Source organism: Dasypus novemcinctus, chromosome 24 (genome assembly GCF_030445035.2).
Source record: "Dasypus novemcinctus isolate mDasNov1 chromosome 24, mDasNov1.1.hap2, whole genome shotgun sequence".
Classification (NCBI taxonomy): Eukaryota; Metazoa; Chordata; class Mammalia; order Cingulata; family Dasypodidae; genus Dasypus; species Dasypus novemcinctus.
Genome location: NC_080696.1, coordinates 30,822,333 through 30,883,280, shown reverse-complemented (window position 1 = coordinate 30,883,280; position 60,948 = coordinate 30,822,333). Strand labels below are relative to the sequence as shown.

Here is a 60,948-nt window from a genome sequence, read left to right as displayed (position 1 = left end):
AACATACTCCTCCCTCAACATCTATTTTTGCCACACATCACTACTGAGTATCTCAGTAGCATTTTGATTCTGTGCATCTCTTTCTGGCTGAAAACCTGACTCTCATCTCACCTTGGTTGATGTGAGCTGTTTCCCAGTGAAGAAATATCCTTGGTACACTCAAGTATTTCTGCCTGTGGAGCACATGTAGCAAAGACAGAGCAGCTAAGCATCGTTAGGGTGAGGACAGTCAATCTGGATGGTGAGGAAGGAAAGGGTTGGGGTAGGGGGAGTGTAGAATCTCAACTGGCTGAAGCCTGGGGAGCCTGAATTTCTCAGAGCTCTGAGAGAGAGCAGCACAGGGAAGTGTTTTCACTTGAAGGGGCTGTGCATCTAGGTCTGACCTCACATTCCAGGGCACTCTTGCTGCTGTCATTTTAATGGGACAAGAGACTGTGAAGCCTCCTTTTCACAAGTTGCCACCTTCCCTATCAAGGGGGAAATCCTTTATACTGTTGTCTTTTGGGGGCAATGGGAGGGATATACTAGTGGATGGGTGTTGTGTGCCACAAGCAATTTTTATGCAGAGAGGATGGAAAGAAGGTTCCTTCCACAAGCCTCCAAGATAAATATGATCTTAAAGCATTTGAAGTCTACTTCAGTGGGAGAATTTCCATACAGCAAGCTGGTAATAATCCTTCAATTTTTTTGGTTGTTTTTTGTTTATTTTTTCTTTAAAGTCCACTGATCGTCACAAAAACCCAGGAAATGCAACTAAGAAGAAAACAAATGTCCAACTGAGATCTAAATACCCAGAGCTATGGAGGCAGACGTGGCACTGGACTGCTGGGTGTGCACAAGGGGTGGAAAGGGCAAATCCACACAGGGCATGGCCAACAGCTGTGGGGAGACACAGAAGGGAGGCGAGGCAGCTGGCTGAGCTAGGTGGTTATGTTAACCGCTGCACGATGACGGCGTTGAGCAGGTTGGCTTCCTTCAGGGTCTGGTTCTCATCGGCCAGCTCTTTGTTTGGAAAGGTCGTCATGAGGACAAAGCTGGTGGCAGCCATGGCTGGCCGGGCATCCACGATGAAGAGCCTGATGTCACTGATCCTGGTGGAGTGGGAAGATGGGTGAGCAATGCCCTTCTTCCATGACTACTCACCCACCCACACAGAAGGCTGAACCACAGCCTCTTGAGCCTTCCCCAAGTTTTTTGGTCTATGTTCCCTGATCATTCTGGGATGATCTGATTAATGTCTCTTTTCATACAGACCATGAAACCCATGAGGGCACAAAACATTAGGTCTCTTCTGTGTATCACAAGAGGCACCCCAAACTATCTGTCAGAAGAATTAACAAATGACAGTACATCCTGAACATCAGGAGCCCATTCTCCAGATATTGCTGTATTCTGTACCCGGTGAAGTCACGTGGAAACAGATATCCTCTTTCCTAATGTGCTTAAATAGAAGCTTCATTCCACCTCAAACCCTCAATCTATGCAATCTAAAATTTGGCACACAAAGTAGCCTGAGTCTTTTAACAAATAAACCCCCTTTCACCCAGTTAGTAAGGACACAGGACAGGCTGTCCCACCTGGGCTGTAAGCATAAGTGCCAAGGACTGGTGTTAGTAAGTGAAATGAAACTGAAGCAAATAATTTAGATCATCACAGTGAGATGAGCTAATCCCCTTAAACACCAAGCCATCTGAAGCATAATGAAGCGTTCCTAAACAAGAAAATGTTTAAACAAAGGCTCCTGGGTAACACCAGGGCTTGTTTAACAACTTCAACCCACAGGTGAACTCTGTCAGTACTCAAGGTCAAACAATTCAATGGTCCACACATGTGGCTTCTGGTTAAAGTTGGCCTATGATTGGTGAAATTGAGACATTCCTAGTACAGAGAAAGGGACTGCCAAATATCTTTATTGGCAGTAGTCTTCCAGTACCTCCCCCATTAGTCTCATCTCTCTTTGGCTCAGCTTCCCTCTCTTTAAAATTGGAGAGTGGTTTGCCATGATCCAACCCATGTGATCTGAGATGGTAGGCCAGTATTTCCAGAATTCTCAAAGCCAGATCTAGAAGAGACCTTAATACCTAATGGTTTACAGAGGCCCCCTGTGGGGGATGGGCGCAGTGGAGGAAACCATGTGAATAGGGTCCCCCTGTTCCCCATCAACCTCACTAGTTCTATCTGTTCTACATTTGGGCTTTAGCATGAGAATTCCTTTGAACAAAGAATTTGATGGCTAAAGAAAATGGGGGCCACTGCCTGAATCCAACTTTACAAATGAGGAAATGAGACTCACAAGAAGGAGGTGAGCAGTCACTAGGCACACTTACTGAAAGAGTGGGGACCAGAACACAGTTTTCAGACTGCAGTCCTTCCCATCCTACTTTCTCCTTTGGGGACAGCATAGAGTCCCTGCTGGTGTTTAGGAGAAAGAACAGCTCTCTGCTTCCCATGCATTTATGGGAACCTCTGGGGCCTAGAAAAAGCTAGGCCAGACAACACAAGGTACCTGTGGCTGTGGTTAAATTTCTGTACCAGCCTCCCACCATCAGCAAGCCGTATCTGGATGTTTGTGGTTGGCTCTGACTCGTTGATTGAGATAGAGGAGCTGGCTTTGGCTTCATTTTCTGCCTGCTGGGCTGGAGAGCTGGCACTCAATACCTGTGGGGTTGTGCTGAGGAGAGAGGATCACATCAGGACATGAACAGACATGTGATACCTAGCAGAAAGGGAATCCCTTTTCAGATTTTGAGCATTTGCTGTGTGCCTCACACTATGTCTGGTGCTGTTTATGTAAACAGTGACCAACAGAGACAGAATCCTTGCTCTCTTGGAACTTATATGTCCAGCAGAATTTACCCCAAACCCTGAATCATGTTGTCAAGGCTGGGCATGTTACTTAACCTCTTCCTTCCTCAGTGTTCTCACCTGAACAAGGGCTTCATAGGAAGAAAGGAGGAGGCAGGACAGCCAGGGCAGGAGAGGTGGGGAAATCAGGATGGAGGACCAAATGGACCAGGATGAGCTCTAGTTGATGAGAATGGCCGAGGCGGGAAATGAGGAAGGAGGCATTCCTTCCAAGTCTGCAGTGACTGACAGAATTCCATCTTTCCCAGTGATGCTATTTTCAGGCCTATAGTGCTAGTGTAGCCTCACTCATGCACATGTATCACACTTATGCATCAACTACGAGGAAGGGGCCAAGGTTTCCCAAAGGTAAAATGCCAGGCACTGTAGGGATTAATTATTCAAAGATGCAGAGGATATGGAGTCTGCTGTAGTGTTTCGGTTTTCTTTTTTTAAAGATTTTTATTTTTATTTTTATTTTCCTCCCCTTCCCCGCCCTCCCCCCTCCCTAGTTGTCTACTCTCTGTGTTCATTCACTGCATGTTCTTCTGTGTCCGCTTATATTCTTGTCAGTGGCACTGGGAATCTGTCTCTTTTTTTTCTTGCATCATCTTGCTGTGTCAGCTCTCCGTGTGTGCAGCGCCACTCCTGGGCAGGCTGTACTTTTGTCGCACTGGGCGGCTCTCCTTACGGGACATGCTCCTTGCACGTGGGGCTCCCCTACACGGGCGATACCCCTGCGTGGGACGGCACTCCTTGTGCACATCAACACTGCGCTTGGGCTAGCTCATCACACACGTCAGGAGGCCCTGGGTTTGAACCTTAGACCTCCCATGCAGTAGGGGGACGCTCTATCCAGTGAGCCAAATCTGCTTCCTTTTGCTATAGTGTTCAGAGCTCGAATCTTAAAATCAGATTAACCCTGGTTTGAATTCACCCACTAGCTATGTGGCCTTGGGCAAATTACTTAAGTGCCCTTAGTATCATTCAACAAGGGTAGTAACCAGGATTTTTAACAAGGAATAAGGTCATCTGCATTGCTCAGTTTTTGTGGGGATTAAAAGGGGGAATTTCATAGAGCATTTAGGGTATGTGACAAATGCAAAATGCATATGGAACCCCCAATTCCCCACAACTGTTTAAAGCCTTCTTCCGTCTCTCTGGAACCACCTTGTTGTTTTACTTTCAGCCTTTCTCTTAGCAGATCATCTGGCCTAGACCTCCATAGAGGAGAGGCCACTGGACCAGAGCTTACATGTTTTTCCCATAAAGCCTCAAACTCTGTTAGTATTCAAGCCTTACCCCTTCCTCTGAGCTAGCAAGCTAAAAAAGGGCACCCTTAGCAAATTCAAATGAAAATCCTTTCCAAAATGTGTTCCATGGGACCCTAGTTCCTTGAGAGATCTCAGAAAGGTTTGGGAAATGCTGCATATTACATCATCAGTGTCACAAGTCACTAGCATATTAAAGGTCTTGTACAATCCTGCAGTGGAGTCAAGATAGCCTAACAATTCCAAATGCACAAAAGGTACTCATTCAATCTACTGCCTGCCAGAGAGGGAACTATCAGATTTTCCACCAGGCCTAAAAGGAAAAAGAAGTTGAATTGCAAAGTAGCTGACATTATCTGTCCAGGCAATTGTGGGTGGAAGGAGGGAGAAAAAAATAGGAATGGCATTTATACCTGTGCAAAGCAGGGGCTTTTATACCCACAGCCTCACTGAATCAACACAACCATCCATTAAGGCAGGTATTTGTTTTACAGATGAGAAAATGAAAAGACCTACTGTGGAGCAGTTTTTCAAACTTGTACAATGAACAAGCTTTCTCCCTTTATGTGCATTCCCACCAGCCAAAAATTCATCAAGCTTTCCTTTCTATGGTTTACTAACAATAAAAATATTTCCTTAAACTATTCCCTTGCTCCCAGAGAACTTGATATACCCCCACTTATGAGCTGTGTGACCCTGAACAAGTTACTGTATGTCTTGGCACCACAATTTCCTTTTTTGTAAAATGGGGAAACTATTCCTACCACTTGTGTATCTTACAAGGTAGGTGGGCAATTAAACGGCAGCCAATATTATCCTGGAGAAACAGCACGTGTTTTGGAATTGCAAAGACCACCACTAAACCAAACAAGTGGTGCAGCTTAGAGCAAGCTACTCAATTTCCCAGAGCTTTGGTATCTTTATGTTTAAACACAGAATTGTTGTGAAGATTAAATGATAATGTGAGGAGAGGGCCCAACACAGTGCCAGACATTTAGTAGTCCTCCAGACAAGGAAGCAAGTGATATTTTTGGCCACCTTCCCACGTAGCCTCCTGCACAGAACTTGATTGTGTGGCTTCTGACTGATCATTTCTCTTACACATCCTAAAAATACAGTGAGTTAGGGTGGTATAATGAACTCTGTACTGACCAGCAGGGTGGCCTTAGTGTCATTATTTGTAGAATGGGGATCAAAACAGGATTAAGGGAGATAATACAAATAAAATGCTTAGACACAGCTACCAACAGAAACACTCAAATACGTGAATACTATCATTCTTCAAAGTTCTGCCTCACTTATAGATTCCTAAGTTTGGAACCACAATCACTTGGAAATATCTATGGGATGTATGCGGAACATTACCTAAGAGGCACTCCTAGTCTATGCTGCCCTCAAGGAGAGTGGGGAGTAGAGGAGGAGAGAGTTTAGAAACCCTAACACCGGTCCTGTGATTCTTATTTGGAGAAAGACATTGCATCAATTCAAAACTTCTGTTATCACTGTTTACTACAGCCATGCGCATCTGTTCAAAGGAACTGGATTCAGTCTGGCGCTTCCTGAAAATTGCTAACACCTGAGCTATTCTCTTCAAAGCATGGCTTGCTCTCCTGCAGCAGTGAGAGCGTTCACCCAGGGCCACGAGTAGTCAAGTCAAGGAAGAAAACACGTGAAGATATCTATAAAAACAGGAGTTTCTTTATGATCTTCCTATAAATATCATACGAGTTATAGGGAAATCTGAGTCTTACTTGGATTTAGAGCCTGAATCACCTGACTGCTCTTTTCCTTTGTCATGGGAATAAACTGGGCACTAAGGTACTTCCTTGCCACATAATACAAATCCTGAGATTCTACAATTTCTTTCACAGAAATGGCTGTTACAGAAGGCCCAGTGAGCAGCCAAAGTTCATCTCCAGCAGCAGTAATCCTTAGAGTGAAGTCCTGGCAGTTTGTTACTAAAAAAATCAGTCTTTACCAAACTGTCAGATTAGCTCCTGCCCAAACAAATTGATGAAAAACCTAACAACCAAAAAACAAATAATAAAGAATTTTCTTAAAATCTTTGAATTGAGAACAATCTGTTAACTTTGAAGTATTTTCCAGATAATTGGGGGAGAGGGGACACCAGGACCGATTTTTCAAGGCTAACCTCCCTGTTCAACTTGATCTTAAGTCATTTGCCAGGAAACTTTTCTTAAGCCTTTAGCTACTGGTTATTTTGGTTGTCCAGATAAGAAAACAATGGAAAATGCAGCAAAATTTATAAGAAAAATTAAAGAAACTGTCCATAAGGTGTAAATTGAGAAGCTAAACTTCCATTTCACTTAGCTGTGCAAAACTATTAGCTCAGTTTTCATAAAAAGCAAGAGCAGAAACAAAATTTAAGAGGAACTGTCAGCATAAATTTGTTACACTGACCAACATCAAACCTAATTAGCAAGCACTATCTTAAACTGATAACCTCATCCTCCACAGTGATATAGTATGTATTTATTTGCATTCTGCAAAAATAGACCTTAAAAATACTTCCGTTTTTTTGAGACATAGAGACCTGGACACATAATGTAATTAAGTTTTCAAACTTTGGAAGCAGTCCCCACTAAAGTGAAACAAAGCAAAATAGCCTTATTATGTCCCTTCTAATTGTCAGTAGGGTTAAAAAAATTAATAAATATTTAATTACAGAAACATGAATTATAGTTTTGTTCATAATATGGCAGCTGCCTCAATATTTAACAGCAGAGTCTGGTTAAATCACAGGATAGCTGTAGGATGCAAATTATGTAAGCATTAGAATTAAAATTGTGGAAATATACTTATTGATATGAACAGCAGCCAGACTATATTGACTTGGTAAAATAGCAGGTAATAAAATAGCATACTTGTAAAAAAACATATATACACGCCAACAACTTATTATAATTACATTCACATCCCACACACAGGTTATATTATACACATAAACAAGACTAGAAGGATATGGTCTAGATACTAACTGGATATTTCTGGGCATTAAGATTAGGGGTAACTTTTATTCTTTATTTGCATTTTCTTTTTCTTTTTTAATGAACATGTTTTACTTTAATAATAATAGATGTGAATATTATCAGGTGCTCTATAACTACACTATTTCTGTCAGGGCAGCCACACTTGGACCACTCTGAGAATGGCTATCCCCCAATGGGGTAGATGAATGATGAGAGCAGGGCTAGCTTAACTGTTCCAGGTCCTGGTAAAGTGCAACCTCTTGGTCCCTAATGTCTATCACTCTGGCCCCTATTCCTGATGAAGTATGAATGGCTGATAGGGAGGTAGGAAATTCTAGGGGAGGGCCAGCCACAGATTCAAAGGGCACAACTGCTGATAGACCAAGCTCTGAGCCCTGCTGGTGGTAGCAAGGTATAAGGGCAATGGCTAGGTCGCGATCTGCCAAATCTAGTTCAGAGAGGGCATCTTGCCATGCACAAGGACTATAGGAAGAAATGCCGATCAGAAGGTCTGTGCTGTATTCCTGGCTCTACCACATACCACCCATGTTCCTAGGGGCAAGCCCTTTAACATCCAAGAGCCTCAGCTTTCCCGTCTGTAAAATAGGATTGTCCTGTCAAGGAGGGTTGCTATGCTTTGAGGGCCTAACGTGTGTACTGTTCCCTCTGAAGAATGCTGACTAAAGCTAAGTGGGCCTATGAGAGAAGGCGGCCTATGGGCAGGCTAGGAGTTTGCTGGCAGAACTCTGCCTGTCAGGGCTAACAGACTATTAACCAGTCAGATCCTTTCAGGGGGTATGAATGCAAAATTGAGTATATCTTTTGGCAGTGGGTACAAAAGTGAAGACAAGGCGGAAAAAGTCAAAGAAGTGACAGAGTCAGGTAGGACCAAAGTAGATAAGAGCTGCTGAGCTGCCATAATGGTGGAGCACCAGCCTGCAGAGGGGCAACAACACCCTTGTACTTCCTTGGAGTCTGAACACTTCTGTGAAGCCTGGCTATGTGAAAGCCTGGAGTTTTTTTATTCCCCTCTGAATCCCATTACTAGTGACCAGGATGTGTGACTGTTTCAGGCTTCAGCCATCAAGGAAAGCGTATCTTAGGTTGCTGAGTCACTACCTGACTGCCCACAAGGTAGAGACGGTACTCTACAATAAATTTCCTTGCAACAATAAACTTATGGGCTAATGACTTATCAGTCCCATTTTATAGTTGAGGAAACGAAGGCTATATGTTCAAGGTCAAACAGCCTGCAACTGATGAAGCAAATTTAAACTTGGGTTTGTTAACTTTGAAGCCCACATACTCCACTGTGATTGTTAGGCTATTGTGTCAACTTGGCCAGGTAACTGTACCCAGTTGTTTGGTCAAGCAAGCACGGGGCTAACTATAATACAAAGGTATTTATGTACTTTAGTTACCATTGACTTTACTGCAGTGGTAAATAATAGATAGCTGATTACATCAATCAGGAAGATTGCCATCAGTAATGAGTGATGCTTTATCCAATTAGTTGTATGCCTTAAAAGGGGAAGTGATTTCAGCATTGAGTTAGAATTTCCCAGGTTGTTTTTAGACAGCCAATGTCTCCCAGAACTCATCAAGAACTTTCACTGGAGTCCCTGGTTGCAGCCTGCCTGTGGAACCTGGACTTGTACATTCCCATGGTCACGTGAGAAGACTCTGATAAAATCACATACTATTGACAGATACCTCTTGTTGATTCTATTTCCCTAGAGAGCCCTAATACACTCCACTCTTCCTCTAAAAAAATATACAGAATTCAAAGTGCTCCATAAACAGTAAAATGCTACAAAGAGTAGACCCCATGTCTGCCTGGGCCTGACAGGAAGTGACTGACACAGTCCCATTCCCGTCTTTGCTGCTCCTTACCTGCCCAGCTTCTGACCCTCGCCAGTGAAGGCTTTGAAGGCTCCCTTGGGCTTCACGAAGTCCTCATCCCGATGGTCCTCCATGTCCAAGTTCACCTGCCCACCGTGAGCTAACCTCCGCAGCTCTGCTGGCACCTCCCTGGAGGTGAAAAGGCAATGCTGGGATCCACACGGAGTAGAGTGGAAACGACAGTGATGTGAGGGGACAAGTATCCTCTCAGTTCCATCTGTGAAAATTGCTGGGCCTCCATAGGCAGCAGTTATTCTAGTCTGCCTCCTGTCTGCTTCCACCTTCTCTCTTGCCTGCTTAAAGTCACTGCACATACCTATTTCTTTCTTGCTCACTTGGCTCTGTTTTAGGCCCAAAGGAGGGAAAATGGACAAATAAAGTTGTTGGAGAAGACAAAGACCTGTGAATCTGTATCTCAATTGTGCTAAATCTGCTTAAAAACTAAGACAAAAACAAAACAAAAAACATACTTCTCAAATAAAAAAAACTGATCAGCTTCTTTTCCTATCTGCCACATCACCCCTTTACGTGGGACCTGGCAGAGAACTTTTCTGCTTACCCTCTGCGGATAGACTCCAGAAACTGGGCATTTGATGGGTCTTGGTAACTTCTGAGTTCACCATTATCCAGGCTGAACCCAGTCTTCCAGAGCTTCAAAACTACATGAACCTGTGATGACAGGAGATAAAGTATTAATATTGTCAGGAACCTGGCAAGCACACTAATTTGAACCTAAAAGTTAGATTTTTACTATTTCATGTCTTTGCTATTACTAAAATAGACACACACATGCATATATGCACACAAAAAGAAATCAATGAACCAACCAAATAAGTATTACTCCAAAATGAGGTGATATAACATGCGCTTTTTTAAAAAAAAGATTTATTTATTTAATCCCCCCCCCCCACCCGCCGTTGTCTGTTCTCTGTGTCTATTTGCTGCATCTTGTTTCTTTGTCTGCTTCTGTTGTCGTCAGCAGCTCGGGAAGTGTGGGCGGCGCCATTCCTGGGCAGGCTGCACTTTCTTTCGCGCTGGGCGGCTCTCCTTACAGGGCGCACTCCTTGCGCGTGGGGCTCCACTACACGGGGGACACCCCTGCGTGGCACGGCACTCCTTGCGCGCATTAGCACTGCACATGGGTCGGCTCCACACGGGTCAAGGAGGTCCGGGGTTTGAACCGCGGACCTCCCATGTGGTAGACGGACGCCCTAACCACTGGGCCAAGTCCATTTCCCTAACATGCACTTTAAGGAGATGTGGGTTTGCATCTTGACTTTGCCACTCACTAGTTAGGTGGCTAATGGTTACAAAGCTACATAAAAATATTTATGGCATAATATTAAAGTTTAAAAATATTCCAAATTGCTTATATAGTATGATTACACGAATGGGGCAAGGAGCCCTATGCACAGGGGGAACAAAAGTACTGGGTAATAGTAAGGGAAACTGAAAAAAAAAAGTTGTGTTTCAGACATCTTTTGTGATCTGAAGACCAAGTTGTTTAGCTATGCCCACCCTGGATATACCTGTCCCTTTGCCTGAGGTCCATGGGATGCTCAGGAAACACTTTCATTTGTCTGGTCCCTCCCCATCTTCAGGACCCTCCCCTAACCCAGCCAGATGAGAGCTGCCTTTAGTTCTCAAGTAAGCCTTTCCATTCACGGACCACAGCAAGGACATGTCCTTGCAGGCTTCGCCTTCAGAGGCTGCTGGTTCATGTGTAACATGTGGCCATTCCCTTCTGATAAATGACAGAATAGTCCATGAGCTTCCCGATGGAAGGCAGATGCATACTCACATCTTGGGCGGAATGCCGTCTCCTTTCTCCTGCGACATAAGCAGACTCTTCCTCTGGTGCAGCCCCAAGGCGGTAGCCACCCCCTGCAAATGGCTACAAAAGACAAGTTACAAACTCCTGGAGGGTTGGTCAATCATTTCATCACCCAGATGGCTGATGAAATGCTGTATCTTAGATGGGTGGAAGAAGAACAGGGCTCCTGATTAAGTTTGGTTAACTGCAAGATACACTCTGAGTATCAAACTCAGTGCCAGGCAGACATAAATGAATTAAAGTAACCATGAATGAGGAGGTGAGGGGTGGGGGGAGCTGTGCCTGACTAAAGGTGGTGGCTGCTACTCAGGTCTAGTTCATCATAGCTAGGTAGGAATTTGGAAACAGGGCAATAACCAAGGATTTTAAAAATTTTCCCAAAGAAGCCAGAAATCAAGAATGTATGTTAAAACAGGTGGCTATTAATTCAATTAAAACAAAGCAAAACACTGGGTAGGTCAAATTAGATAGGCTATGAAATGTCTGCAGAACCAACTCAGAAGATGGCCACAGGTTTGAAAACTCTGTCCCAAATCTTGATTTCATGTTAAAGAGTAAGAGAACCTGCATTTTTCAACGGCATAGGTGACCGAGTAAACAAATTAAAACAAAACAAAACCAGCCTCTACTGGGGTGAAGAAGGCCTCCTTCCCTGCCTCTGGAACCCAAGTTCTGTGGGTAGGACATCAGCCCCCTGTGCTCACTCTCGGTTTACTGGTCTCTCCAGGGCTCTTGGTCACACGTTCCACAGCTACGGCGCCATGCTCCTTGGCACCTTTAAAAAGATCATCCACCAGCTCGTTGGGACTTTTCTTCCTGGGAGGGCCAACAATTTGTTGTCCACTTCTCTCTGAGCCTCCAGCATAAAACCTGTGCAGAAAATACACTTCTAATACCAAATGTACTAGGAAACCGTGAATCATACATGCACCAGGCTCTGAGTTAAGTGCTAGGCACACTGAGACGAAGGCACTTACTGTCTAGTTGGGGACACATGTAAGGAGGCAGGCAGGCATAATGCAGCATGAGCAACAATAGAAGTCAGTAAGGGGAACACTAGGAGTACTGAGCTGGGGAAGATAGTCAAGGCTTCCTAGAAGAGGTGTCTTCTGGGCTGAGTCTTGAGGATGAGGATGAGTTTATCAGGAGAAAAAATCAGGGGGAAGGGCGTTCCAGGCATGTACAAGAGTATGTCAGCTCAGAAGCAAACGGTAGCTGGGATTTATCTATCTGGTGGCCAGCACCTCTCCAGGAGACAGTGACTATGGTCAGAGCCAGAAGAAGCTCCCTCTCGTAGCTCTGGGTTAACGGCGACAGTAGTGTGGTTAGAAGCAGCTAGGCTCCAGTTCTGGGTCTGCCACTGTGTGGCCCTAGGCAAGCCAGTGAACTACTTTGTCTCTCATTTTCCTTGTCTTTGAAATGGGAGGGAAGGACCACATGCCCTACCTACCTGCTCCTTAAGTCAGGGCCGTGAGGTTCAAATCAGCAGATGTATGCAAAAGAACAAGCACAAAGTAATGCACACATGTAAGGTGGTATGATAAGGCACCAAGAGCTCAATTAAGTCTTGCCTCAAATTACCATTCCTGGGATAGACATTAGGGGCACTAGAGAAGGACTGGAAACTCTGATCTCAAGTACAAGCCCCAAGACACCCACACTGGGCTTTGCAACAGGGAAAGCATCCTTGAGAATAAATCAGCACTCTTTTTACCTGAGTCTGAAAACCAGCTATCAGAGAATCTAGCCAGTTGCCTCCTTATCACTCTTATTCACAGCTGCATCAACAGCATGTCCCAGAGTGGGGAGAATTTTGAGGATCTGTAAAAATTAGTCTCGGCCCTCTTATTTCCTAACATTCTCCATGGAATGCAAGCCATAAACCTTGGCAAAGACAACAGCACCAGTGTCATTTCTAGCCTAAAATGCTGAAGGGCCAAGGAAGTAATGGGAGTGTGAGAGAGAGGAAGGTCATCATGTGACCAGGTGGGAAGAGGAAGAGGTCATTTAGAAACTGGGCATTCACATTCCTGATGACACTGCCTTTTACCCAAGGAGTATAAAGACTTGAAATTGATAATTATCCCTGAACCCTGCATGTCTCTAAAAGGAAGGCTCCAAGGTAGTGTGAAGTCACAATATGGATGAAAACAGAGAATAAAACACATGTAATTTCTCATCCCAATTCCCAAAGAACGACCATGAGCAGGTAACTGCAATTCCATAATGGATATTATATACAGTGTTCTCTAGAAGACCTCATGGAGAATCAAACCCGTGAAATGAGGTTGCAGCCAGTTCATTCTTGTTTACTCCAGTTAAAGTTCTGCTCAATGGGCTAGGCAGTATTTATTAAGAGACTGCAAATCCCTGGCTAAAGAACTAAGAGCCTGTGATCAAGTGCTTTAAGAATATTCATACTTTTGACCTGCTATTTCTATTTCTAGAAATTATTCCAAGAAAATCTGAAATATGGTCAAAGACTAATACACAAAGATGCTCACAGTCCTGATATTTACAGCAGTCAAAAATTGGAACAACCTAAATGTTGGACGTTCCATAGATGAATCAATATTATAGTCACTGAAAATGCTTACAAAGAACTTCAATGACATGGAAAAGTACTTAAGATGTAACATTAATCCACAAAAGAAACAAAATTATATGACCGTCACCATGTAAAATGCAATATAAAATAAATTTATACACAGAACAAAGACTGAATGGAATATGCCAAGATACTAGCCATAGTTACCAAAGGGTAGATTAATGTTACACCTTCTCGTTACGCTATTCTGTATTTTACACAATGCCCATGAATTACTTTTATTGTAATATAAAATTCTTAAAGACTAAGAAAAAGAACATTTTTTATGCATATTGGGGGAATATCCATTTGCATGCCTTTTATTCTGTTTATCACAAGGATATATAGCCTTTGCAATTAAAAAATAAAAGCTGGAAAGAATTATGCCAAAATACTGTTGATACTTGGTTACCTTTGGGTTGCTATATTATGATTGACTTTCTTCCTTCTTAATGATATTTCCTTTCCCCTACTTGTCTTCAATAAATATGCTTTATCCTAATAATTAAAAAACAAGACCAAAAAATACCACAAAAGTTAACAGGACAGGGCTCACTTCTAAGCAACAGAGTAACAGGCTGCTCCTAGGATATAACCCACCCAGGCCAGCCCACAACAGTGACGGCTAACATCAGCCTAGCATGTTCACTAGCTACTATTCTAGGTGTCTGACACATTATTATAGACTCTTCCGTGGGATGTGCACCCCGTCAGAGACTTACCTCTGGCCCTCTTCCTCCTCCTCTTCCTCATCTTGGTCATGAATGAGGTCTCTGAAGGATGTCACCCTACTATCGCTGGAGACACAAAGGAATAAAACGATCTCAGTGGGTGGGTTAAAGAAAGATACTCCCATTGTCAGCTCCTAAGGAGTTGAAGACACTGGGAGTAATTTTTCTGGTGGGGTGGGAAGAAGAAGTATGTAGAAGAAGGCTAACCCGCCCCAAGTTTATGAGCAAAATAATGTGTTTTTTTTCCTCTTCAAGTCACGGGATTGAGAAAAATTAGAAAGTGCTATTGTGAGGTAAACTGGAATCCAATTTAAGATCTCCTTGAGGGGAGGGCCAGGTTTGTACTAGTTTAACAATTTACTACCAAGTAGCTCCTTTCATTATTTTTTTAAATATTGAGGGAATGCCTGTGTGCAGGCACTGAACTGAATGCTAGGTCTACAAAGATGATAAGACACAGTTTTTATTCTTGCGCTGCTTACAGGTTAGTGGCACAGCAAGATTGGAAAACCATCCACTAAATGCTATGTAATAGAGTCTGTGACAGAGGGGAGCTCAAAGGGGTCAGGTGAGATCAGAGCCTCTTATTCTAACCTGGGGTGGGAAACAGGGTATATCAAGAAAGGCCTCCCAAAAAAAAAAATATTTGTACTAAATGCCAAAGAACTGCTGGACAGTCTATTGGGTAGATGAAGGGTGGCAGGGCTGGTGGGAAAAAGGGACCAGTGGAATGTTAGGGGAAAGTAGCATATGTGAATGCATAGAGACAAAGAGAATAACATGTTAGGAGGACAAGTAGTCAAGAAGTAGGAATGAAATACACGGGTGACAACATGTAGGAGAGGAGGGCCCATGTGCTTCTGCTACTGATTAGTCAAGGGAAAGTATTCCTATTCAAGAAAAAAACAATTATCAAAAGGGTAGTTTAGTTTTTAAAAGGGTTTGGGTTAACTCCCCTCCTCTGACATTGTCTTCCATTGCCACTTGGTTCCTAGTCTAGAAAAATCTTAGTTTTTCAAGGATTAGACACAAGTTTTATAAAGATAAAAAAACATTTTTTTCTCTATATTTCTTAGGGAAAAACAGTAGTTTCCCTATAATATGGGGGAAGGAAATAATAAAGGATTAGTAAGTCTAGACAGAGGAGCTATTTACTAGGAAGAAAGCTCTACCTTGGTCTTGAAGACAGATTTATTTCAAGGAGATGCTCAGGGGACAGAATAGGTTTGTGGTCCCATCAATCACAAATGAGAGGACAAAGACTGATCGATATGGCCAATATATTCCCTGCACAAATTAGCTGAGGACAACCTCCTGGGCATTCTTTGACCCTTCATTTGACATGGTTCCAGAGGATTCAAGTGTTGAGATATACACCAGTGCTCTGAGAGGCTAATTCCACTCAGTATTCTCTCCAGGGGGCATTTTCCATAAATGATCAGCCTACCCTAGTCTTTTCAAATGACTGTGAGTTAGGCTGAGCACCTATGAAAAAAATTCCTCTCTATTGTTAAACATCTTCAAATACACAACACACTTGCTTTAGTAAACCACCTGCTCTGACTATGGGTTTGTTTTTTCCCTCATAAATTCCAGAATCTGACAGTCTAATACTGACTCTGGTGTCCAAGTGCCTGGTTCTAATCCTAATTCTGCCTCCCAAGCTGGGATCCTGGGCATATTATTTAAGTTCTCTAAGCCTTCGTATTTCCTCATGGTTAAATGGAGACAATCACAGCACCCACCTCATGGGCTTTCTGTGAGCAGTCAGTGCACTAATACAGACAATGCCCTTGCACAGTGTGTGGCACACTGAAGTACTCCTCTTGAGCAATGGTTCTCAAAGCGTGGTCCTTGGACCAGGAGGATCAGCATTACCTGGGAACTTGTGAGAAAAAAAAATTCTCAGACCTTACCTCAGATCTATTGTATCAGAAACTGGGACAGGACCCCAGCAATCTGTGTTTTAGGGAGCTCTCCAGGTAATTCTGTTGTGTGCTCAAGTTTGAGAACTACTGCACTGGAGTAATGCTCTGAGGTTAACGTATAGCCGGGATGTGTGGGGGATGCTGCCAATATCAAAGTACTTTGTCTTATACCGTTCCCATAAACTGGCAACCTGTCTCAGAAATTCCAATTTTCCAGCATCATAGCTGCGTCTCCCAGGTTCTCCTGGTACCCTGAAGTGGCACAAAAGTCCTTTGTCAGATGATACGTTCTGCTTTTAATCTGGCCATTTTAGCTATATGGCAGCTCCTTTCTGTAGTGATGAAAATGCTGTATCTGCACTATACAAACTAGAGGCCACGAGCCACATGCGGCTACTGAGCATTTGAAATATGGCTAGTGTAAATGAATTACTGAATGTTTCATTTAATTTTAAGTAATTTAAATAGTCATATGAGGTTAATAGCTACCCTACTGGATAACGTAGTTCTACAGAATGAGACAATGGCAGGCCCTAAAATTCTAAGAAACTATAGCTTTTGTTGGATGAAAGAGGTTAAAAAAAAAAAAGGGAAGAAACTAACAGTAACCTTTTGTTCAACCCTGTGCTAGGTATAGGATGGGGGAGTGCTGGACAGGAAGGTAGCATGTGGCAATACAAGCAGTTTTCAATTTAGACAGACTTTTTGGCTCGAATCTGCTATAATGGCAGCTGTTATCCAACCTTTCTAAGACTCAGCATCCTGATCTATGAAATGGTAAGCATTCTACCTACTTCCAAAGCTGCCAAGAAGTTTAAAGAACAGAAAGTAGGTGAGAATATTGACAGAAAGTAGGTGAGAATATTGGGCAGAGGTAGACTGCTGGTGGGTATTCCTGAAATATTAGCATCCCTCTCCCCCACCTTCCAAGAACTTACAAACTATTTAGGAAAAAAAAAAAAAAGTTAAACATCAGGGAAAGAGTTCAGGACAACACAGGAGAGTTGTCATGAATATGAGTCAAAAAAGTGAATGAATTATAGTTGTGGCTGGAGTTCTGAGGAACAAAACTGTGATATGTTGCCCAGTCAGGGACTGGAAGAACATGCTCCATGAAGGAAGTGGTGATGGAGTTGACCCTGGAAGGACACACAGAAATGTGGATAGACAGAAAGCAAGAGAGCAGGCAAGTCCAGTCAGGTGAGAGGTTCAAATAAAAGCAGGAACCAAAAAGGGAGACAAAATGGGGCTAAAAGAGAAAACAGTTTAGTTGGAACAAAGGGATTTAAGAAACAAGGAAAAGGTGGGTAAGGTTAGGAAGGTGTAGGTTCAGGGCAAACTCTGAAAAACCCTGAATGTCCACAAGGAGAGGCAGCACATAGTTCTGTCTGGGAGATCAGATGCTGGAATCAGAAACAGACCTGCACTTAAATCCTTGTTTTACCAGTGTGCAATCTTAATATGCCCAGCTTCAGTGTCCTCATCTGTAAAATAGGGACAACAACAGAATCCACCTCCTAGGTTTGTTGTGAGGATTAAACAGAAGTTAAGCACCTATTAAATGTTCAATAAATGACAGCTGATATTACTGAGGAATGGAGACTTTCCTCTATAGCAATGGTTAATGATTTTATATCTTAGAGCAGGGGTTCATGAGCTTGAATTGCAACTTAAACATAAGTCTTGTGGAGATGAGTTGGTGTGTGTGATATATTTATTAAATAATACACATTATAGTGTGGGCTTATTAAGGGGCCCATGGTGTTCACCTGATTGGCAAAGGGGTCCATGGAACAAAAAAGGTTAAGAACCCCTGTCTTAGAGCCCTTTGTGGATCTGATAAAACCTATAGACTCTCTTGCCAGGAATAATATGCCCCAAGATACACTCAAACTTTTGCTTACAATTTTGTAATTTACAGACCTTGTCAATTTCATTCCATAGATTCCCCTGTAGGGGTTCAGGGATCCTACATTAAGAACTTTTCTTCTAGAGCCAAAGGGGGAACTTACTGGTTGTTATGTGGCAACAGTGATTACATGAGACGGTATTTAAGATGATGATGGTGGAGAAAATGTGGAGAGCCCAGACAGCAGGTTAAATCTCTTGCAAAAGCACAAGTTTGACCTCTCCTGAGAACGCAGTCAGCTTTTTTCTTCAGGAAAACAAGGACAAAACATACTGCCCTCCCCTTTCTCTTCTGTTGGCTTCACCAAAGCCTAGTACCAACCCTGAGGTTTAACCAAAGCAACAAGGCAAGGCCTCACAGCCTGCATTTGTGTCCTTTTACTCCCTTTAGTCTTCATGTTAAACTCTATTTCCTTGATTATTTTACTTTTATGCCTATTTTTTATATAATATATGTGCTTGTTGTGTAATGAAGCAGGGAGCACATAAGTAAAGGATGGGGAAGGTAAGAATGAAAGTAATACACAATGACATAATAGCAGCTAACATTTATTGTTTTTAATCTCCCATGTGGTAGGCACTCTATCAGTCCTATCTGACAGGTGAGGAAAACAAAGGGGCTGATAAGTTAAGCAACCTGCCCAAGGTCACAAGGCTCCTAAGTGGTAGGGCTGGGATTTGAACCTAGGTAGGTGGGCTCCTGAATCCATGCTCTAATAAAGCACTGCCTTAATAGGACTTTGGGACTCCTGGAGAAGAAAGGAGTGAATACATATGGACATGAGAGTCTAAGTTTCAACCCTCTCCAATTCCTTTCTTCTGACATACTGACACCCCAACAGTAACCTGGGGTGGCTGTAAAAGACTCACTCTAGGAAATCAGCTGCCTCTACCAGCAGCTGCAAGAACATTAGACATTACCCTAAAAACCCTATCCTAGGCATTAACACCCTGATGTGCTTTCACCAACACCTCACAGGCTGACACCTGCAAAAAAGTGCAAGATCACTTTCCTACTACCTCTTTTCTCTGGAGATGGGAGGTAGGGGAAGAAGTTAAAGGAAGCAATGAGGTCTGGGGTTGTTGCTCCTTCTTCAAAGGGAGGAAATGCAGCTTTAAAACTCAGATACCCTTAAAGAGAAACAAAATTCCACATCACTGGCTAAGTAATACTATAACTGTATTCTGGTGTTGAGTTGAAACCAAAACAAACTTGTCTGACTAAAACGCATACCAGAAATTAGAAGCAAATCCGGCTAAAACAAAGAGAGAAGTCCTAGTTCAGATATATTTGCAAAAAGAGGCCCTGCCTGCCTCCTAGAAGACCAGAATGGTCCTACTCTGCAGATACTATAGGACTGACCTGCCCTAAGAATCAGGGAGGCCAAGACAGGAGATTCCAAAGGGGATCACGAAGGCTAAAATAGTTTTGCCTAATACGGTTTCCCTAATGAATTTGGGAAAGGGTGGGTTATCATTTTCTATAAGAGTTCTTTGGGCCTGTAATAGGGTAATGGGCACCCTAAAAACATTAGAAGAGCCCTTTTTAAAGTCACCTTGTTTCAACTTCTACCTCTTCAATAGCCCTGAAAGGAAGTTCTTTGGCCTTTCTAAAAATTTTCATAAATAAAAGACCCTCAAAATTCTTAAAAGTAGGTTCTGTGGTTTTTACCAGGTTTGAACCATAAAAACCACACACTTAAATGACTCAGGTGAGAGTAATATATCTTTACAGGAAATGAATGAATCTTGTAGGTAATTAGTACCTACAACTCCATCTTTCTCACTCCAACTCACTAGTCCATACTCCCAGGCCTGAACACTGACAAGTCAGAAAACAGCTCTGGTCACTGCTCTGGAAGTACACTCATGTAGCAGTAATAATTGAAGATGGCCCTTACCTGGGGGCTGTGCCTCTGGACACTGAACTGGGGGTTGCCTGCGAAATGGTCACAATATCTTCATCCCCTCCGTCCTCATAAAAGCTTGCTAGGGCGATCTGAAACAGAGACGCAATACCTTGGGACCCTTCAATAGTCCTTCACCTAAAACATATCTCTTTTAAGCACAAAGCGTTTGAAAAGACACAAAGACATGGCCCACACTTACAAGATGGTCTGTATCCAACATAGAAAATTAGACCAAGAGGTAACAGCCCAAGTGCTACTAGTCTTCATATCATCTGAAACAAACTCTACCACTAAGGGAAAAAGAAGGCAAATGGGAAGTTTGGACTGGAAGACATTCTCATTCTCATTTTATTAGCAAATACGATCTAGTAAAAGCAGTGTACATTTACTGAGCATTTAATGTGTCAGGTTGTTCTGTGTGTCATTCATTTAATCCTCACAGAACCCTATATAATGAATAGTACTATTATTTTATTTTATAATTAATACAGAAGTACTGAGAAGCTACGTAAAGTGCCAAAAGTTACACAGTTGGTAATGAGAAGAGCTGAGATTCCACCCTAGACATTCTGCTTAAGGCCCTATTCTTAGCAATTATGTTATAGCCAGGAGTTAGGAACTGTGGGTTCCATCAAGACTGACACCTTTACTTTCTTAGGCACACTTTCCTATTCTGTGAAATGGGAACACCTGCTCTACCAACGCTGCACATTAGAGAGGATCCATTAAGAATTAAGCATAGCCATATCTTAGCTCTATACACAGAAGGAATACTGGAGTCCTTTGGCCATTTGTGATTGTATCTCTCACCTACTCATTCAACAGGCACTTATTAATCACTCACTTTGCACAAAGAAATAAGAAAGAGCACTGAGGTCTACAGAGATGAAGAAGATACGTCTCCTGTCCTTAAGATCACCAACCTGCTGGAGGCAGTATGTTGTCACCAGATATACCAGCCTCATAGGAGGCAGTGTGCGCTTGTGGGACATGCACTTGAACTGGGATCAGGCAGCCTAAATTCAAGTCCTAGACAAGTCAGGGAAGTCACATCACATGCATGAGCCTTAGCTTCCCCATCTATATAGTGAGGAGAGTGGGCTTGCTGACTTGCCCGCCACAATGCTGTGTGCTTCTAAATCTCGGACAGAAGCCACGTTTTCTATTTCTGACCAACACAGGGGCTGCACACTTATTGTGTGTCTGTACAGGGAATGGTTCTCTTTTACATTTGGGAAGCAAGGTAGAATGGTAGAGTCAGGAAACCCAGTTCAAATCCCAAGCCCACAACTTACTGGCTGTGTGACCTTGGGCATGTCACTTGCCCTTGGAGCATTAAACTCCTCATCTATAAGATGCGACAAATCTTTATTTACCTCACAGTATTACTGTAAGGATTAAATGAATTGTCATATGTCAAGTGCCTGGCTCAGGGTAGTTAAGAACTTAGGCTCTAGAATCAGAACACAGTTCTAATCCAACCTCTTCCACATGGTGGCTACTAAGGCCTTAAGCAAGTTACTTAACCTTCCTAAGCCTCAGTTGCAAAAGCAAAGGAAGGTTAAATGACACAAGCCACATAATGCAGTTAGAACAGCACTGATGCCATGGAAGGCACTCATATATTAGTCATCTTCATTATCATCTATCTAAGATGTAGGCTTGCCAAGAACAGTCATGCAATTCTTTGCACAATTAATTACTGAGTGTTTATTGTGTGCCAAGTATTGTTTCAGGTAGGCACTGGAGATTAAACAGTACACAAAAATCCCTGCTTTGTGGAACTTTCCGTCTTCTTAATTACTCAAGTATTTAATGCGTACTGATTATGTGCCAGTGAACTGAACGGTAAACTCCAAGAAACTCTCATTTTACAGATGAGTTAACTGAAGAAACTAAGAAAGGTAAAGAAACTCCAACCTTGCGCCACCACCAGTGTCTCCCACCAAACAGGCGGGAATGGGGGTAGGATGGGGGGCGTGGGCTAACCCCAGGACCGACTCCTCGGTCCACCCGCAGCCCAGTTGCGGCAATGGAAATGAGGGACCACTGCGTCCCAAGGGCTGCTTCAACAGCGAGCTGGTCTTTCCGGCCCGGCCGGCCTCCAGCCGCGACGCGGCAACCACGCCCCCAGGCGGCCTGTCTCCACGCTGGCCGCAGCAGTGCCCAGAGCCTCGTAGACCCGGGAGGGGGAAACTGAGGCTTAGCAGAACAGGTGGCCCCGGGCTGGCCCACGTCCACGCACGCCCAAGCCGGCGAGGCGAGGCGAGGCAAGGGGCCCCGGGACCCTAAGGACAGGGTGTCAAGACCCGGCCGGAGCTCGGGCCGTGGCGGGGCAGGAATGACTGTGCGCTTCGGCCGCTGCAGGCATCCCGTACCCGGCGTCCACGCCCCGGAGCACCGGGCTGGCCCGATGCGACTCGTCCCACAGCACTACCTGAAGGTCCCAGCCGGCAGACTCAAGGAAGAAACGAGCCCGGTCCTCCTCGGTGCCCGTCACCGCCACAAACTCCCTCAGCGCGTCCTGCCGCTCCGCCGCCATCTTCGCCCCGTGTGCTGCCCAAACCGCTCCGGCCGCTGCCGCACAGCCCCAGACCCGCCGCCGCGTTCCGCCCGCCGGTTGGCCCGGCCCAGCAGCTCAGTGCTCGCCCGCAAGCTCCGCCCGGTTAGGTGCGCCACGCAAAATCCTCCGTGCAGGAAACTCCGTCGCTCTGCGCCCTCTGGCGGCCGCGGTATGTAGCTCTGCAGCCTAATGGCAGGAGTGGGAGCCAGAGGGGAGGTGTGGGTAGGGGTGTGTGGGTCGCGGAGAAGAGGCGGAGCGTCTCTTCCACGACTTTGGGAGGTGAAGGATTCCTAAAAAAGGGATTGCAGATTTGGGATTTCAGAATTGCATCCATACGGAAGGAACACTGTGTTAATAATACAGAAGGCGTTCTATAATACCCCATTTCATTAATTTATTCATTCATTCACTTACTTGATCAAATATTTATTGTGCTACAAAGCTCTTGGTGCACTTCCAGGGCTGAGATATGGCAACAAACAAAACAAAGTCCCTGCCTTCCTGTTGCTCACATTCCAAGAACAAATAAATAATAAACAGACCTTGAAAAAATTCAACTCCTCTGCTCAGAACCCTCTTTGGTTTCCCATTTGTTTCCGTGTAAAAGCCGAAGTCCCTTGGCCTGCCCATCACATAATCCGCACTAACCCTCCTTGGCATCTCCTGACTGTAGCCACATTGGCCTCCTTGCTGATCCAGGAAAGTGCCAGGCATGCATTTGCCTTGGAGACTTTTATGTGCTGCTCCCTCCATCATTGGGGAGGTGCACCCTTATTTTCTTCAGGTCTGTTTTGAAGGCACCTTCTAGACACAATCCTGCCTTTCAGGTTGTCAGCTTCTTTCCCCTCATGCCTTCTGTTGCTCTGCCTGGGAAGCTCCTTCCTTCCTTCCCCCTTTACCGGCTACTGCTCATCCTTCAGGTCTCAGCTCAGGTGTCCGCTTCTCGAGGAGGCCTTCCTAGGTCTGGCAGGCAGTTCCCTGTGATGCCATGTTAAGTATTTGCCTCCTGCAGGTGGCCAGGATCGCTGTGACAGGGGCCTTGCCTGTCCCAGTTGTTATGTATGTCCAGCACAATATGGTTCGGAGCACAGGCTCTGGATTCAACCTGCTGTTGAGACTCAGATATTACTGCTTGTGTGATCTTGGACAATTTATCTCTCTAAGCCTCCATTTCCTGATTTGTAAAATGAGGCTTTTAACAGTACCTACCTCAGAGGGATGTGTGGAGTCAACATAAAGTGCTGAGAGCAATGCCTGGCATTTAGGAAGTCCTCAGCAAATGTTAGCTGTCATTGTTATTTGTGTGTGACTTGCACAGTCGTGGGTGTTAGCACATCGTGACTATTTAGTGAATTAATGAAGGTGTGAACAAATGACTTGTGGAGTATCTGCACATCCAGGTGAGAAATGTGGAGCTCAGTATCAGAGAACAAGGATACAGGGAGGCACCTGAGCCCTGAGGGTGTTGAGCTGACTGTGGGATGCAATCCAGCTTAATGATTTCTGTAAAATGGGTACCTTTCTTCTGAGCAGAACTGGCCTGGACCCTCAGTCCCACAGCATGAATTGGCTGCAAAACCACTGTCATGTTCATTGTGGTTTTGAGTCCAGAACCACCTGACACCACTCGTCTCTCGCCCTTTCTGGGCCTCAGCCTGCATTTGAACAAGCTGGGAGGTGGGCCAGCCCAGTGTTGCTGGCTTTCTCAGACCCACAGTTCTTTTTTATAATAAACATTTTGTGTCATCCCTTTTACCACCTCCAATGGAATTCAGAAGTAATAAAACTGACCTACATGCATTAAGAAAAATCAACATGATGCTCTAAAGAGAGAAGTAAAGGGAAGGTAATTTGGAATAAAATAATCCATATTTCAATCCTCAGGCATAAATAAATAGGATAACAAGACAAAATGAAGCAGTTGGATGCTTTCCTCTATGTACAAGGCTATTTTTTGGGTGATTAAAATATTGTACATGTGTTGCTATGGGTGATGTAATTTTAAAAAATGGTTAAAAAAAAACCCAACCTCTTAAAAAGGTTATCTGCAAGACAAAGTCCAGTCTTCCCTCAGTTAACACATCTGGGCGGGGATGGGAGGGGCTTTGAAGTGGTATCTCCAGCCCAACCTCTGCCACCTCCAGGCCCATACCTAGCCTGTCTCTAAGTTCTACCACCACTATCACCTCCAGCTTCATCCCCACCCTTCCAGGCCCACCTTCACCCTTGGTCTCATCTCTACTTCATTCCCACCCTAGCCTTGCCTCTACTCCATTCCTCAGTCCCACAGCCATGACCTCCAGCCACACCACCATCACTGCCTCCATTCCTCTCAGCCTTCTTTTGGCATCTTTCCCTGATCTCTCCACAAGTGAGATTCCACTGCGGGTAGGCAGTGTGTGTCATTACTGATTCATGTGGAAGTCCCCAGGGCCAGTGTTTCCTATTATCTCCTCCTCCAGACCCCCAAGCATACATCCTTTGTAGCTTAGTGACAAGAGAGAATTGCTGGCTGGGGGAAACTATTCGTTTCCCCAACTGACATTCAAAACTTCCAGAGGCTTCTATACATAGAAGCACCAACTACTTTCCACTCTTCCCTCCCACCTGCCTCAGCAAAGTTGGGACTATTTTTCTCTGTTTTTATAACTTCCCTGAACCAGCTAATAATAATAATAGAAAAATAGTATTGCCAACCTTTATGGAAAGATGCTTAACTACACAGTGAGACCCAATCAAAACCTCAGTGACATGTCCTTTAACACCATCTAGCTGGGGAAAAAAATAAAAAGTCTGACCATATCAAGAATTAGCAAGGACATGAGATGAAAGGAGTTGTCCCATGTCTGGTGGTAGTGTATGTTGGCACAATGGCATTGGAACACAGCTTGGCAAACCTGTGAGGAGGCACATAACCTGTATAACCATCAATTCTACTTGTGGATATTTGCCTTATGGGGACTCTTGTATGCACCAAATTATACAACAAGAATGTCACAGTGATAATGAGAAACTAAAACCCCTTAGGTGTCCATCCATCAGCAGAAGAATTCACAAATATAACATATTGCTATAATGGAATGATATTCAGCTGTGAAGAAGGGATGAATTAAAGCTACGGTAACCAACCTGGGTAAATCTCAAAATGTTGAGCCAAAAAAGCAAAATTGGGAGTAATTACTTTGGCAAAGTGTCATTATATAGTGCCATTTATGTAGAATTTAGAAGCACGTAATGTCATGCTTGACCAGGCCTGGCCTCAGGGATGCCTTCTGTAGGTTGTGGGGATACAGGAAGCCTCTGTCCAGTGGGTCTGCCTGTCTGTCCTCCCACTCTGGGATGACTGGATATCTGCAGGTGGGAGTGGGGGGCCCTCAAGGTCCAAGGGGAATGTTGGGTATAAGACCCAACTCTCTCCATGGGAACCTGCCATGGGGGCAGGATGCTGGGACCAACTTGATGGGCTCTGCTTGGGAGCAGAGGAGGATGGGGACAAGAATGATGGGAGCAGAAGGAAGGAGATAAAGAAGAACAACAGGAAAGGAGAAAATAGAAGGGGAGGGAGAAAACCGGGTGCTGTGATTCAGGGAGGCCTGGTGTGCAGCCATAGACCTCCACAGTGCAAACCAGAGGCCCAAGCAGGGTGCGTCTGTGTGTGGAGCAAGCGGGACTTGCTGAGACCTCGGTGGTATGGGTCAGGAGAGGCCTGTTGGCCCTTGGATGGGCCCACCCTTTCTTTGATTGGTCAGCTTGTCTGTCCAGTGTCCCAGGCCCCAAAGTGGGAGCAGAGCTGGACTGAACACTGTGGTCTCTTTCCATCTGTCAAGTGGCATGTTTTCCATGTGCCCACCTAGGGCCTGAATTATCCACCTTTTACTTTATTTGTCAGCATCCCACCACTTTTTTGGGACCGCTTTCCCCACCACCCACCCACTGCCATGGCTCCATGAGACCTGACCCCACCCAATCATATGACCTGAACTGGACCAACAAGTGCTTTTCCCTAGGGTTTTCTAACTCAGACTGAGGAGGGTCAGGGCCTTCTGTTGACTGAAGTCCAAGATGAGGGACCCAGGCGCTGGCCTGCCACACCCTGCCACATGAGCATAGCAACTGAAGTTTATTTGGTCACCGAATACTAATGATTATTTGGCACTCCCCATGTGTTGTGCATACTTTATGTGCATCAATGCCTTTTATCCCCAAAACTAATAAGGGAGGTACTAATGTTGTCACCAGTTTACAGATGAGGGTAATGAGACACACTGAAGGAAAGAAACCAACGTAAGAGATAAGTAGCAGAACTGGGATCTGAATCCATGCACCCGGATTACCAAGACCTGAAATTTACCTCTACTCTATACCCCGCTTCAGATATTTAGAGGGGGTCTAATATGTGCTAAGCACTCTGCTTGGTGCTTGTCATTCCTGTGCCATGCCAAGCACGCTCCTGCCTCAGGGCCTTTGCACTTGCTGTTTCTTCTGCCCATTAGCTCTTCTCCCAGAAATCTGCAGGCCACCCTCCCTCATTTCTGTCAGGTCTCAGCTTGAATGTGGCTATATCAGGGAAGTCTTCTTTGATCGCCTTAAATAAAATAGCATCACCTCCCCCTAGTGCCAGCACCCTCCGTCTCCCTCACCCTGCTGAATTACCCCTCAGCACATTACCATGTGGCACATTACATATCTTGCTCATTGTCTTCTCCAGCAGGAGGCAAGCTCTGAGAGGGCAGACTTTTTGTTTTATTTTCAGCACACTGAATAGGGCCTGACAATAAGACTCTCAACCATTTCTTGTTGGATGAAAGGAGGTACCGTGGTGAAAAGTCAGGTTTTCCCTCAGGGAGCTCAAATTCTGGTAACAACTAATAATCACCAAGGAAATAAATACATACCCCCACCCACACTGTCACACAAACACACACGTACATTCACACCATCTCTCTCTCTCTCTCTCACACACACACACACACACACTCACAGTAGCAATAGGTGCTATGAAGAGACCCTGAACTGCATAAGGGAAATGAGAGCAATGGAGGTGTCATCATGGATGGAGTGGGTCCAGGGGGCCTCTCGAAGGCAACAGCCAAGCAGAGGCTTGAAGGAGTTAGAGGTCAAGGCTCAGGTGGGTGCAGGAGCAGAGCCAGCGTAGGGGTGGCGGTGGGAGATGCGGTCAGACGGGGCGACGTGGAATAGACCACGAGAGCCTGGTGGAGCGAGGAGCTTTGCAGGGAGATGGAGCGAGAGAAGCTCCCTGTCAGTCGCTAGCTCCAGTTATTTCCCAGGCCCGCCTCCATGCCTCCTTGCAGTCCTAGTCTCTGTTACTGTTGTAACAAATGACCACAAACTTGGTGGGTCAACATGATCGAGACTTCTTTTCTCATGGTTCTGGAGGCCAGAAGTCTGAGGTCAGTTATCGCTGGGCCGAAATCAAGGTGTGGGTAGGGCCGCCCTCCCTCCTGAGGCTCATGGGGAGAATCTGTCCCCTCCCTCTTCCAGCTTCCGGTGTACTCCAGCATTCCTTGGCTTGGGGCTGCAGCCCTCTGATCTCTGCCTCTGTGGCTACGTGGCCTCCTCCTCTGTGTCAAAACTTCTTCCCCTTCCTCTTGTGAGAACACTTGGGCCCACCTGGATAATTTCCCCATTTTAAGATGCTTTGTTTAATCACATCTGCAAAGTCCTTTTTTGCCATAAGGTAACATTTACAGGTTCCAGGGATGAAGATGTGAACATCTTTTGGGAGTCATATTCAGTCCCCCCATGCCTACATTCTCGGATGTCTGGTGATTTAATGATTTTTTTTTTCAATTCTCAAACTAAATTAATGTCTCCTCTGGATTGTGTTTTTTTCGAATTTATTTTCTGTTTGTTTCAACTCCAGACACCCAGATTCATCTCCTTCTCCAGCTAGTAGATGCTAATGAGAACTGGCATAGAAAGAGAAGTACCCCATAGTAGGTCTTTGGTAGCGGTGGCTGGAATTGGCTTTTCCACAGTACAGAGACGTGCATGTCATTGTCCTTGAGGGTCCTAGAAGGGAAGTGGCTTAGCTAAGGGCATACAGTGAGGGCATGGATATACTTAGAAGTCAGGAGGGTCTGATTCCAGGCTGTGTTCACATTCTCCCATGTTCTCCTACACTGGGGCTTCTCAATCTCAGCCCTTCTGACACTTTGGGTCAGATAATTCTTTGTTGTGGGGGATGTCCCGTGTATTGTGAGGGGTTCAGCAGCAGCCCTGGCCTCAACCTACTAGATGACACTCATACCCCCAAATCGTGACAATCAAAAATGTCTTCAGACATTGCCAAAAGTCCTGGGCATGGCAAAGTCGCCTCTGCTTGAGGACAACCACCCTGCTTTATGTTGACCTAGCAAAGGTGGTGGCGTGAAGAGATGCCCTTGCAGCTGAGAACTGTAGCTATTCCATGTGGCAAGTAAGGGGCTGCCTTTACCCCTTACCATCTACCCTCTGGCACTTTAGTGGAAGATTTCAGCTGGGCCTATGGCTGTCAGAATAAAGACTACATTTCCCATTTCCCATTCTAGCCAATGAGAGGCAAGTGAGGTGGGCAAATTCCCGATGTGCCCTTAAAGGGGAGAGAAATACTCCCTCTCTCTAGCTTCAGTCTGGAATGTGGACCTGGTTGTGGAGCAGTGAGATCAGGTAATCCCGGGTCTCAGTACCCAGGAGCCCTGTATTGCCTGCCCTGCTTATGCTTGGATATTACTAAAGACAGAGAGGAAGGAGAAGAATGTAAATGGAGGGCACAGGTGATCTGGCTGGGTGAAACAAAAGCAGGTGTAGGCATCTAGACATTTATCATGAGGCCTTGGGGACTGGAGGTAGAGAAATGATTGAAGAGACCTGGCTCTTCTCAGAGTACCCACTCCAGAGCTGACCCCTCACTCCTGATGCTTGCCCCAGGCTGTGGTGCTCGCAGCTCTCCTGGGTCTAGGGTCTTGGTGTCTTCTTTCCAGCTCTTCCAGTGGGCAGCCAGGACCATCAGGAGTGCGGTCAAGAGCACTGCCTTCAGCCCCAGGATCACCAGTATGAGTGTGAACAGGAAGCCTGGGGGACACAAGGCGGGGCTCAGGCAGGACCCCTGTGGGCAGGCCACAGCCACACCTGCCTCCTCTTACTGGTGCCCCATGGGTGGGGCCAGCCCAGGTGCTGAATAACCTCTGGCGCTATATATCCTTTCTAGATTGGGGAAGATCAGAGACACGCCTCCCCCTCCCCCCCGGGCTCAGAGAGACTTATACAATATCCACTTGTACTTGTCATCATCTTGTCCACATCCCTGATCTCTGATAATAATAAAAATATATGCTTTCATTTATTGGTTACTTGGCTTCTTTGTCCCAAGCCCTGATTTAAACTTATCCCATTTCTACAAAGGAGGACAATTGTCTCATTTTTATAGATGAGGAGACAGGTCCAGAGCAGGGAGGGGATTTACCAAAGAAGCAATGGGATCCAAGTGATTTTGGCTTCCAAGAATGGCAGAAATAGGGCCAAGGATTAGGGAGTCTAATCTCATTGTCTTTACCCCCAGGTTCCGCCAGACATTGAGTGCCCCTGAGTGTTAACAGGTGATGTGCCAGAAGCAATTCTGGGCGTGTGTGTGCAAGTGTGTGCAGTGTGTGTTCTCACTGGAATCAAACAGAACCAGTGAGTCAGGCTTTCTGGTCTCCAGCCCCACCCTCCACCCCTGGTTCATGGAGTAGGACATCAGAAATCAAAGGAGCTGGGCAACCCATCCACGATCACACAGCTGGAAAGGGGGTCAGTCCAGGCCTGGCTTCATGTTCTTCAGTCCTGTTATGCATGAACAGCGGGGAACTCACTGCTTCTCAAGAAAGACTGTTCACCGAACAGACAACTCTGCCCATTAGAAAGCCCTTTCTTTGATTTAGCTTTAACATGGTTTTCTGGGTCTCTGGTTCTGCAGTGAGATGGAGTCTTGGGAACTTCCTTGGTGGTAAATGTGCCTGAGACGTCTGGGACTGTTCCCTTCCCGTGCCATGGCATCTGTGACCCACCTCCCCCCCAAACACACATTGCCTGTGGGGGGCTGGTTAACTCCACTGGAGGTAGGTACACTCACCTGTTGGAGAGATCCTGGTTGGAGAAGCATCAGTAAATTCTGTGTCTTGGAAATAGTTGGATTTTGCTGCAAGGAAGGGGAAAGAGGCTTTTTCACACTTCCCCTTTTCTTTCCCTCCTGCCACTTCCTGAGCCCCTGTCCTAAGAGCTGGGGTCACTGAGATGAGGCTGCCTATTTCTAATTGGGTGGAGGCTCAAGGCAAACTCTATAACTATGATGGACTATTTGGACCCTCTGCTTGAGCATCTCTGCGGTAAGGACGTCTTATTCATCTTGGTGTCCCTGGCACCTAGCTTAGTGCTAGACACACAACAGGCACTCAGTAGATGTCTGTTGAATCATTTATGGTCTGTACAAAGTGCTTAGGAGTCCAGAATGGGGAAAGACTATTTCTGTCTGGGAGGAGGTTTCACAGAGGAGGGTCTGTTTGTGCTAGGCCTTGAAGGATGAGTAGGAGTTCTTCAGAGAGAAGAAAAAAGTATTCCAGGCAGAGGGAACAGCTTATGCAAAGGCATGAAAACTGAGAACAGTTAGCTTTCTTGGGACGTGGTGAAAAGTTCTTTGTGGGTCCCTTCTCTTTACACCTCCCAGCCCACCAGTGTTTCCTGTCTCACCTTTCACTCTCAGCCTGGTACCTTGGCCAGACAGATATTGCCTGTTGAGTTTCCTTTGAAACTTTACACAGTAGTAGGTGCCTGCATCCTCAGTGGAGACATTTTGCAGGAGAATGCTGAAGTCGCTATTGGAGGTCTGGACTGCTGTCACCCTGGGGTGGGAGAGGCCTTCAAAGTTGTAAATGGCTTCCCGGCTCAGACCAGTCCCCCGGAACCACCTGATGGGTCCAGGGGGACCATCTCCAAGCACTGTGCAGTTCAGAATGACATCATCTCCAGTGGTCACCGATTCCAACTCCTGGGATTGGATAATCCAGAGCTCTGGCTCTGGGTCCCCAGCTCCTGAAGCCAAAGAGAAGGTCATTTTTGTATTGCTTCTCTTCCTCCTTCTTCCACTCCTTCCCTCCCTCATATCCCATTCCCTTCCTTCTCCCTTCCCTAATTTCTTCACCCAAATCACCCCTTTCATATCTCCTCATTATATGCTAGTTGATTCATTCAATAAAGAATTCATGAATGCCTACTATGTGCCACTGCTAGGACTTTTAGGGACAAGAAAGCTCAGCAAGACAGACAAATGTACTGCCTTGCAGAAGCTTCCAGTCTGAGAGTGGAGATAGTACAAAAACTACAAGCAACAGTGGAAACCCAGAGGTCTGTCTGTAGGACATAGTTTGGAAGGAGTCCGGGAGGCTTGTTGAAGTGCTTGAATCAAGTAAAAATGAACTCCACACAGGTCTTCTCCATGTCAAACAGTCTACAGGTTTCACAAACATCCATTCTTTTATTTAATCAAATGAATGATTCTTAAAGTAGGAATTATGTTGCCTGTTTTACAAGTTTAGAACTTGAACGGTATAGAGTTGAAGTGACTGCTTCAAGGCCACCTTGTATTGAATGACAGACCTGGGATTTCATCACCCTCATCACCATTGGTGGAATTATAGATACCATGACTGATTACTTGCGGAGTGTGAGTCATTAAATCATCAGTCCCAATTATTGCCTCTCCTCTAGGAGGATGGTACATCCACATGCTTGGCATGGCCTCATGGTGGGCAGAGTGGATTTCTTGTCCCTTGACTTTGAACTTAGCCATATGTGGTGGTTTGAAGCTGTATGTACCCCAGAAAGACATGGTCTTAAGTTTAATCCATTCCTGTGGCTGTGGACTCATTGTAAGTAGGCTCTTTTGGCAAGGTTACTTCAGTTAAAGTATCACCACCTCTTTCAGGATGGGTCTTAGTCTTCTTTCTGGAATTCTTTATAAAAGGAATGAATACAGAGAGAGGGTGGGGGAGAGTGAAAGAGGAGAGAGAGAGCATGCCAGGGTAGCAAGAAGCTGAAAACAATGAAGCCGTAAGAGAAAGGAAAGACCAGCAGATGCCACCTTGTGCCTTGCCTTGTGGCAGAGTAGCCAAGGATCACCAGCAGCCAGTCTTCAGGAAGAAAGCATTGCCTTCATTTGGACATTTTCCCAGCCTCAAAAGCAAATAAATTCCCATTGTTTAAGCCAAACCCATTTTACAGGATCTGCTTTGAGTTGCCTAGAAAACTAAAACATCACATGACTTGTTTTAGCCGATGGGATTTTAGCAGACATAATGTGAGTAGAGGCTTGTAATGTGCTAGTGTGGTTGGGCTTGCCCTCTTGTACTTCTGCCATCTGCATGAGAAAAATATATCCTGAGGAGTTGCTGCTTCTCCAGCCTGGGCCCTGGAATTAGACATGTGAGAGCCACTTCAGCCAACCCATAAATGCAAAAGTGAGATATAAATACTTGTTGCATGTCATTGAGATTTTGTACTATACAGTATTATTATGGATAAAGGTTACTGATATAGGGAGATATATTAGAGCAGGATGCTATGTCCTCCAGGACCTGGTACTCACCCTTCACGAGGACTGGGGTACCCTCACCAAGCTTCCTTTCTGGGTGCTTACTCAAGCCATCAAACTTCACACAGTAGTAGGTTCCAGCATCCTCCCTGCTGACATTGTGGATATGGATGGAATAATCCCAATTAAGTAGCTCTAGTGTCTTTTCAGTCACAGGTGTCACCCGGGAGGAGAAGCTGTATTTGAAGTTGTAAATTTCCTTTTGGTCTTGATTGCTCACCTTGACCCATTTAATCATGTCATCAGTCCAGGAGTTGACCACTGTACACCTCAGTAGGAGTGTCTCACCTTCTGCCACCAGCATGGGGCCTTCGGGCTGTAGCACGTGCCATTCACTCTCATTCTTCTCTTCAGAGGCTCCTGAAACAGAGGTAGAAAGGCCTTGCACTGATCAGGAATGACTTGGAGCCCTAAGAAGAAAGCTTAAAATTTTAGAGTCATTATCTAGCCAAAAACAATTGCTTAAGAGACGGGAGGGGTGTTGTTGGAGAGGGAGGGGAAAGAGGTGATGGGGTGTCTGGTTGCAGAGAGAGAACAGATTAAGGTAGAATTCTATACCTTGTGAAAATTTAAAAAAAAATACTTTTTTAGACATACAAGCTCAGATTTGCCCTATAATAAATGTTAAAGGCAGAAAGAAGATGGTGCCAGAGAGAAATATGGATTTACACAAGAGAATGCTGAGTACATAAATGGCATCAACATGGATGAATAAGTTTTCTCAACAAAAAAGTTAAAATGACACACTGGAAATGTCTATTAAACACAAAAGAAGGCAGTGATGGAGTTAAGGAACAAAAAGATATAAAGGCATACACAAACGAATATTAAAATAGCAGAAGTAAACCTTACCTTATCAGTAATTACACTAAATAGAAATAGATTAAACTCTCCAATTCAAAAGGCAGAAATTGGCAGAATGGAAAAAAAACGATCTAAGTATATAATGTACACAAAACACTCACTTTAGTTTTTTTATTTTTTTATTCTTTATTTTCTTTTAAATGTTACATTAAAAAAATATGAGGTCCCCTAATACCCCCCACCCCTCCCACATCAACAACCTCTTCCATCATTGCCACACATCCACTGCAAGGACACTCACTTTAGATCCAAAGACAAAGAGGTTGGAAGTAAAAGGATGCAAAATGATACAGTAACCAAAAGAGCTTGAGTGGCTTTACTAATACCAGACAAAATAGACTTTTAAGAAAAAATTGCTACTAGAGACAAAAAGGACATTTTATAATGTTAAAAGGGGTCAATCTATCAAGAAGATACTGCATTATAAACATATCCTCATCTAACAGGAAAGCTCTAAAATACCTGAAGCAAAAAGTGACAGAACTAAAGAGAGAAATAGACAGTTTAACAATGATAGTTGGAAACTTCAACACCTTACTTTTAATAATGGAATAAACAACTAGACAGAAGATCATTAAGGAAATAGAAGACTTGAACAATACTACAAACCAACTAGAACTAACATCTGTAGGACATTCCAACCAACAACAATAGAATAAACATTCTTCTCAAGTACACATAGAACATTCTCCAGGATAGACTAGATGTTGGTGAAGCCAAATAACAATCTCAATAATTTTGAAAGGACAGAAATAATAGGAAATATGCTCTCCAAACATAATAAAATGAAATTACTAATGAAAAACAGAAAAAAATATTGGAAACTCACAAATATGTGGACCTCAAATATGCATTCCTTAATAACCAAATGGGTCAAAGGAAAAAATCACAAGTTAAATTAGAAAATGCTTTCAGATGAGTGAAAATGAAGACACCACATACCAAAACTTAAGGGATATAGTGAACACAGTACTCAGAGAGAAATTTATAGCTGTAAATGCCTATATTAAATCAATAACCTAATCTTAAAGCTTAAGAAACTAGAAAAATAAGAACAAATTAAATCCAAAACAACTAGAGGAAGGAAATAATTAAAATTAGATTGGAAAGAAATGAAATAGGGAATAGAAAAACAACAGAGTATATCAGTGAAACCAAAAATCGGTTCTTTGAAAAGATCAAGAATATTGACAAACCTTTAGCTAGATTGACTAAGCAAAAAGGAGAGAAGATGCAAATTATTAAAATCAGGTATAAAGAGATCTAGCAACCTTATAGAAATAAAAAAGGATTGTGAGGGAATACTATGAACACTTGTAGCCAAAAAATTAGATAACCAAAAGAAACAGAAAAGTTCCTAGAAAGATACAAACTACCAAACAGACTCAAGAAGGAATAGAAAGTCTGAGTAGATTTATAAAAAGAAAAGAGATAGAGTTAGTAATAAAAACTTGCCACAAAGAATGCCTGGGACTAGGTGAATTCATTGGTGAATTTCCCCAAATGTTTGGAGAATAATTAACACCAACTCTTCACAAACTCTTCCAAAAAACAAACAAACAAACAAACAAAAACAAGTGGAGGGAAGCAGACTTGGCCCAATGGATATGGTGTCCGTCTACCACATGGGAGGTCCACGGTTCAAACCCTGGGCCTCCTTGACCCGTGTAGAGCTGGCCCATGCATAGTGCTGATGTGTGCAAGGAGTGCTGTGCCACGCAGGGGTGTCCCCCACATAGGGAAGCCCCATGTGCAAGGAGTGTGCCCTGTAAGGAGAGCCGCCCAGCACAAAAGAAAGTTCAGCCTGCCCAGGAATGGCGCTGCACACACGGAGAGCTGATGCAGCAAGATGACGCAACAAAAAGAGACACAGATTCCCATGCCACTGATAAAGATAGAAGCGGTCACAGAGGAACACACAGTGAATGGACACAGAGAGCAGACAATGGGGGGGGAGGGGAGAGAAATAAATAAAAATAAATCTTAATAAATAAATAACAAGAAAGAAAAAAATAAAAATAAAAAAAAAAAGTGGAGAGAAATCTTCCCAACTCATTTCATGAGGTCAGTATTACCCTAATGCCAAAACCAGACACACATCAAAAGTAAACTACAGGCCAGGATCCCTATTAACATAAATGCAAAAATCCTCAACAAAATACTAGCAAACTGAATCTCACAGCATATAAGAAGGATTATAGCCTTCCCCCCAGCATGGGACATGACACCCGGGGATGAGCCTCCCTGGCACCGAGGGATCACTATCAACTACCAACTGATGATGCAACTGGAAAATGACCTTGAATTGAAGGTTCGATGCGGATCAGCAGAATATCCCTGTCTACATATAATAACATGACTTTAAAATGCTGTTTGACCTAATGTAAGGGGGAAAAGGAAAGGAGAAATGAGTTTATATGGCTACGAGTCTCTAAAAAAGAGTCTGGAGGCTGTCAGAAGGATTGCCCTTATGCACAACTGAGCAGAGTCTAAGAGACAGATAAAGTAGATACAATCCCCAGGTATTGGTTCCTTGGAGGGCTAAAGAGACCCACGGGTTCTATGGTCATGGCAGATGGGGTTCACTGCCATGTCAGATGGCCCTACTTTGGAGCTGGTGTTTCTGCGTGATGAAACTGGACTCAGATGGGATCTCTTTTCATAAGACTTTCATGCTTCTTTACTGGAATTGTAGTTGGTGTTGGGGTTTAAGATATATTTAGGGGATTTGAATCTCTGGACTGACAATATGATAGCCAGGCCCTGAGCCTCAACAGACTCCAGCTCCTACAATCGGATTTATTGGACTCACCTCACTCAACTAAGATGGAGTTGAAGAAGGACAACCACCACACCATGGAGCCTAGAGTGCCTACAACTGAAAGCAGGAGGATTGCATCCAGTATCCATGTGGAATCTGAGCCTCCTCTTGACATAGAGGTGCAACGGACACAACCAATCCAAGGTCCACAGAGAAAAGGTGGCATTGGAGTGGGAAAAGTGGATATGGTGGCTGATGGGTATGGGGAATGGCAGGAAGAGATGAGATGTGGAGGCGCCTTTGGGACTTGGAGTTGCCCTGGATGGTGCTTCAGGGGCAATCACCGGACATTGTAAATCCTCCCAGGGCCCACTGGATGGAATGGGGGAGAGTATGGGCCATGATGTGGACCATTGACCATGAGGTGCAGAGATGCCCAGAGATGTACTTACCAAATGCAATGGATGTGTCATGATGATGGGAGTGAATGTTGCTGGGGGGGGAGTGGTGGGGTGGGGGTGGTGGGGTTGAATGGGACCTCATATATATTTTTTTAATGTAATATTTTTACAAAATCAATAAAAAAAAAAAGGATTATAAACCATGACCAAGTAGAATTTATGCCAGAAATGTAATCTTGGTTTAACATACAAAAATCAGTGTTATATAATGCATCATATTAATAGAATAAAGAGGAAAAGTCTCACATGATTAACTCAATAGACACAGAACAAGCATTTGACAAAACTCTCCATCCTATAAGATAAGAAACACTGAAGAAACTAGTAATAGAAGGGAATTCCCTCAACCTGATAAAGGGCATCTATGAAAAACCTACAGTTAACATCACAATTAATGGCAAAAGATTGGATGTTTTTCCCCTAAGATCAAGAACAGTACAAGGAAATGTATACTCTTATTACTTCTAGCCAGCACTGCAGTGCAAGTTCTCGCCAGGGAAATTAGGCAAGAAAATGAAATAAAAGGCATCGGGATTTGAAAGGAAGAATTAAACTATCTGTTTGTAAATGTCATGATCTTATATATAGAAAACCCCAATAAATCTACAAAAACCTATTAGAGCTGAAAAAAAAGAGAGTTCAACCAGGTTGCAGGACACAAGGAAAACATACAAAATCAGTTGTTTTTTATATATATACATATATATATATATAAACACACACACACGCTAGCAATAAATAATCCTAAAATGAAAATAAGAAAAAAATCTATTGACAATAGCATCAAGAAGAATAAAATACTTAGGAATAAATTTAACCAAGGAGATACAGACTTGTACACTGGAAGGTACAAAACACCGCTGAAAGAAATTAAAGGATATCTAAATAAATGGAAGATACCCCATGTTCATGGCCCAGAGATTTAATATTGTTAAAATGACACTATTCCCAAAAATTATCTACAGATCCAATGAAATAACCATTAAAATTCCAGCTTCCCTTTTATGCAGAAATTGATAAGTTGACCAAAAGATTCGTATGGAAATGCTTGGGACCCAAAATAGCAAAAACAATTGCAAAAAAAACAAAGTTGGAGAACCAACATTTCCTGATTTCAAAACTTACTAAAAGCTACAATAAACAAGGCATTGTGTTACTGGCATTAGGACAGACATATAGATGAATGGAAGAGAATCAAAAGTCCAGAAATAAACACTTGTATCTATGGTCAATTGACTTTTGAGAAGTGTGTCAAGACAATTCAATGGAGAAAGGATAGCTTTTTCCAAAACTCTGCTGGGATAACCAAATAGCCACAAGCTCAAGAATGAATCTGAACCCCTTCCTCATATATTATATAAAAACTAACTAAAAATGAACTAAATCCCTAAACGTAAGAGTTAAAACTATAAAATCTTAGAAGAAATGTAAATCTTCATGAACTTGGTTTGGTTTAGGTAATCATTTCTTAGATATAACCTCTAAGGCACAAGCAACAAGAAAAAAATAGATAGGGAAACGGACTTGGCGCAGTGGTTAGGGCGTCCGTCTACCACATGGGAGGTCCACGGTTCAAACCCCGGGCCTCCTTGACCCGTGTGGAGCTGGCCCATGCGCAGCGCTGATGCGTGCAAGGAGTGCCGCGCCACGCAGGGGTGTCCCCCGCGTAGGGGAGCCCCACGCGCAAGGAGTGCACCTGTAAGGAGAGCCGCCCAGCGCGAAAGAAAGTGCAGCCTGCCCAGGGATGGCGCCACCCACACTTCCCGTGCCGCTGACGACAACAGAAGTGGACAAAGAAACGAGGCAGCAAATAGACACAGAGAACAGACAACCAGGGGAGGGGGGGGGAATTAAGTAAATAAATAAATCTTAAAAAAAAAATAGATAAATTGGACTTCATAAAAATTTAAAACTTTGTGTCAAAGGACACTATTGTGAAAAGTGAAAATACAAGCCACAGAACGGAGAGAAAATATTTGAAATTCATTTGTCTGCTAAAGGCTTAGTATTGAGAATACATAAAAAATTCATACAAGTCAACAATGAAAAGATATCAACCCAATTAAATAATAGGCAAAGGACTTAAATAGACATTTCTCCACAAAAGATGGACAAGTGGCCCATAAGCACATGAAATGATACACAGAATCATTAGTCAGTAGAGAAATGCAAATCAAAGCCACAATGAGATGCAACTTCATATGCACTAGGATGGTTATAATAAAAACAACAGCAGCAGCAGCAGCTGCTGTTGATAATAACAAGTATCAATAAATTGATAATAAGTAGGATGTGAAGAAATTGAAATGCTTATACATTGCTGGTATGAATATAAACTGTGCAGTTGCATGGCACAGTTTAGTATTCCTTCTAAAATAAAACATAGATTAATCAGACGACCCAACAATTCCACTTCTAGGTATATAACCAGAAGAGTCAAAAACATGTTCGTTGTGTGTTACCCAGGTCAGCTAACAGGGAGGTGAAGATGGTCAACCACCACACCAGGGAATCAAGAGTGCCAACAACTGTAAGTAGAGGAATTGCATCCATCATCCATGTGGAATCTAAGCCCCCTCCTGATCTAGATGTGGAGGGGACATCGCCATCCCAGGATCCACAGAATGGAGGAATAAAATAAAATATGGACTAGAGTGGACTTACTGATATTCTACTATAAAACTATTGTGGGGAAACGGACTTTGGCCCAGTGGTTGGGGCGTCCGTCTACCATATGGGAGGTCCGCGGTTCAAACCCCGGGCCTCCTTGACCTGTGTGGAGCTGGCCATGCGCAGCGCTGATGCGCGCAAGGAGTGCCGTGCCACGCAAGGGTGTCCCCCGCATGGGGGAGCCCCCACGCGCAAGGAGTGCGCCCGTGAGGAAAGCTGCCCAGCGTGAAAAGAAAGTGCAGCCTGCCCAGGAATGGCGCCGCCCACACTTCCTGTGCCGCTGACGACAACAGAAGCGGACAAAGAAACAAAAGCAGACAAAGAAACAAGACGCAGCAAATAGACACCAAGAACAGACAACCAGGGGAGGGGGGGAAATTAAATAATAAAGAAATAAATCTTTAAAAAAAAAAAAACTATTGTGATGAGTAATAGAAGAAATTTTAGCGTCGAGGTGGAGAAAGTGGCCACAGTAGTTGCTGAGGGCAGGGAGAGGGTAGAAGAGATGTGATGTGGGGGTGTTTTTGGGATTTTAAGTTGCCTTAATGATATTGCAGGGTCAGAAGCTGGACTTTATATGTCCTACCATAACCCACTAATGTACTGGGGGAGAGTGCGAACTACGGGGTAAACTATTATCTGTGTAGTGCAGCAGTGCCCCAAAATATGTTCACTGAGTGCGATGAGGGTGCTGCAGTGATGGAGGAGGTTGTTGGTGTGGGAGGAGTGGAGTGGGGGGTGGGGAGTATACAAGAACCTCTTATATTTTTTAGTGTAACTTTTTTTTGTGATGTATATATCTTCAAAAAATACAGTTTACAAAAATGATGTGGTGGGGTGTGGGGAGTGGGTTATGTGGGAACCTCTTATGGTTTTTGTTTTTTTATGTTTTTAATGTAACATTCCTTGTGATCTATTAATTAAAAAAAAAAACAAAAACCATGTTCCTACAAAATATTCTACATGAATTTTCACAGCAGCATTAATAATAGTCAAAAACAGTGAAAATAAGCTGTATTAGTCAGGGTTCTCTAGGGAAAGAGAATCAACAGGAGATATCTGTAAACAGTATGAGATTTTATGGAGTCTTTCACATGACCGTGGGGATGTGCAAGTCCAGGTTCCACAGGCAGGCTGCAAACTAGGGGTTCAGAAGAAAGTCCAGTGAAGGTCCTTGATGAGTTTCTGGGAGATGTTGGCTGTCCAACGAAGAGCTAGGAAATTCTCTCTGAATGCTGAAATCACTTTCCCTTTTAACGCATTCATCTGATTGGATAAAGCATCACTCAATGCTGACAGCAATCTCCCTGGCTGAGCCTAGATGTAATCAGCCAAAATCACTGATGACTAAAGCCCATAAATGTCCTTGTATTGCAATTAACCCAGTGCTTGCTTAACAAAACAACTGGGCACGATTACCTGGCTGAGTTGATACATTAGCCTACCCATCACAGTATACCCCTTGTCAACTCAGCAGCCATACATATGACCTTAAACCGTACTTAGTTTCTAAGTAAAAACAATAACAGATATGAATATATATATATGTTTCTGCCTAACAATGTTCAACTCTCCTGTGTACAACCAGAAATGCATTAATTCCCTACAGAATAAGGTGCAAGTCCTTGGGTAATACTCACTCTTAAACTTGACATCCTTAAATATTATGACATGAAACCAATACAACTTGTCATATGATAAGGGAAAAGGTTGGGGAAGAAAACAAAGATCCGTTTTGTGTGCATATACAATCATGCTCATAATGAAGCAAGGAAGAAAGATTCATGACTGTTACAGTCCTTGTTTCTGTAACTGGTCACGTGGTTGAAGTTCATATTTATCACTATCTTCTTCTACTACCCATTCCATGTTTCCATTACCTTCAGCAAGCACTTCAGCTAGCCATGGTTCTTTGCCTGGTGGGGTGATCCAAACTTTAATTCCTGAAGATTCTTGGCCATTGTTAGTCCTGCTTGGATTGAGTTGTTGCAATTTTCCATTAACTTTAATCACAGGGCATGTCAGTACTAGGAGATACCCTAGAGGATCTCCTGTATTTCAGGCAAACTCTTCTTTACCCTCATTATGTAGATGCAGTCCTATTTCCCCTTGGTAGTGAGGCTCAATCATCCCAGCCAGGACAGTACTTCTCTTCTTTGCCTTTTATTTCAGAGGTAAAAAAAAAAGTGGCCAGGTGGCTGTCTTAACTTCCAGTTCAATTGAATCATTTTTGTGTTCTCTGGTAGTAACACTCCTCCTTTTGGAACTAAGACCTGTAGACCAGCAGTGCTTAAGGTTGCAGGGACACTAGTGGGTCACTACAGGTAATAGTGAGTGGTGCCACTGCCATTTCTACCCCTTGATTCCTGAACTCATGAATCCTGGTTATGGGAGAAACAGCAACATAAAGTGGATGCTGATTTAGAGCACTCACAATCTCCTGGAGAACATTGCTCCAGGCCTGCAAGGTATTGCCACTTAGTTGGTGCTGTAATTGAGCCTTCAAAAGGCCATTTCACCATTCTATCAATCCAGCTGCTTCAGGGTGATGGGGAACATGGTAAGACCAGTGAATTCCATGGGCATGTGTCCATTCCTGCACATCATTTGCTGTGAAATGGGTTCTTTGCCCATCAACTGATGAATGGATAAACAAAGTGGTGTAGCCATACGATGGAATTTTTTTTTTTTGCCATATAAAGAAATGAATTACTGATACATGCTACAACATGGAAGAACTTTGAAAACAGTATGCTAAGTGAAAGAAGAAAGACACAAAAGGCCATATATTTTATGATTCCATTTATATGAAAGATTAAAGTCCAGAATAGGTAAATTCACAGAAACAGAAAGTAGATTAGTGGTTGCCGGGGACTGAGTGGGTGGGTAGTGTGGGTGGATGGGGAGTGACTGTTAATGGATATGGATTTTCTTTTTGAGATTATGGAAAGGTTTTGGAGTTAAATGGTGGTGATAGTTGTACAACCCTGTGAATATTCTAAAAACCACTGAATCATACACTTTAAATAGATGAATTTTATGGTATGTGAGTTCTATTTCAATAAAAATATATATGTTCTTTTCTATTTTAAATATCTTTAAAAGATAATTAATGGTTTTAACAAATTAATAATGTATTGTGAGGTTTACAACACATATAATAGTAAAAGCCATGACAATGTTATGATAAAGGCTGGGAGGGGGATAATAGAATATAGTATTGTAAGGGTTTTCTAACATGCATGAAGTGCTATAATATCACTTAAAGGTAGACTGTGATAAATTAAAATATATGTGTACTATAGATCCTAAAGCAACCACTAAAATGTAAAACAAAGAGTCATAGTTAAGCCAATAAAGGCAATAAAATGGAATCATAAAATTTTTGATTTCTAAAAGAAGTCATAAAAATAGAGGAAAAGGTTACAAAGAAAAATAGGACAAATAGAAAATAAATAGGAAGACAATAGATGTAAAACTTATCATTTCAAAAATCACATTGAATGTCAATGATCTGAACACCTGTGGTGGCTTGAACTGTGTACCCAGGTTGGACATATTCTTAGTCTTGGTCTGCATTCTGTTGGGTGTGGACCCATTGTAAATAAAATCTCTTCCAGATTTTGCTTCAGTTAAGGTGGAGCCCAGCTGAATCATGTTGGGCTATAATCCAGATTTCTAAAGTCCTTTACAGGAAGAATGAAAGTCATAAGGAGAAAGAAGCCAGGAGAGGCCGCCATGTGCATTGTCATGTGACAGGCAAGCCAAGGACCAACAATCATTGGCAGTCAGCCCCAGAATGCCACACTCTTCTGAGAAAAAGCATTGCCTTGCTGAAGCCTCAGTTTTATACTTCTCCTAGCCTCAAAACTGTGATCCATTGTTTAAGCAAAAGCATTGTATGGTATTTGTTTTAGTAGCCAGAAAACTAAAACAACATCTAAAGTTAAAGTCAAAGATTGTCAGATTGGTTAAAACAGGAAGACCCAAGGATATGTTACCTACAAGAAGTACACTTTAAACATAAAGACACTGAAAAGTTAAAAGTGAAAGAGTGGGAAATGATATACACTAATCAAAAGAAAGTGATAGTAATATTGGACAAAGTACATTTTAGAGCAAAGAATATAACCAGGGATAAAAAACGTTTTTCATAAGATAAAGGAGTCCTTTAATTAAGATGACATGAAAATCCTAAATGTTTACATTTCAAATAACAGAACTTCAAAATAACAGGAAATCAAACCAATAGATATACAGGGAGAAATAGACAAATGCACAATTATTGTCTGAGATTTCAGCAGCCTCTTTCAATATTTAATGGATCAGGTAGACAGCAAATCAAAAGGGATATAGAAGACTTGAACAACACTCTCAACCTACTTAATCTAATAGATAATGATATTTATAGAACATGACACTCCCTCACTAACATAGGATATACAATTCTTTTCAAAGGGCACAAAGACGATTTACCCAGATAGACCATATTCAGAGTCACAGAAAAGTCTTGATACATTTAAAAGGACTTGAATCATACAAAGCTTATTCTCTGAGCACAATGGAATAAAATTAGAAATCTACAAGAGAAATATGTACAGAAACCCCCAAGATATTTGGAAACTAGATAATATATTTCTACATAACACATGGGTCAAAAGAGAAATAAAAAGGGATGTTAGCATTTTGAACTGAATTAAAAAAAACCCAACATATTAAAATTTGTGGGATGCCACTAAAATAGGAGGAAATTTATAGTACTTAAAGACTGTTAGGATAAAAGGGTTTAAATCAATGAACTCGGTTTCTAGTTTAAAAGTCTAGAAAAAAATCACAAAGTACGCGCAAATTAGGTTTAAGAAAGGGAAAACATGAAGATCTGATTAGAAATCAATAAATAGAAAACAAAAAATAGAGAAAACCAAAGAAACCAAAAAGTTACTAGAACTAATATGTGAATTTAGCAAGGTTGCAGGATGAAGATCCCTATAAAATTTTTTTGTGTTTCTATAAATTAGCAACAAACAACTGGAAATTGAAATTAAATTACTATTAGCAATATAATAAAAAATAGGAAATACTTAGGGAAAATATGACAAAAAGTGTGAAGGACTTGAAATTAAAAACTTTGAAAATATTGCTGAGAGAAATGAAAATAAGAAACTTAAATTAAATGGAGAGCTATATACATTTATGTGTTGGACTACTCAATGTTGATATTATGTTAATTCTCCTCAGATAGATCAATAGATTCAATGAAATCCCTATTGAAACCCCAGAAATTTACAAACTTATTAAAAAATTCCTAGACTAGCCAAACTTACAATTGCCAAAACAATTTGAAACCTATAAACAAGTTTGGAGAAAACTATCTGGTTTCAAGACTTATTATAAAACTATAGTAATTAATACAGTGTACTACAGTGCAAAGACAGACAAAAATATCTATAAAACAGAATAGAGAGTCTAGAATTAGTCCAACTATATCACCAACCGATTTTCTACAAAGGTGCAATGGTAATTCAGTAAAGAAAAGGGAATCTTTTCAGTGATGGTGAGAGAACAATTGGAAATCCATATGCAAACTTTGACTTACGCCTTGCACCATATACAAAAATGAACTCAAAACTCATCAAATCTAAATGTAAACTGTAAAACTATACAACTTCCAGATGAAATCATAGGAAAAACACTTAGTAACCAGGGTTAGGCAAAGATTTCTTATATATGACACCAAAATCATGATCCATGAAAGTACACATTGATAAATTGAACTTCATAAAAATTATGAACACCTGCTGATCAAAAGATACTGGTAAAAGAATGAAAAGACAAGCCACAGAAGATGAATATATCATATATGAGCATATATATGATATAGACACACATGCATGTATCTCACAAAAGACTTGTATCCAGAACATATAAACAGCTCTCAGAACTCAATGATGAGGGGAAGTGGACTTGGCCTGGTGGTTAGGGCATCCGTCTACCACATGGGAGGTCCGAGGTTCAAACCCCGGGCCTCCTTGACCCGTGTGGAGCTGGCCCATGTGCGGTACTGATGCGCGCAAGGAGTGCCCTGCCACGCAGGGGAGCCCCACGCGCAAGGAGTGCGCTCCGTAAAGAGAGTCGCCCAGCCCGAAAGAAAGTGCAGCCTGCCCAGGAATGGCATCGCACAACGGAGAGCTGACGCAGCAAGATGACGCAACAAAAAGAAACACAGATTCCCGTGCCGCTGATAAAGATAGAAGTGGTCACAGAAGAGCACACAGCGAATGGACACAGAGGGCAGACAACTGAGGGGGAGGGAAATAAATAAAAAATAAATCTTAAAAAAAAAAAAAAACTCAATGATGAGAAAAACAATTAAGAATAAGCAAAAAATGTGGACACTTCACCAAAGAAGATGTGCATGAACACATTTACTCCCCAGGGAAATATAAATTAAAATGAATTGCTGGTACACACTTATGGAATGGTTTTAAAATTAAAATGTCTGACCTTCCCAAGTGTTGGAGAGGATGTGGAGGAGCTATAATTCTCATACACTGTTGATGGGAATCTAAAATGTTACCACCTCTTTGGAAAACAGTTTGGCAGTGTCTTATAAAGCTAAGCATGCACCTACTATAATAATTAGTATTTCTCTCCTTAGATATTTTCCCAAGAGAAATGAAAGCATATGTCTTCAAAAAGACTTGTATGTGAATGCTCACAGCAGCTTTCTTTGTATTAACCCTAAACTGCAAGCAAATGAGTTGATAAAACAGACTGTGGCCTAACCATCCAATGGAATACTACTTAGCAATGAAAAGGAATGAACTATTGATGTATGCAACAACACAGCTAAATCTCAAAGTGATTATGTTGAGTGAAAGAAGCCAGGGAGGAAGAGTACATATTATATGATTCTAGTTACTTAAAATTCTTGAAATTGCAAATTGATCTATAGCAATAGAAAGTTGATCATTGGTTGCCTGAAGACAAGGCAGAGTGAAAGGAAAAAAATCACAAGGAAACTTTTGTGGGTGTTGGAGAAGCTCACTATCTTGACTTTAGTGATATACAAGTATATACATATGTCAAAACATCAAATTGAACACTTAAATATGTACAGTTTATTGTTTGTTAATTGTATCTTGATAATTGTACTTTCAAAAAAAAAAAAGCGGAGCCGATGTGGGTCAGTGACTGAGTGCTGGCTTCCCACATACGAGGTCCTGGGTTCAATCCCTAGCCCAGTACCTAAAAAAAAAATTTTTTTTTGGACGGTTGTATGTGTGTGTGGTGGTTAGGGTGGGAAAGGAGGAATCAATGGAGGAGGGGCGGTAGGGAGTGAAGAGTAGGAACCCGTGCTGGGGGTGAGGCTGGGGGAATGAAACACCAAGGGAAGAAAGTGGAGATGCCAATCAGGCCCTGCGCCCGACCCCTTTCCCCACACTCTCCCTTCCTCAGTCTCCTTCCGTGTGTCCCATGGACTCTAGGAAGTGTCCTGGGAGCTTTGTCTCTGCCTCGTCTGGAAGCTGGGTCAGCTTCTTCCCCACAGCGCTGAGCCTCCTTTCCCTTCTCTTTCTCATTTGCTCCCCTCCCCACACCCACGCCTTTCATGTCCCTGTTGAGGGACTTCCTTTTAGAAGCCTGGTAAAAAATGGATATTTTTCAAAGACATTTTGAATGTTTTTGATTCTGGGTAGTTTATGTATGATTTCCTAGCTTGGTGCTTAAATAATCACGGACACTCAAAAATCCTCGTGGAATGAGTGAATGCAATTATGACTCATATTTTACAATGGTGAAAACCAGCTCAGAGAAGTGAACTGGTGTTCCAAGTCACGTAGCCAGCGAGCGAGGGAGCATCTGGTCTGGCTCCACACCTGCGTCCCCTCAGGGTATCTTCTCAGGGTGCCTGTCCTGGAGAGCCCAAGGTGTGATAAACAGAACAGAGACCTCAGTAGGGTGTGGGGCAGGGGTCCAGATGGACAGAAAAAACATTGAACCCACCAAGGCCCAAGCATCCTGCCTCATGGGTCAGAGTCCTGAGCCGTACCCAGGAGTTCCGAGACTCAGGAGTTAAATCAGCCTGACTCTGAATTAGAAGAAACATATGAGAATAATATCAGCCAACAATTATTCAGTCTTTATGTTGTGCCAGGTACTTTACATGCACTCTCTTGTCAGCTCTTCTTAATGAAGTCATGAGGTGGTGTATATTATTGGCCCTATTTTACAGAGGGGAAAATCTGAGGCTCAGAAAGAAAATGACTTTAAAAAAAAATCCATGGAACCGCATAACACAGTGAACTGTAAGTTAAATGATGGAGTATAATTAATAGTACAATTATAAAAATGTGCTTTCATCAGTTGTAACAAATGTACCATAACAATGCAAGATGTTAATAATAGGGTGGTATATGGGAACTCTGTAAACCCACAACCTTTCTAATTAAAAAAAGAGTAAGAAAGAAAGGAAGAAAGAATGTAAGTTACTTGATTTTGAACGAGAGACCCTACATTTCATTTTGATGAGTTAAATAGCTGAGTCTCGCTATGTGTATATTCAATACAACATCCCTAGAGAAGGGTTTTTTTAGCACCCTGTTTCCTGAAGCCACCAGAGCTGTGGCATGTGACATGGGCACAGAGTGTTCAAGCCAGAGCCCCCGGGCGTGAGTCCAGAGCCCGGGTGCCAAGCCACTCTACTGTGCTGCCCCCTGAGAAGTTGTAGCTGCTGGGGAATCTGGGTCTGCGCTGCTGGGGCCAAGATAGTTCCCAGCTTCCCCTGCTTCCTTCTCCGGGACCCGCCAGGGGGTGGATCCTGGTCTGTTCCGGATCCTACTTACCAGGGAGGACAAGGAGCAGCACCAGCAGCAGGAAGCAGGGAAGCAAGGGGTCCAGGCAGGCAGGGGTGGGCATGGCGAGGGGCACACACCACCCTCCGTGCCCAGGATTGGCTTCTGTTCTGCTCTCTGGTGGGCTGCTGGGGTCTGCGGCAGGGCCTGTGGACAAGGCTGTTTCTGCTTCTCTTGATTGACACTTCAGGAAGTGTCTTCACCACAAGGGGTGGCTTCTGGCGCAAGAGGAAGGAGTTGGTCAAGGGATTTCCAGGGTTCACGTTTTGGCGTGGGTTCCTGTGTTCACCATGAGATTAAATTGACCCCTTGCCACAGGCCCTGTCCTAGGTCCTGTGGGAGGGAGATGGCCAGGGCTATGAGAACACACTCTAGTGTCAGCTGGACTTTGGGTTAAACATTGGGTCTGCATCTTCCTGGCTGTGTGACCTTGCAAAGTCATTGCTGTCTCTGGGCCTTTGTGTCCTCATCTGGGAAATGATGACAGTAACAATCCCCACACCAGAAAGGTGGGGTAAGGATTATGCGGTGTCGTGCGTGAGGACTCAGCACAATGTAATGCTCAGCATATTTACCATCATATTTCAAAATGTGTAGGAAATAGAGGAGGTAATGTCTCCTTAAGAAGGAGGATTTATTGTTAAGCCCCCACAGAAGCTTTTTTTTTTTTTAGCAGTGCAGGGAAGGCACAGACCTGGTTCTGAGTTGTATAATTGTGGGCAACTCTCTAAATCTCCATATTTGGGGTCCACACTGAACACAGTCAGATTGTGCAGAAATTTGTTTGTGCAGAAATTTGTTTGTGGCATCTTAATTTTCTGTAACTAGTCTAAGCTTCTTCAGGAGCTCCCATCTTGCTTTCATGACCTCTTCCAGCTTCTTCAGCCACTCTGTTTGGGTTCAAATCTCGGCTTTCCCCTGATCTGGCTGTGGGGTCTTGGGCAATCATTTAAGCCTTTATGCTTCAATTTCCTGATCTGTAAACCAGGAATAAAATATGGTTCCTTGGAAGGTACAGCATGAGCACTGTATACGTCACCAACACTCTTTTAGGCTAACTCAGTCTTTTCCAGAAAAATAAACACAACTCAGGCTTTCAGTGTTTGCCTTCCTCCTTTTTCCAGATGGCTCCTAGGTGCAGAGGAAGCAGAAGCTGCCTTGGTCCGCATGTTGTCCCCTGGGCCTCAGGGTCTAGTGTTGGTCAGGAGGAGGCTGGTCTGGCCTGGTCCCTGAGAACTTTGCCTTGGGTCTGCTGAGCTGTGACCAATCTTTCTGTCCCTCTGTGGCCTTCCATTGGCATTACTGTCAAATCCCATTGCCCACTGTACTTGTTCTCCTGTTGAAAAAACATGTATATTAAATCAGTCTCTTTGAAGTAACCTCAGGTCTAGAAGAATTCACCAGACCAGCAGCACCTCCATGTCACTTGCACAGGTGAACTTCACAATCACCTGCTTCTGTATGTGGATTCATTCTCAGCTATTTCTTTTCTTCTTAAATGTTAGTGAAAAATAATTTTCTAAAAAATATTTGTTATCATTGTATCAGTTGGCTACTGTTGCCTAACAAATCACCCCAAATTGAGTGCCTTAAAACAATAACCATTTATTTAATTCATGATTCTGTGGGTTCACAATTTAGTTGGGGCTCAGCTCAGTGGTTCTCCACATCTCAGCTAATTTTGTCTGAGATTGCACATGCACTTGAAGTCATTTGCAGGTTGGCGAGGTGACTCTGCTTCTGGAGTCATCTGACTATCAACTGGGGTGCCTCAGCTCACCTCCATGTCATCTCTCATCCTCCAGGAGGCCAGTCTGGGCTTGTTCACATGCATGTAGCAGAGTTTTGAGAGAGAGGGAATGCTGCAAGTCATAGTGTCACTTCTGCCACATTCTGTTGGCCAAAGCAAATCACAAGACCAGACTAGATTCAAGGGATGGGAAAATAGATTTCATCTCTTGCTGGGAGATGCTGCAAAATCATATTGCAAAGGGTGTGGATATGGGGAGAGAGTAAGACATTGTGGACATTTTCATAATTTACCTACCGCAGGCAGCCACAGGGTTCAACATTTACAGGATTCAAAGTCTCCGTTATAAAGCTCCCAGACATATTGCCACCCTCCTTAGAATTAATTGTAGTCACCAGTTTCTTGGGTATCCTTCTGGAGATATTCAATTCCTCAACCATTTCTGACCTACTGCTCAGGAGCCCAGCTGGACACATGCCCTTTGTGAGGTCTGTGGCCTCCTGGACACCCTGGGAAGCCAGGTCATTTCCACTTCTGCTCTGTGAACCCCTAAACATACCTGGGGTTTCTATCCTACTCCATCCGCACGCCATCCCCACAGTCATGGGGCTGCAGAACCCTAGCTTCTCAACTCCTGACTTCACCTCCTCTTTTTCTTCTTGCAATCTGTCAGGTCATAGGGGAAGCCTCCCCTTCCTCTTCTGTAGGGACTTTCCTTCTACCACAGCCCCTTTTTCTAACAGATGACCTTCTTTAGCTGAAATTCCTCCAGCCCTGTCCTGCAGGCAATAAGCTCAATAAGCTTTAATATGGGAAAGAGCTGCAAGAGAAGGAATCAGATTATAGTCTGGAGGAAAAACACAGAAGACATACTTAAAAAATTCTGTATCTGCCATATTCATGAGTAAAATGGATGAAATGAGATGGTACGTGAGGCCCAGTAACCAGGGTCAGCAATATTTCCTCTGGTCAGTGTACTTGGTGTTACATGAATGGTGTTACCAGCTGGAGGAGTTCATCTAAATTGTTCATCTAAATGGGAGCACCTGGGATATATAGAGAACACAAGTGTACACTTAAATCGCATACTTGTAAAGGGTACTCTTTCCCCCTCCCTCTGCAAAAATGGCGCTTTGTAAAAACAACTTAATTGTTTAGTATAAAATGGAAAATACAGGTCTGCGTATTCAGTATTCAACCTCATCAGTAATCAAATAAATGCCATTAAAAAAATAGCAACACTGGTGTTTTTGCAATCAACATTTATCTCTACTCCCTTCTCTGCTCTCCTCTTTTATCAGAAGGTCTAAAAGCCTGGGAATTACCATTTTCCAGAATCTCTTACCTGTGTGGTTCTGGATTAGGTTTACCAAGGAGAGAAGCTGGCACTAGATTTGGAGGGTGAAGGAGAAGGAGAGGCCACGACTGCTCCTCTGGCAATGGAGAGGGCATCAGCAGATGGCAAACCTGAGGTTTTACAGTGGTCTTGGTACACTCTTCTGTAAATCACAGGCAGCTGTGATCATTGGTGGTGGGTTTCTGTGAGTCCTGATTCTCCAAGAACTGGCAGTGAACTTGAGAGATAAAGCAATGAAGAGTTCCAGTGGTCTGTTAGCACCAAATTCCATGATCTCCACGATGAGAGCAAAGCAAAAGTGCATGGATTTTTGTGACCTTGCAGGAGCCATATAGCTCATTTCTGACATTTTCTTCATTTATAAGGAAACATTAGCTGTTCAACACTCAATCCTCTAAGGTCCTCAACCCTGGCCTTTCTGCCATTCGCAATTTTCCCTGCTCTGTGGCTTAGTTTGCCTTTCTTGTTTCCTTTTCCTGTTTTATGTCAATCCTATGATGTGCATTTTGGGTAGTTGTTGTTTTTCAAATTTTTTTGAGGTATAATTTACATGAAGTGCACAAATACTAAATGCATGGTACAATGAATTTTTAGATTTGTTATGTGTATACACACCTATATACTCACCACTCTAAGATATAGGTTTCCTTTCACTCCTCCCCATTCAATCTCTGACCCCAGAAGCAAACGCAAATCTGATTTTTATTGGATTGTTGTATCAACATAGGTTGGTTTTGCTTATTCTTGAATTTCATATAAATGGAGTCATACAGTGTCTGGTGTCTGACTTTTTTCAATCAGCCTAATGCTTTTGAGATTCATTTATATTGTTGAGTGTCACTTTTAGTACATTAAAAAAAATTGTTATATCACTGTGGTCTTTATTTGCCTTTCCATAAATATTAGTGAGGTTAGCAATCTTTCATATATGACTTGGCCATAACTGTTTTCTTTTCTGGGAACTGCATGTTCAAATTTGGTCACTTTTCTATTGGATTATTGTTACACCTTTTCTACCCATTGTTTTCATTTTTCTGCCTTAATTTTTATAAATTTTGAAATAATTGTAGATTGTAGTAAGTTGCATAAAATAGTACAAAGAGGTCCTGGGTACTGCTTTTCTGTTTTCTCCCAGGAAAATGATCTTGGCTCAATGTGTATATATAGTTCTGTGCTCTTTTATCATGTGTGGATTCATGTAACCACCACCACAATCAAGATACAGATTCACTTACCACAAAGATCTCTCTTGTGCCACCCTTTGATAGTCACATTGACCCTTTCTCCCACACCAGCCCTAATCTCAGACAACCACGAATCTGTTTTCTGTTTCTATAATTTTGTAATTTCAAGAATGCTATAGGGAAGCAGACTTGGCTCAGTGGTTAGGGCGTCTGTCTACCACATGGGAAGTCCGCGGTTCAAACCCCTGGCCTCCTTGACCTTTGTGGAGCTGGCCCACTTGCAGTGCTGATGTGCGCAAGGAGTGCCCTGCCACACAAGGTGTCCCCATGCAGGGGAGCCCCAAGCGCAAGGAGTGCGCCTTGTAAGGAGAGCCGCCCAGTGTGAAACAAAGTTCAGCGTACCCACTTTTGGCACTGCACAAACAGAGAGCTGACACAGCAAGATGATGCAACAAAAAGAAACAGATTCCCGTGCCACTGACAACAACAGAAGTAGACAAAGAAAAACAAAAAACAAAAAACAAAAACCCCAGGAATGCTATAGAAATGGATTGATATGGTATGTGAATTCCTGAGATAGGCTTTTTTCACTTAGTATATTCTCTTGGAATCATACAAGTTGTTGTGTGTGGTTTGTTTCCTTTTATTACTGAGTAGTATTCCCTGGTATGGATGCAGCACAGTTTATGTTCATTCCTTTACATTGTTGAGAAGAATTTCATCTTATGGGTGTATTATGATTTAGCTATCTATTCTCCTGTTGATGGACATTTGGGCTGTTCTCAGTTTTTGGCTATTACAAATCAAGCTGCTATGACCATCCTTGTACGTGTCTTTTTGGTCACATAAGTTCTCGTTTATAGGAATGTAATGGCTGGATCATGTGGCAGGTGTATGTTTGACTTTATAAGAAACTGCAAACTGTTTCCAGAGTGGCCACTTTCCCACCAGGAGTATATAAAAGTTCCAGTGGCTCTGCATGGTATTGTCAGTCTTTTTAATCTTAACCATTCAAATGGGTGTGTAGTAACACTGGTTTCTCTTGTCCAGGGCTTGGAAGTTGGGGCTAGTTCTGTCTTGTTACTTGGATCTATCTTTCAACCCAGGTCCTAGGGTAGCCTGGTTTCCCCCAAAGTTGGATTTTTCTTGATGACCCTGCTTTTATCCCCCAGGTCTAGTTTGGGCTAAACCTTAGGTCTCCTATCAGTGAGGAAACAAGTTTTCTTGTGTCTGATTTTCTTTGGGATGCTGTTGATCCTGGCTGTGCTGCTTTCTGGGCAACAATCTGTTAGTCTCCCATCATCCTAAGAAGCCACAATTCCCTGTAGTGCTCCAAACACTGGATTCCAAATGTTTCTTTTAATCCATTTTTGAGCTGGCCAGCCAGACTAAATGTTTTTAGACTTCCTTTTTTTTTCTTTTAAAGATTTATTTATTTTTCTCCCATTCCCCCCCCCCATTGTCTGCTCTCTGTGTTGACTCGCTGTGTGTTCTTCTGTGTCCCTTTGAACCTTTGGTGGCACCAGGAAACTACAATAATCTTGCTGGATCAGCTTTCTGTGTGTGCAGCGCCACTCCTGGGCAGGCTGTGCTTTTTTTCACACGGGTCGGCTCTCCTTGCAGGGCTCACTCCTTGTGGGTGGGGCACTGCATCCCTGTGTGGCACAGCACTCCTTGCGCGCGGCAGCTGTGTGTGTGGGCCAGCTCACCACACGGGTCAGAAGGCCCTGGGTGTTGAACCCTGGACCCTCCTATATGGTAGGTGGACACTATCAGCTGAGTCATGTCTGCTTCCCTAGGCTTCCTGGCTCCCTTTTTTTTTAAGATTTATTTATTTTATTTTTATTTCTCCTCCCCGCCCCCAGGCTTCCTTTTGACACATCCCTGTACACAGCACTTTAATACTTACAGAATGTTGAGAAGTCATTTTATCATCAGAGTATCTGAGAAGGGCCTAAATGCTGTGAGTGTGTGTGTGAGTGTATGTGTGTGCATATGAGAGAGAGTGAGAGGGAAGAGGTGTCATGGTGAGGCAGGTATGGTGGGGAGAAAGAATGCAGCTTCTGGGTCAGAAGGTTCTTGGTTCAAATCCTGGCCTTGCTCTTATAAGATGGCATGGTTGTGGACAAGTCATGCAATCTCTCTGAGCCTTAGTTTGCTCCTCTCTAAATGGGATAATAATATTGATCTCACTGGGTGCTTTTGAGGATTAGCTGGAGTAACAGTGTTTGGTACATCATCAATACTGAATAGGACATTTTACCAACAGGATGCCAAGTGAGACTTCTCTCAGCTGAGGCTCCAAAGCTGAGACCAAGAGATGCCAAGCCCCTCTGCATTCTATATATAAGGGAAGGCTTGCTGATAGACCACATGAAGTCATGTGGGACCTTAGAGAGTGTGCATTTCTTTAGAGCAGGATTGTGGAAAACTTGGGGGTGGGGGAGGTGGGGCTTTGCTCCCACCTCAGACCAACTGAGGGGCTTGAACAGGACCCTCTGCAAGCTTGGTATGTGTTCCCTGGCATTTTCACCCAGAGGGCCTGGCTGGCTCTTCTGAGTGTCAGATAGGCCCCATGACTGGAGAAGAGGGATGTGCATGGTGAGAGGAAAGTCACGTTTCCTACAGGCCAGGCTTGGAGTCCCTGCTAGGAAGCCTTCAGTGCTTCATCCTGAATAAGATTGCCCCATTGTGGGTGACCTAAGGAGGCACAGGGAACCCCAAACAGAGCGATGGGGTGGGGGGGGGCAGGAATGCTGGAGGTGTACTGTCATAGGGCAAGCAGAGAGACCCCACCCATACCAGGTGTGGCAGTTTGAGATTATTTATGAACCCCCAAAGAGATTATGTTTGTTAACTAATCTATCCCTCTGGATGTGATATCCTTTGATTATATTAGATTCAGCTGAGAAGTCTTTGATTAAATTATGTTAAGATTAGGGCTTTGATTCAACCATGTCATTAGGGTGATTCAGAGTTGAGTCCCTACCTCCTTGGTGGACTGTATAAATGAATACAGAAGTAGGTACAAGGAATAGAGAAAGCTCCATAGACACAGAAGAGAATCTTGTGGCCCGGGGAAGAGAGATGAGCCATTTGCCTGATAGTTTGTAGCTGAAGATAACAGAGGAGTTGAACCCTATGCCAGCCTACAGCTGAGATCAGAAGAAGCTGAACCCGTGGAGCCTTAAGAGGAAGAAGAAAGGAGAGACCAGGCAGAGATCACCCACCATCTTGTTTCAACATGTGGCAACAGAGTTTGGGTGAGAAATTGACCTTGAGTTGGACTCCTTATGGCCTTGTAACTATAAGTTTTTACCCCAAATAAATACCCTTTATAAAAGCCAACAGATTTCTGATACTTTGCATCAGCACCCCTTTGGCTGACTAATACACCAGGACACTGCAAAAGTGCTGTTAAAAGAACTACATTTGGTTATCCGCCACCCACTAGTGCCAGGTCACCACTGCATCACTGTAGGAGGAAAGAGGAAAGGAAAAAGGAGAAGAAAACCCTGTTCTGTCCCCTTTTCTCTTTCCCAATCTTGGAGAAATTAGAAGCAGCTGTGAGAAGAAGGAGACATGAAAGAGCAAGGTGGGAAATAGTCATGAAACCCAACATCTGGCCCCAGTGGGGGGAAGAAAAAAACATTGAAATAGGATGAGAGATTACAGAAGACTTGACTGGGGTTTTCATTACCTGAAAGTGACTGAAAAAAACCATGGGCACCTCAACATCATATGCCATTAGGGAAATTCAAATCACAACCATACTGATATACAATTTTTCACACCCATTAGAATGGCTATTAAAAAATGGAAAATAACAAGTGTTGGAGAGAATGTGGAGAAATAGGATCACTCACTCGTTGTTGGTGGGAATGTAAAATAATGTAGCCACGTGGAAATCCCAGTTTGGTGATTCCTCAAAAATTTAAATATAGAATTACCATATGGGGAAGTGGATGTGGCTCAAGCAATTGGGTTTCTGTCTACTATATAGGAGGTCCAGGGTTCAATGCCCAGGGCCTCCTGGTGAAGGCAAGCTGACCTGTGTGGCAAACTGGCCCACATGGAGTGCTGGCCCGCATGGAGAGCTGGAACAGCAATATGATGCAACAAAAAGAGACACAGAGGAGAGAGAATAAGAGACATAACGGATCAGGGAGCTGAGTTGGTGCAAGAGAATGATCACCTCTCTCCCACTCTGGAAGGTCCCAAGGTCAGTTCCCAGAACCACCTAATGAGAATACAAGCAGACACAGAAGAATACACAGTGAATGGACACAGAGAGCAGACAATGGAGTGAGGGAGGAGAAATAAAAAAAAAGAATTACCATATGAGCTGGAAATTCCACTTCTGAGGATATGCCTTAAAGAATTGAAGGCAGGCACAGGAACAGATATTTGCATGCCAATGTTCATAGAGGCATTATTTACAATTCCCAAAAGATGGAAGCAACCCAAGTATCTATCAACAAATGAATGGATAAACAGAATGTAGAATGTACATATTATGGAATATTATTCAGCTGTAAAAAGCAATAAAGTTCTGATACATAGGACAACACAGATGAACCTTGAAGACATCATGGTTCATCAAAAAAAAAAAAGTCAGATTTGTGTGATCTCACTGGTATCAGAAAAATAGAAAAAACAAATTCATAGAGTCAGAAACTAGAATTCAGATTGCCAGGGGTCCGGGTGGTGTAAGGAATGGGGCAGTTAATGCTAATTGATACAGAGTTTCTGGCTGGGGTGATGGAAAAGTTCTTATAATGGACAGGGGTAAAGTTAGCATAACATTATAACTATAATTAACGGCACTAAATTATATATTCAGTGTGGTTAAAAAGGGACATTTTAAGTTGTGTATATGTTATTAGAATAAAAATTTAAAAAAATCTGTGTAACAGATTTATATAAGGACTGTATAACACAATGAACCCTAACGTAAACTGTAGTCTATAGTAAATAGTATAATTTTTGTAATATTGTTTCATCAATTGTAACACAAATACCATACTATACAAAGTGTTAATAGAAAAACTGTGTATGTGTGTGGGAATATGGAAATATTTTTGCAATGATTTTTCTGTAAACTTACAACTTCTCTAATAAAATAATAATAATTAATAAAAAACATAGGATCTGCTGGGGAGTTTATCCAGGGCCCAGGAGGGCTGCTTTGGCAGGGTTTATTTCAAACAAACTAGTGATAAGGAAGGAGGAAGTAGCTTCCTCCTTGAAACCTACTGAGTCCAGCACTTCCAATGAACTCGGTAGAGGAACAGGATCATACAATCTGTTTAGCAGGGTTAAGTAGACTTGACCTGGGTATAACTGGGAAAGGTCGTGGTCCTAGGTGTAGACTCTCCCTCTCTTCTTCTTGTCTTGGTCCACAATGTGAGGGGGCTCTGGGTTTAGCCCGCCAGCACTCCTGGTCTGCCCCTTGATGCCACTCTCAGGAGGGATGCATGAAGAGGATCAGCAGTAGAGGTTGCCAGGGGGCATTGGTGCAGGAGGGCTGGGTGTGGCTGGCAGGGTGGCTGATGTCCCCAAGCTCTGCTAACCAGAAGATCCACCCAGCCTCTGGCGTTGGAAGGAAGAGGCAGGGCAGGAAAGTCCCTGGGGCTAGAGAAGGGAAGAGGAAGTGATTTTAGCTCCACCCTTCAGAGGAGGTGAAGTAAAGAGCTGCTGCTTCTGTACTTTCCTTGCTGGGAACCTGATGATGGCAAGATCATGTCACAATATCTGAGAACTTGATGAGGTAGAGCTGAAGATTATCTCACAAACCCCTCTTCTAGTTTCTTCTAGAAACTTTGAGAGTTCAGGCCACAGATTTGTGTCAGCTGTTAGAGTCAGTAGGACAAAGGGATTTTCTCCATGATCCTAGACCTTGGGATTCCTCCTTCCTCCTCTTCTGCCTCCTGCCCTCCATTCACCTGTCTCTTCATTCCTTCTCTTACCCCAACCTGAGAAGGAACAGTGAGCACCCACTATGTGCCAGACACTGTTCTCAGGGCTTGGGATGCATCAGCTTGAGTAAAGCAGGCAAACTTGCTGCCTTTGTAGAGTTTACTTTCCAGTGTGGGGAGGCAGGCAATGCATAATAAATAAGAAATAAATAAGTAAATGATGCAGTATGTTAAAAAGCAGTAAGTCCTATGGAAAAAAAACAGAATAGAGAAAGAGGGATGAGGTGAGCTGGTGATGAAGGCCTGTGTGAACTAAGGAAAGGACTTGGCTTTTATTCTCTGTGGGATAAGCAGCTATTGCAGGGTTTTGAGCAGAGTAAGGATACGATCTGACTTTTGTTTTTGTTTTTTGTTTTTTTTTTATTAAAAAAAATATTAGATTAAAAAAATATGAGGTCCCCAATCCCCCCACCCCCCTCACCCCACTCCTCCCCCCATACAACAATCTCCTCTATCATCATGAGACATTCATTGCATTTGGTGAATACATCTCTGAGCACCACTGCACCTCATGGTCAATGGTCCACATCATAGCCCACACTCTCCCACAGTCCACCCAGTGGGCCATGGGAGGACATATAATGTCCGGTAACTGTCCCTGTAGCACCACCCAGGACAACTCCAAGTCCCGAAAACGCCCCCACATCTCATCTCTTCCTCCCATTCCCTACCCCCAGCAGCCACCATGGCTGCTTTCTCTACACCAATGTCACATTTTCTTTGATTACTAATCATAATAGTTCATGAATAGAATATCAGTAAGTCCACTCTCATCCATACTTTATTCCTCCATCCTGTGGACCTTAGAATAGTTGTGTCCACTCCACATCTATATCAAGAGGGGCCTTAGATTCCACCTGGATGCTTGATGCAATCCTCCTGCTTTCAGTTGTAGGCACTCTCGGCTCCCTGGTGTGGTGGTTGACCTTCTTCAACTCCATGTTAGCTGAGTGGGGTAAGTCCAATAAACCAGAGTGTAGGAACTGAAGTCTGTTGAGGCTCAGGGCCTGGCTATCACATTGTCAGTTTGGAGATTCAGGTCCCCTGGGTATATATTAAACCCCAGCACCAACTACAGTTCCGGTAAAAGTAACAGGAGAGGCTTGTGAACAAAGATCACATCTGAGTCCAGCTCCATCACACAGAAACACAAACTCCAAAGTGGGGCCAACTGACATGGCACTGAACTCCATCTGCCATGATCATAGAACCTGTGGGTCTCTGTAGTCCTCAGAAGAACCAATACCCGGGGTTATATCTACTTTATCTGTCTCTGGGACTCTGCTGAGGTGTGCATAAGGGCAACCCCTCTGATAACCTCCCACCTCTTTTTGGAGACAGATAGCCATATAAACTCATTAGTCCTTTCCATTTCCCCCTTTGATTCAGGTCAAAAAGCATTTTTAACTCCTGGTATTATATGTAGATTGAGATATTCTGCTGGTCCTGACTTTTGTTTTAAAAGGACCGCTCTGCTGGCTGTGTTGAGAATGGTTGAGGGAGACAAGAACCGAAGTAGTGAGACTGGTGAGCTGATTGCAGCAATACAGGAAAGAAGATGGTGAGTGAATCGGGCAGCAGAGATAGTGGGAAGTCGTCAGATTCTGGATAGCTATTAAGGCAGAGCCAACATGATTTCCTGATAGGAGGGATGTGGGAGAAAGGATATGTCCTAAGGTTTTGGCCCAGACAATTGGAGGGATGGAGTTCCCATCAACTGAAATGGGAAAGTGTGTGGGTGGAGGAGGTCTTGAGGGGAGGTTCAGTTGGAGTTAGGCGGCAGTTAAGTTTGCGATTTTATTGGGCATCAAGTGGAGATTCTGAGTAGCAGTGGGATATAAGGTTCAAGGAGAAGGTTCAACCTGGAGATATAAAGTTAGGAGTCTTTGGTTTATTGATGGTATTTAAGACAACTGGTCTGGACAAGAACACTAAGGGGTGCATGTGTTGGTTAAGAGCAAGGGACTCTGAACCAG

The 60,948-nt window shown here is 43.3% G+C and overlaps 2 protein-coding genes across 2 annotated transcripts; both read right to left on the bottom strand.

The window, feature by feature from the left end:
* Window positions 1-682: 682 nt before the first annotated feature.
* NSFL1C (NSFL1 cofactor) lies at window positions 683-22,758 on the bottom strand. The gene is made up of 9 exons (XM_004463968.5): window positions 22,343-22,758; window positions 19,897-19,994; window positions 14,151-14,225; window positions 11,546-11,711; window positions 10,809-10,901; window positions 9,567-9,676; window positions 8,999-9,136; window positions 2,507-2,671; window positions 683-1,091 (listed from the first exon to the last, which is right to left on the bottom strand). The coding sequence occupies exons 1-9, from the start codon at window positions 22,445-22,447 to the stop codon at window positions 929-931; spliced, it is 1,113 nt and encodes a 370-aa protein (XP_004464025.1). The 5' UTR covers window positions 22,448-22,758; the 3' UTR covers window positions 683-928.
* A 4,441-nt stretch (window positions 22,759-27,199) lies between these two features.
* Window positions 27,200-48,902, bottom strand: SIRPB2 (signal regulatory protein beta 2). Its single transcript, XM_004463966.5, has 5 exons — window positions 48,695-48,902; window positions 33,090-33,455; window positions 31,196-31,537; window positions 30,582-30,647; window positions 27,200-29,542 (listed from the first exon to the last, which is right to left on the bottom strand). The coding sequence occupies exons 1-5, from the start codon at window positions 48,765-48,767 to the stop codon at window positions 29,349-29,351; spliced, it is 1,041 nt and encodes a 346-aa protein (XP_004464023.2). The 5' UTR covers window positions 48,768-48,902; the 3' UTR covers window positions 27,200-29,348.
* Window positions 48,903-60,948: the final 12,046 nt, after the last annotated feature.

Excerpts from the sequence above, each read along its gene's own strand:
- SIRPB2 (XM_004463966.5), bottom strand. The coding sequence starts at position 48,767 with ATGCCCACCCCTGCCTGCCTGGACCCCTTGCTTCCCTGCTTCCTGCTG. Across the intron at positions 31,538-33,089 it reads TACCCCAGTCCTCGTGAAGG|GAGCTGGGGACCCAGAGCCA; the intron begins GTGAGTACCAGG and ends CTTTGGCTTCAG. Across the intron at positions 29,543-30,581 it reads AACCAGGATCTCTCCAACAG|GCTTCCTGTTCACACTCATA; the intron begins GTGAGTGTACCT and ends TGTGTCCCCCAG.
- NSFL1C (XM_004463968.5), bottom strand. The coding sequence starts at position 22,447 with ATGGCGGCGGAGCGGCAGGACGCGCTGAGGGAGTTTGTGGCGGTGACG. Across the intron at positions 14,226-19,896 it reads TCCAGAGGCACAGCCCCCAG|CGATAGTAGGGTGACATCCT; the intron begins GTAAGGGCCATC and ends TTGTGTCTCCAG. Across the intron at positions 10,902-11,545 it reads GAGAGACCAGTAAACCGAGA|CCATTTGCAGGGGGTGGCTA; the intron begins GTGAGCACAGGG and ends TGTCTTTTGTAG.